This window comes from Primulina eburnea, chromosome 1 (assembly GCF_022965805.1).
Source record: "Primulina eburnea isolate SZY01 chromosome 1, ASM2296580v1, whole genome shotgun sequence".
NCBI classification, from domain to species: Eukaryota; Viridiplantae; Streptophyta; class Magnoliopsida; order Lamiales; family Gesneriaceae; genus Primulina; species Primulina eburnea.
This window is the reverse complement of record NC_133101.1, coordinates 9,057,767-9,121,529: the sequence shown is the minus strand read 5'-3', so window position 1 is coordinate 9,121,529 and position 63,763 is coordinate 9,057,767. Positions and strand designations below refer to the sequence as shown.

Genomic DNA, 63,763 nt, shown 5'->3' with positions numbered 1-63,763 from the left:
CGACACATATCGATATTTCATTTAAAAAATAATTTAGTTGCTAAAACTGGTTTTAGTTCATCATTACTAATGTCCCAAAATATACTTTCTCCGTTTTCATAACTTAAAAACTCCAAAATACAGTGTGTTTGTCAAGAAAATTTGCAGGCGTGTCAGACACGTATTCGTGCCAAATGTGAATTAATCTGACTTCGTTTACCAAGCGTTGCGAATCTCGATTCGACCGTTTGTTCTAATTCCCTTGAAATGGCTCCAAAAATAAGAACGTCAAATGAGAAATATAATGAAATTAAAGGAGGAATGCATAAGCAACATCAATATTTATTATGCCGTTATAAATTTGAACAAAGCTTTCACATGAGACTTGGATGGACATTGCTAAAATCTATAGAATGCTTGCTGGAAATGACAATAAACAACAGAGCAAATAAGAGAAATTTTGCATAAAATTGATAAGGAATTCTGCAGAGTTTTTGATGTAGATTTGTTGGATTGATTTTGTCGGGGTCACTTTCTGATTCCTCCATCTACTTTTGTCACACTCCACAGGGAAGTTTCCACCATATTCCACGATCACTCACGTTGGGTCATGGCTCAACTTCCCGCATCGTGCTTTTCTTGGACCAACTGTCTGCATCTCTTGTGGGCCGAAGGTTGGGCTTTGTTTGTGGACTTCTTGGATTATTTTTTAGGCACAACACAGTGTGTTTGAATTGAGGTAACTCGAAAACTGATGCTCTGAGAAGTTTCCCATCACACACACACACACACACACACACACACACATTGTAAGGCCCGAGATTTAATTACTGTAATCAGACGACGATTAAATGGTCAGAATTGTGATTAGTAAATATCACAGGAGCCAAATAAAACGTGAAAGGAGAAGCCGGGCGTTGTTGCATTGTGAGCCAAGATTTCGGGCAGAATATGTGGCGCCCGAGCGGTAGAAAAGCACCGCCCGAGCGCCAAGGCATCACAAGAATTCGGACAGAAAGGCTGGCGCCCGAGCGGTAAAGATTTACCGCTCGAGCGCCAATGGAATAAGGAGCCACGCACCGAACAGAAAGTGTCGCGCCCGAGCGGTACTTTCTTACCGCTCGAGCGCGAGACGTGGAATAGGCGGAATGAGCCACTTGCTTCAGTGCATGTTACGGATGTATATATATATATATATACACATGCAAATCTTCAGAATTACGTAAGCAACTCATTTCTCAGAATTGAAGAAAGGGGCCGAGGAAGATAGCGGAAAATCCTTACGCCTGTTGTGAGAAATCCGTCCGTCAGATTTTGAATCCGACTTCGGTACTGTGTTCCTATCAACGCAGACTACAACTGGACGTAAGTTTTGTTACGTTTAGACAAGATTTGAATTTATGATATTGTCAGAATTGAATATGATTCATATATGGTGTTTCTGCTACCGTAGACACTGTATAATTGAAGTCAGACTGAAGAACAGACTGGTTATGTAATTGTTATGATTTTCAGAGTCGATTTGACTGAGATTCGATATCAGATTTGTGTTATCGTTGAGATTATAAATTGTATTAATACCGATTATGACTCGTGGTATTATATATGTGGTGTTCAGAATGACGGGGTATTCAGATTGTATTGTTATGCCGTCGAAACATCAGTTGATTAGATTGATCAGAGTCAGTAATGATTTCGATTGTAACGTGATATCGTTGATATGAATTAGATTGTACCTTGTTCAGATATAGATCAGATTATATACTGATTTGAGTATTGATCAGAACAGGTTTTGATTGAGTTATATACTGATATTGTATTTATGTGATTGTCATTGCCAGACCGGGTATGGACAGATCAAAATACGAGACTTCGTCTTCGTCAGAGCGGGAAGACAAAGGTATAAATAAATATTGATTCGGGATTGCACAACTCGAGTTAGATCTGACTTGAGTCTCCCTAAATCACATACTTTATTTTATTGCATTGATATTTGCAGATTATCAGATTGATATGTTATTGTATTGACTTAGAACAGAGTTATAGTCTGAGTCTAGGGCAGACAGCCTAGCTAGGGCAGAACAGCCGAGTCTTTCTCAGAACCGATAAGACTCTAGACTTACGGTGTATCGACGCGCTTAAATGTAGATCGACGTTTAATGTAGACACTCGATACAGCATACCGAAGTCTAAATTAGATCGGGATCCCTAGATTAGAATGAGAGATGAGTCAAGTCTTAGATAGTGAGACTAGAGTTTAATTTACAGATCCGTAGTAATTATGTTTCGTAGGTTACGATTCATGTGTTATTTACAGACTTGTACTGATACATGTTGTTGATTATGCTACATGTGATAAGATATAGTTCATGCTTATATATATATGTTTTATATGCTTGCATGATTACATTGTTTATACTGGGATATTTATATCTCACCGGAGTTATCCGGCTGTTGTCTTGTTTTGTATGTGTGCATGACAACAGGTGGGGCAGGATCAGGGTCCAGAAGATGATGAGAGATCGAGATTAGAGTGGTGATCACGGACTTGGATGTAGATAGGTTTTATTACTTGAATGTAGTAGTTGAACCTAATTTTAAATTAGAGGCATGTTATACAAGATTTGTATTATTATACTAGTTTGTATAATAGATTGATTCCATTACCTCCGCATTTTAAAATAAAAATTTTTAGACCCTGTTTATCTTAACTGATAATTAAACCCCAAAGATGATTAAGAAGATGATTAGCGTCCGGGTCCCCACAACAGGTGGTATCAGAGCTGATAGTTCCTTTAGACTGATATAGTCAGAACTGATAGATCTTTTAGATTGAGATAGAAGAGAATGAGCGGGGTAGATTGAATTTTCTTTCCTTGCATGTGATTGCTAGCATGAGAATTATGTCAATGTTGACTTACATTGTGGGTGCTAGCATGATTTATTGCTTTCCCTATTACATGTTGTTTGTTATCTGAGTTGATTACAGCATGTAATTACCAAGACTGAATCAGAACCGAGTCTGAATCAGAGGTATATGATCAGAGGAGGGCTGAGACAGATTGTATAGATTGTGTACTAATCTGTTTGATATTCAGATATACCGTCTCGAAGAATTTCAGAAAAGGGCAGTACTTCGTCTGAACAGAGAGATGTATCAGAAACTCAGTTAGAAGAAAAGATGAAAGAATTTGAGTTATTACAGCCGCCGGTTTTGAATGGTACTGAGACATCTGAAGATTGTCAGAACTGGTTTGATGATATAGAAATCTTGTTCGATTTACTTAACTGTACAGATGAACAGAGGGTTAAAATGGTGCCTTATCAGTTACGAGAAGCCACCAGGAGTTGGTGGATTACCAGTAGAAGAATGTGGGCACAGAGAGGTACAGTGATGTCATGGGAAATATTCAGAACTGAATTCTATCGAAGATTTTTCTCAGCTTCGTACCGAGAGGACAAGAAATTAGAGTTTGAGAATTTGAGCCAAGGGCAGCTGAATATTGACCAACATATTGCTAAATTCTCTACTCTACTGCGTTTTGCTCCTCATTTGGCTGGGAATGATGAAGCTGTAGTGAATCAGTTCATCAGAGGGTTGAACTCGGAGATAGTTGCATTGATGAATATGCAGCGACCTTACCATTTTGCGGATATCTTGAGTAGAGCGAAGAGAGCTGAGGCGAGTCTGATTAGACAGCTAGGGAGGTTGTGTGTGAAGCAACCCCAGACACAGCAATCCCCTCTCCGATTTGATCGTGGCAGCACGAGTGGAAAACAAGATTTGTTGGAAGCTCGAAGTCATTCAAGAAGTTGGGGAGTGGTTCCTCCAGCTCAAGTGGTTCCAGTCTGAGTTATACTGGAGTGTATTGCAGAACTTGCGGAGGAAGACATTCCACAGAGCAATGCCAGGGAGTGACTGGTAGTTGCCGTATCTGTAGACAGCCGGGACATTTTGCTAGAATTTGTCCCCAGAAAGGTTCTCGAAGATTTCAGGGAGCAGGACCATCGGGATATGGTGATCGAAGAACAGCCTAAGGAGACACTTGATGATATAGTGGCAGGTACTGTTACTCTATGATATGTTGCATATGTATTGATATATACTAATGCATTGGTTATGAGTATTTTTGAAAGAATTTCATTGAGATATGTTGTACCTGTTGAGTCTGGTAGTACTGTAGTATTAATTTCCTTGTGTTAGGAAAGAAAGATTTATATCAGAGATTTCTGTGAAATATTGTAAACTACAGTAAGATGAGAATGAGATTGAATTAGATGATGATGTGCTTGTGTTTTCAGATTTGATTGCATTATTGATATTAATATGCTAAACAAGTACAGAACTAGAATATAAGATTCAGACCAGATATGGTTGATGAGTAGAGACTTCACGGTAAGAATTCTAGATTCAGAACTCTTGTGATACTCAGATTGTATATGACTCGATTATTACAGAAAAGAACAGATGGTATCCTTATGTAATCAGTAGATGTACTGGAATCGAGCCTAGCATTGGTAGATTTGCCAATGGTATACGAGTTGACTGATGAATTTTCAGATAAGATTGGAGATTTGCTTTATATTAGAAAGATAAATTTCAGAATTGAATTGAGATCAGGTATTGTTTGTATAGTAGATTTAGTACAGAATGGTATAGACTATACAGAATGATACAAAATGAATTGAAAGAATATTTGAAAGATCATATTAAATATTCTGAGAATTATGATTCTTGTATACAAAAATTGTTCAGATATGTACTTTGTTGAAACAGATTGTATTCAGAATAGATAATATCTGATGTTAGTATACTAATTGATTTTGAGATAGTTGATATTGTGATCAGTGACTGATCAGATACCGATATCAGAAAGATCAGAAGGTCAGAAATGTCAGAATTGTCAGAGATTGATATTATATGAATTGACAGATTATCTGATATGATTGTGTTTTGAACTGCTTGAGAATCATTGCTTCTAGATCAGTATTTTATACAGATTGTATTGTTTGGGGAGCATATTATATTTGCAGATGATATATAGCAGTTGATCAGAATGGCATGAAGATCTGATTGATCTGACAGAATTGATAGTATTGTTAGAACTTACAATCCTATATATTTACTAGATTAGTATAGATTATGATTATTCTGAATCAGTATTGATACAGATTTTATGAACCGTTGAGAGTATATACAGTTCAGCTTGTATCAGAAATGAATTCGAGAATTTCAGCAGTTCAGAAACGTGATCAGAGTGGTCAGAACAGTATTTCGATAATCAGAGCAGAGTATCGGTCAGAAAAACAGATATATGATTTGGTGTTTTGTATGAGACGGATTGTGGTATGATATCAGAATGTTTCAGAGTTGTATAACAGAATTGATATTTATAGTCAGAGCCGAATACCAGGTAGGTATATTTTCTTTCATTTATGTTATTAATTGATTTGTTTGTATCAAATAGTTCGAATCTGAAATCACAGATAGGGTCAGAAATGTACCGTAGTGGATCCAGTTTTCAATTTGATGATTGAGAATGTATGGTATTCGAACAGATAGAGTTGATATAGACAGATTAAATCAGTTATAACAGAATTTGTACAGAAATGTTGGCAGAAATTGTACTGATATGTCTGAATCGCTAACAGAGAAGACAGAAAGGGAGAAATCAGAAGAGTTATTACAGACTTAGTATATGTCTGATTCGACATGGGGAGTATATTTCGATGAATTTCGTAATAAGATTATCCCAATATTTTCCAGATTGTGATATAATATGATTATGATTGACAGATTGTTCAATCTATATCTATTAGTTTGTACAAGATGATGTACAAACAGAACCAAATGACACAGATTGATGTCAGAACATAGTCCGAGTGACTAGAATATAAAAGTAAATTATGTCAGATTGTGATTTTGATTGAGTTGTATTCGTAATAGAGTATATCATGAACTCTCTTTTAGATTGTTTCACAGATTGACAGGCAGTCAGAATGTGTTATCCAGATATTAAAAGACTTTGGTACAGCTTTAGTGCTGGATGTTAGCACTAATTATTATGACTATTGTCACTGTTTGAATTACTGTATGACAATAGCTATTAAGACAGTTCAGAATGGACAGATTTAAGAAACCAACGTCGGATGATGACGATTGGTACTTGAAGCTAAAGATTGTAGATGCCTTTGTTTGAGATAAAAAGATTTGATAACAACAGATGGTAATGAGTTGTTATGAGCTGTGGTTTGATATATACAGATGTTGTATAGCTAGTGTTGTGAGATTGAAATTTCAGAACATATTCATTGAGATGAGTTCTGTTTTGAGCTTTGTATACATTTCTTCTAATATGTCTGAATTGATTATTTACGAGTTCGAGGACGAACTCAGATCTAAGAGGGGCAGAAATGTAAGGCCCGAGATTTAATTACTGTAATCAGACGACGATTAAATGGTCAGAATTGTGATTAGTAAATATCACAGGAGCCAAATAAAACGTGAAAGGAGAAGCCGGTCGTTGTTGCATTGTGAGCCAAGATTTCGGGCAGAATATGTGGCGCCCGAGCGGTAGAAAAGCACCGCCCGAGCGCCAAGGCATCACAAGAATTCGGACAGAAAGGCTGGCGCCCGAGCGGTAAAGATTTACCGCTCGAGCGCCAATGGAATAAGGAGCCACGCACCGAACAGAAAGTGTCGCGCCCGAGCAGTACTTTCTTACCGCTCGAGCGCGAGACGTGGAATAGGCGGAATGAGCCACTTGCTTCAGTTCATGTTACGGATGTATATATATATATATATATACACATGCAAATCTTCAGAATTACGTAAGCAACTCATTTCTCAGAATTGAAGAAAGGGCCGAGGAAGATAGCGGAAAATCCTTACGCCTGTTGTGAGAAATCCGTCCGTCAGATTTTGAATCCGACTTCGGTACTGTGTTCCTATCAATGCAGACTACAACTGGACGTAAGTTTTGTTACGTTTAGACAAGATTTGAATTTATGATATTGTCAGAATTGAATATGATTCATATATGGTGTTTCTGCTACCGTAGACACTGTATAATTGAAGTCAGACTGAAGAACAGACTGGTTATGTAATTGTTATGATTTTCAGAGTCGATTTGACTGAGATTCGATATCAGATTTGTGTTATCGTTGAGATTATAAATTGTATTAATACCGATTATGACTCGTGGTATTATATCTGTGGTGTTCAGAATGACGGGGTATTCAGATTGTATTGTTATGCCGTCGAAACATCAGTTGATTAGATTGATCAGAGTCAGTAATGATTTCGATTGTAACGTGATATCGTTGATATGAATTAGATTGTACCTTGTTCAGATATAGATCAGATTATATACTGATTTGAGTATTGATCAGAACAGGTTTTGATTGAGTTATATACTGATATTGTATTTATGTGATTGTCATTGCCAGACCGGGTATGGACAGATCAAAATACGAGACTTCGTCTTCGTCAGAGCGGGAAGACAAAGGTATAAATAAATGTTGATTCGGGATTGCACAACTCGAGTTAGATCTGACTTGAGTCTCCCTAAATCACATACTTTATTTTATTGCATTGATATTTGCAGATTATCAGATTGATATGTTAATGTATTGACTTAGAACAGAGTTATAGTCTGAGTCTAGGGCAGACAGCCTAGCTAGGGCAGAACAGCCGAGTCTTTCTCAGAACCGATAAGACTCTAGACTTACGGTGTATCGACGCGCTTAAATGTAGATCGACGTTTAATGTAGACACTCGATACAGCATACCGAAGTCTAAATTAGACCGGGATCCCTAGATTAGAATGAGAGATGAGTCAAGTCTTAGATAGTGAGACTAGAGTTTAATTTACAGATCCGTAGTAATTATGTTTCGTAGGTTACGATTCATGTGTTATTTACAGACTTGTACTGATACATGTTGTTGATTATGCTACATGTGATAAGATATAGTTCATGCTTTTATATATGTTTTATATGCTTGCATGATTACATTGTTTATACTGGGATATTTATATCTCACCGGAGTTATCCGGCTGTTGTCTTGTTTTGTATGTGTGCATGACAACAGGTGGGGCAGGATCAGGGTCCAGAAGATGAGGAGAGATCGAGATTAGAGTGGTGATCACGGACTTGGATGTAGATAGGTTTTATTACTTGAATGTAGTAGTTGAACCTAATTTTAAATTAGAGGCATGTTATACAAGATTTGTATTATTATACTAGTTTGTATAATAGATTGATTCCATTACCTTCCGCATTTTAAAAGAAAAATTTTTAGACCCTGTTTATCTTAACTGATAATTAAACCCCAAAGATGATTAAGAAGATGATTAGCGTTCGGGTCCCCACACACACACACACACACACACACACACACAATATATATATATATATATATATATATATATATATATATATATATATATATATATATATATATATATATATTGGGTGGGTTATATATTGTTTTGCACCAAATTTATTAGTGGATTAACGCTTAAAAAATTAATTTTCTTAGGCATCGTTTGGTTCGTGTGATAAAATAAGTAAATGACATATAATAAAAGTAATTATAAAATAAAAAGTAAAGATAAATGACATATTATGATACATTATATGATGTTTGACATGATTTTAACTTGCTTGAATATTTTTGTTAATTATATTATGATTACTAAAATGCCTTCATCATATATTAATTAATAATATATTCTTAAAATGATTAAATAAATAAATAAAATATCTAGAATTAATTTATTTAAAAAATTATATTATTATTAAATTTTCATTAATTTCAATTTCCGAAAACAACTAAAAAAATCAATTAATATGGTAGAAAATAATTAAAATCAAATAACATAAATATGCATTCATTCTAATAATTAAAATAGTAATACAAATTTGAATATTAAATAATGGTTAATAACAATTATAATATTAAAGTTAAAAATAATATAATAATAATTAAAATATGATCAATAATAATTAAATTATTTATAATATTAGTCAAATTAAAAATTATATTTAAATATTATTAAATTTTTTAATTTATAATTATTTTAAATTTTAGGATATTAAAGAATTAAAATTAATCAAATGTCATCATCTCTCCTCCAAAGGATTATATAACCATCAACGGGAGGATAATAATGTATATAGTGCGAGCTGAACGTACCTATCACAGTCTTAATCATGCACACCAAACACATGATAAATGAATGATTAAAAATGAATCAACCCTCATCATGCACAACAAACAATGTCTTATTTGATAACCTTATCTTGTAAATAATTCATGTGTGATGTGTCTGGTGTACAAACAATGAGAATTAGCGAATCATGATACACGTGATGTATGTGTTTCATAAAAAATTAAAGAATCAAGTTTTTTTAAAAAAATAAATAAATAAATGGAAGTTAAAAAATTTTAAAATTTAAAAGAAATTTAAATGAAGTTGTTTAATCTGATGTACATATAAATATATGGTTTTTGATTGTAGATGTTCTAATATACTCTTGTTCATGATTTAAGATGGTAAATTCAATCAATATTTTTTTTTCTATTGAGTTCTTTTGTAATTCATTGTTCATTTTAAATGATTTTGAACGTTATTGTATATTGAATTCATCAATTTACCAATGGTTTTTATTTGTTGCTCCTAAAATTAGTTACTAAAATGAGTGAATTTTTCCGTAGTTGCTAATGAATATTTAATGTTTATATCTTATTTTTCTCTTATTTTACATATAAATACATCACTTTTATAACAAATTGATTTCATCATACATGATTTACATATTGAGATATGTTAAAGATTATGTGTAACAATATTTTTTTTTTTACAAAAAATATTAATGGAATTATTATGTGATTGAGGTTTTGCAATAATTTTCTCATATTATTTTTTTGATGAATTATTTTTTATTTGTGGTTGTCCACTTATACCTCTCATTGTGCGGGGTAGAAAACATGGTGTCATATATGGATGTAAGCTGTTTTAATTTTTAAAATATAAATAATAAAATTTGTGAGTTCTTCAACTCTATTTTTCAGTTTTTTCATACTATTCATAAAAAATAATATAAAAAATAAATATTATTTTTTATGAATTTAATAATTTTATACTTAATTAATATTTATAATTTATTATTGTGAAACTCTTGTTATTTTTATATATATGACAAGAAAACTAAAATTTGAAAAAATCTAATAAATTTTTAATATTTCAGATATAAATAATAAATTTTGTGAACTTTTCAACTTAATTATATGTTTCCAACTTTCTCAGACTATCACAAATATATTAGATTATTATAAAATATTTTTAAAAAAAATTAGGAATTCTTTATGTATTTAAATTATTTTTATTAGTTAATATCAAAAAAATTACGAGGCTCTTGATATGTTTAGGTAGACAATAAGAAATACTAAATGTTGGCAAATTCCAATAAATTGATTTAAGTAATAATTAAATAAACAGTAGCTCAATAATTTAGTTATTTCACATATTGTTACAATCAAGCTCTTATCACTAGGCCAAAAGCTATAGCTGTTAGCCAAGGCGCAACTTTATTTTTTTATACTTGTGACAGCGTATGGTGCACATACTTGGGTGAATGGGTCAGGCTGTTAGGCCCATAAGTCCGGGGAGGTGCGTGTCTATATGTTGGTGGTGTATTATATCCCTTAGAGATCAATCTTATCATTTTCCTATCATCGGCTCTGTCCCTAGCAGAGACAATATTATCCATTAAGATCTGATGTCACTCTTTTATGGCCCACTTGACGCATGAGAACTTTTTAGGAAGTCACTCATCTCAATACTACTCCACTCATGCACGCTTAAACCAACATTCTCATTTCAAGAAGAATAGAATATGCTTCTTGGGATACTTGAACCAATGGTCTAGCTCTGATACTGAATGTTAGGATTAAACGCCTAACACTAGATTCAGAATTCCAGCTTTCTGAATCTAGGTGCTCGCTCCTACTAATCCTAAGAAAAAAAAAATAGTAAATCGTTACATACCTCTAGAACAGAACAGAACACTAAAGATATCGAAAACCCTCTTAAACTCAAATCACTTTTACGTATACTATCATTACATATATCACGAATAAAACAGAATGCTAAAGATATCAAGAATCCTCTTAAACTCAAATCACTTCTACGTAGAATTTGAGAACAAAATGAGAGCTTATCATTTAATAGAATGTCCCATGATGGGCTCGATGTCCATATGATCTGACTTTAGCGGTCGATCTTAATTAACTTTTAGTGAATTTATTTAATTGATTTGACTATAACCCATCAATACTCCGACATCCATAGTTTTTTATTTTCACTAAACATATATGAAAGAGAGAAATCTAACATAAAAAAAAACAATCTAAGTTGTCTCGTGTTTTTACTTAGAACAAAAACTTGTGTGAGACGATCTCACATGTCATATTTTGTGATACAGATCTTTTATTTGGGTCAGCAATGAAAAATTATTATTTTTTATTGTGGATATTGGTAGGATTGATCTGTCTCACACATAAAGATTCATGAGAGCGTTTCACAAAAAACATGCTCTTTTACTTAAAAAGTTTTAAAGTAATGTAACATAAATTGAGGATTCGAGTGCCCTTTTGTTGCAAACAAGTGCTGGCATTTCCACTAGTTTATTGTATTTACGTAGACCACCATTTATTTATTTTATTAGCCGACAAGAAATTATGATAAAATATATATGTGATCAAAAGTATATATTCTTTAAGCAACTGGCCAAATATTTTTATTCTAAAATCGAGCACATACATTCATGAACGCTTAACCCAACATTCTCATTTCAAGAAGAATAGAAATATGCTTCTTGGGATACTTGAACCAATGGTCTAGCTCTGATACTGAATGTTAGGATTAAGCGCCTAACACTAGTCCAAAAGCTATAGCTGTTAGCTAATGCGCAACTTTATTTCCTTGTATTTGTGACAACACAGAGTTTACTTGGGTGCTACTGGGGTAGGATTGTTAGGCACATGAGTCCGAGGAGGTACGTGTCTATCTGCTGGTGCTATCTTATATCCCTTAAAGATAAGTCTTACCCTTTTCTTACCGTCGGTCTTATCTCTAGCAGAGACAATATTATATGTTAAAATCTGGTGTTACTATTTTACGGCCCACTTAGCCAACTGGATCAAGCGGTGCAACATTAACAACTTGACGCATGAAAATTTCTTATGATGTCACACATCACAATACTACTCTAACTTATGCACGCTCAACCCAACACATATGATTCATTATGTGTTATAATAATATTTTATATTATAATGTTTTTAAAATTAAATTTCCTATTATTATATATTGTGTGATTCAATTTTCAGTTGTGTTATAAACATATAATATATATATATATATATATGTATAAATATATATATATATATATATATATATATATATATATGTTGAATTTAATCAAAGAAATAGTAAAAATGAAATAAAAAGATGAAAAAGATACAGAAAAATTCGAAAATCATACAAGAAAAAGATTGAATAAACTAAATTATGATTATTTAAAATTGTAGATAGAGTGTGAAATAATATTTATTATTGAATAATTTTTCAAAAAAATAATGTGTCTATATTTATTTGTAAATTTATGATCTATATAACGTACTTAAGATCTAATTTAATAAATAATATAGATAGATTGAGAAAATATGGATTAGTACGAAAACTTTTGAAAAAGAGAAACCTTCAAATTTCTAAGGACTCGAGTTTATAAATTTGAGACACAGAATGTAAAATCCAAATCCTAATCCATTTCTTATTCGTCCAAACATTAATCATAACATTTCTGAAAAGGTTTTGGCCCCTGCAACTATTCTATGGGTGTCGGCTGGATGGATTTACCTTTTCCACCGCCCAAGGTACAACTCAGCTCTACTTTTCAAATATATTTTTCTAGAAAAATCTATTTATTTAATGGGTAATACTTTTCATAATTTATCATGGTTTTGTGATTGTCAGATAGTTCGTGAGATGCGTTGATTTGATCTATATTTATAAAAAAAATATTTTTTAACATAAGAAATAATTTTTTTTATGAATAACATCGTAATAAAAATCTATATCAAAAAATTGACCTATAAAACGGTCCCATGAAATTTTTGTGAAATTCGATTCCGATTCAATGAACAGCATCATTCCTAAGCCAGCAGCCGCACGTTGTTTGCATTTTTTGCTGGGCGAAATTCCACAATCACATATTCAATATCTTTAATAAATTATAGACCAATACTAAATCAACAAAAATGGAGTAAGATTTTGACGATAGAGATGGGAAGCTTCAAAATCTCGATTATTAAATAAGTTAATTCAAAAAAAAAATTATAAAAAAATTCTTCCATCATAAAATATCTTTGACTTCTTCTTAGCAAAATAAAATCATTACTTGAATTAAGAAAATTCAGAAAGCTGGAATTCTGAATCTAGGTGCTCGCTCCCTCCTACTAATCCTAAGAAAAAAAATAGTAAATCGTTACATACATCCAGAACAAAACAGAATACTAAAGATATCGAAAACCCTCTTAAACTCAAATCACTTTTACGTATACTATCATTACATACATCATGAATAAAACAGAATGCTAAAGATATCAAGAATTGTGAGAACCCGAATTTCCAGCAAAAGCATTTCAGTAAGCAATGCAAAATTTCCAGCAGAAGATAATATTTAGAAGCTGGTATTTTTCCAGCAGACATGTATTTTCCAACAGCAACAGTAGAAGAACGAAAAATCAGCAGCAGCAGAAGAGCGAGAAAGAAGCAGCAGTCAGTTATTGATTCAGCTCAGACTTGTAACTGAAGCATTAACAGGGAATAAAGGCTGTTAATGTCAGATTATGGCCATTAATTGGAAGCGTAACAGTCAGATTGTGACCTATAAATAACACCCTCAAGTCTCTGAAATGGGTTACACAAGCTTTGAGATTATCACTTAAATTTCGAGTTAAGAAAGAGTGCCTTTGTCAAGCAGCAAAATCCAGTAGCGAGAACAGCCAAATTCCAGTAGACTTCAACCGAAACTTTAAGCAAATTACTGTAAGTGGGCTTATATATAAATAACTTGAAATCCGTTTGATAATTCTGTTTTAAAGTCTGTTTCTGTATGTTAATTCTGACATATGTTTTGAAGCACTGAAACTCCCTAGTGAACTAATGGTAGGAATATATATTCTGAACATTTCTGAATTCTGATTCTGATTCTGGCCTCACCCCTTAGAGGAGAGAACATATAGGGGACTGATATCAGTTTAGCCATGAAATTCACTAACGTGTTCAGTGCTTACTAATTCTGATTTCTGTTCTGAAACCTGCAAAGTCTGAATTCTGATTTCTGTCATGAAATACGAGTTTCTGTATACTATTGTATTACTGTTTCTGTTGAAAACGATTTCGAAAACTGGGAGTTAATCCCGCCCCTGCTTACTGAGTGACAATCATATCACTCACCCACCAAACCCATCTCAGATAAGAGTACTGAAGAGATGTTAGAAGAAGAAGAGCAGATCCAGTTCTGGGGCTGGTGAAGAAGACTGTTGTTCTCATTTTATGTTTATTTTTATTCCGCTGCATCTGTTAAGATACTGTAATATTTGGTTTTACATTTCCGCTGTAAAACATCAGCATTCGAGTTGTAACAGACAATTAATTTATTTCGTATTATGAATAAAAGACTGGTTTATGAGATTCTGTACTTCTGAGGCTTGTTGTTTTCGAATGTAATATTTGAGAGCAACGCCGGTGTCAACCAACCCCCGTCCCGGGGCGTGACATTGAAGTGGTATCAGAGCAGAACCGGGTTTCATAATCTGGGGAGGAGGAACTAGAAATAATAAGTTCTTATAGACTTCTGAGAATAAGTTCAGAAGGTTACTGAAATAGACTACTGAAAAGAAGCTACTGTAATAGACTACTGAAACGAGTTTAAAAAAAAAAAAAAAAACAGTAGACCGAAACCAGTAGATGACTTTAAAACAGTAGCAGCAAAACCAGTAGTCTGGAACCAGAACCAGTAGAAGGAAACCAGTAGATCTGAATGCAGAAGACTGGGTCAGTAGACTCGGAATGCAGCAGACAATGCTGGAAAAGCAGCAGACTGATTGTAGTAGCATCAGAATTGCAGTAGACAGTGTATTCCAGCAAGCAAATGCAGTAGACTTCGCAAAATGGCATAGAAGTTGAGGTGTTTTTCGCGCAAACTTCAAACGACCATAACTTTTGATCCAGGAGGAATTTTTACCATTAAAAGTAGGCGTTGGAAAGCTCTCGACGAGGAGAACCTAACCTAGAACCATTTATCGTTCTAGCACCACCGACGAAGCCCAAAATCCATCGTTTAGATAGTGATATCATCATTTCCGTAAAATTTTCCAAAATTTTGAAGCTTTGAGGAATTTTCATTTCCAAATGGCTAAGTATTTTTGCACCAAACTTGGTATCATTCATATTCTTGATGTGAAAGATTTTTAGTAAATTTTTCACGCCATTCTGAGACCGAAAATTTTTGAGCTATTTTCTGCTATTGAATGTTATAGGCTTACTGATTCTATTCATTCCAGTACTTGTCTATAACTTAATCCATATCCTTGATATCAATTCTGAACATTTACCCTCATGTTTTGGATGTAGGATATGGCTGACCAAAGTAGCTACGTTAAGAACTTAGAGAGGAAGCTAGAGAAACTAAAGTGGCATAACTACTGCCTAAAGCTGGACAAGGACGAGTTAGAGCGTCGAGCAGAACACTTGGAGGGTGATGTTCAACGTTATGCTCACTATCTGCATGAAGCAGAAGAGAGGAATAGGAAGACTCAAGAGGAGTTTGAAATATCCCAAGAGACTGTGGCAGAATTCATCGAGTTACGTGATACACTGCTTGAGAAGATCCAAATACTCAAGGATCAGAATCACCAACTCGTGCACCAGCATAATCAGTATAGTGAGCAGACTGATGCTCAAATTCAGGAGTTGCAGAGTACTGTTGAAGTTCTTAGCGACCAGAATGCAGTTCTGCATGGTCATATTGAGCATCTACAAGCAGTAATAACCAACCAAGATGAACCTGAAGAAGAACCAGAAGAGGAAGAAGAAGAAGTTGAAGAGGATCTTATGGATTTAGATTTGGGAGAAGTGATAGATTAGAATACCAGTAGTAGTAGTTGTAATAACACTTGTCCCACTTGCCTTTCTGTTTTCATTTCGAAATTCAATTGTAATTGCACTTTCTTGGGAAATCAATAAAAGTTATTTTTATCCATTGGTTTCATATTTAAAAATTCAAGCAATTACTCAATCATTTTGTTTCTTTTCTTGAGTCCATATTCTGCCATCAACCTTAGAACTTTCGTATTTGTAGGAAATGGACGGAAGACCAGTAAGGAACAATCGCAACCCCTGTTATGGAAACCGCAACAATCGCAATGACGACCGTAACAATGAGAATGAACAACAACAACAACAACAACAACAACAGCCACCAGCAGTTGGCCTCAGCCAAGTGGATTTAATGGCGATAGCCACGATTGTGGTAACCACGTTACAAGGGTTAGTGAACCCTAATGCTAACCAGCCACCACCACCACCTCCAGCTCAGAATGGGACTAAGCAGCACTATGAGGCTCTCCGAAGAGCAAGAGTCCCTAACTTCGATGGAAGCACCGATCCAGAGGTCCGACAGAATTGGATGAAAGAGGTGGAAAATCATCTTCGACTACTTGAGGTTCCCCAAAGGATCAGAGTAGAGGTGATTACACCTTTTCTTGTCGATCAAGCTGCCAAATGGTGGGAAGGAGTCTCACCAGCTATGATAGAGGCGGGACCTATCACTTGGCAAAGGTTCCGAGAAGCATTCCTGAGGCAGTACTTTCCAACAGCAGTTCGAGTGCAAAAGCTGTCAGAATTTGAAAGCTTGGTTCAAGAACCAAACATGACAGTGGTGGAGTATTCATCCCAGTTCCACTCATTGGGAACTTACTCCCCAACCATAATGGGAGACGAGGCCTTGAAGATGCATCGCTTCAAGAAGGGATTGAACAGCCGTATTCAATCTGCTCTTGCCGTTATCGAGCCCAATAGTTTTGATGAATTGATGGGAGCCGCCATCAGGGCTGAGAATGACATCAAGAGACGTGAAGGCGAGAACAAACTCAAACGTCCTCAGCCAAGCCAGTATCAATCGGGCCAGCAATTCAAGAGGCCTAGGTTTGCAAGCAACCAATTTAGTATTCCATCCAAAGGAACCACTTCTTCTCAATCAAACAAAGAAGGAGTCAAGTGCCAAACTTGTGGATTCACGCACACGGGTGAATGTCGTAGGAATTCTGGAGCTTGTTTCCGTTGTGGAAAGATGGACCATCGCATTGCTCAATGTCCTCTTCCAGATCCAAGGAACGGACCAGCAGGAGGAACAACTCCAAACAAGCCTAAGGAGAACAAGCCAAATGCTCGAGTATATGCTATTACTCAAGAAGAGGCTGACAACTCCAATGATGTCGTAGCCGGTACCATTCTAATCAATAATATACCTGCCTATGTGTTATTTGATTGTGGTGCTACGCATTCATTCATGTCTAAGAGATTTGCCAAGAGGTTAGGAGCTAAGCCTGATACTTAGAAGAACCATATAGAGTAGCCACTCCTGCAAATCGAATTTTAGAAACTCACACTCTATATCGGGATATTAGTGTTCTCATAGAAGATCTGAAATTCAAAGCAAACCTGATTCAACTAAACATGGTGGAATTCGATGTAATTCTTGGAATGGATTGGTTAGCCAAGAATCATGCCTTAGTAGACTGTCATGGAAAGACGGTAACCATCCAAGCTCCACACCAAGAGAAAATTTTATTTCATGGCAGGACCAAAGAAGGAAAGACTCTTCTTTCTGCTTCTCAAACTTGGAAAGCCATGAAAAGTGGAGAAGAAGTTTACCTAGCCATGTTAAGCGAGGTAAAACAAGAAACCGCACCTACACTAGAAGAGATTCTGGTAGTACAAGAATTCCCGGATGTCTTTCCTGAAGAACTCCCGGGCGAACTTCCCGATCGCGAAGTGGAATTTGAGATTAACTTAGTGCCCAATGCTACACCAATCTCAAAATCACCGTATCGAATGGCTCCAGCAGAGTTGAAAGAACTCAAAGAGCAACTTCAAGAGTTGTTGGACAAGAAGCAAATCCAACCAAGCGCATCTCCGTGGGGAGCTCCTGTCCTATTTGTAAAGAAGAAAGACGGAAGCATGAGGATGTGCATCGATTACAGAGAGCTGAACAAGATCACGATCAAAAACAAGTATCCGCTTCCAAGGATAGATGACTTGTTTGACCAACTCAAAGGAGCTTCGGTCTTTTCCAAGCTCGACTTAAGGTCAGGCTACCACCAATTGAAGGTCAAGTATAGCCAAGTTTCGAGGACGAAACTTTTCATAAGGAGGGAGGGATGTGAGAACCCGAATTTCCAGCAAAAGCATTTCAGTAAGCAATGCAAAATTTCCAGCAGAAGATAATATTCAGAAGCTGGTATTTTTCCAGCAGACATGTATTTTCCAGCAGCAGCAGTAGAAGAACGAAAAATCAGCAGCAGCAGAAGAGCGAGAAAGAAGCAGCAGTCAGTTACTGATTCAGCTCAGACTTGTAACTGAAGCATTAACAGGGAATAAAGGCTGGTAATGTCAGATTATGGCCATTAATTGGAAGCGTAACAGTCAGATTGTGGCCTATAAATAACACCCTCAAGTCTCTGAAATGAGTTACACAAGCTTTGAGATTATCACTTGAATTTCGAGTTAAGAAAGAGTGCCTTTGTCAAGCAGCAAAATCCAGTAGCGAGAACAGCCAAATTCCAGTAGACTTCAACCGAAACTTTAAGCAAATTACTGTAAGTGGGCTTATATATAAATAACTTGAAATCCGTTTGATAATTCTGTTTTAAAGTCTGTTTCTGTATGTTAATTCTGACATATGTTTTGAAGCACTGAAACTCCCTAGTGAACTAATGGTAGGAATATATATTCTGAACATTTCTGAATTCTGATTCTGATTCTGGCCTCACCCCTTAGAGGAGAGAACATATAGGGGACTGATATCAGTTTAGCCATGAAATTCACTAACGTGTTCAGTGCTTACTAATTCTGATTTCTGTTCTGAAACCTGCAAAGTCTGAATTCTGATTTCTGTCATGAAATACGAGTTTCTGTATACTATTGTATTACTGTTTCTGTTGAAAACGATTTCGAAAACTGGGAGTTAATCCCGCCCCTGCTTACTGAGTGACAATCATATCACTCACCCACCAAACCCATCTCAGATAAGAGTACTGAAGAGATGTTAGAAGAAGAAGAGCAGATCCAGTTCTGGGGCTGGTGAAGAAGACTGTTGTTCTCAGTTTATGTTTATTTTTATTCCGCTGCATCTGTTAAGATACTGTAATATTTGGTTTTACATTTCCGCTGTAAAACATCAGCATTCGAGTTGTAACAGACAATTAATTTATTTCGTATTATGAATAAAAGACCGGTTTATGAGATTCTGTACTTCTGAGGCTTGTTGTTTTCGAATGTAATATTTGAGAGCAACGCCGATGTCAACCAACCCCCGTCCCGAGGCGTGACAAGAATCCTCTTAAACTCAAATCACTTCTACGTAGAATTTGAGAACAAAATGAGAGCTTATCATTTAATAGAATGTCCCATGATGGGCTCGATGTCCATATGATCTGACTTTAGCGGTCGATCTTAATTAACTTTTAGTGAATTTATTTAATTGATTTGACTATAACCCTTCAATACTCCGACATCCATAGTTTTTTGTTTTCACTAAACATATATGAAAGAGAGAATTCTAACATAAAAAAAAACAATCTAAGTTGTCTCGTGTTTTTACTTAGAACAAAAACTTGTGTGAAACGGTCTCACAGGTCATATTTTGTGATACAGATCTCTTATTTGGGTCAGCAATGACAAATTATTATTTTTTATGCTAAGAGTATTATTTTTTATTGTGAATATCGGTAGGATTGATCCGTCTCACAGATAAAGATTCGTGAGAGCGTCTCACAAAATAACATGCTCTTTTACTTAAAAAGTTTTAAAGTAATGTAACATAAATTGAGGATTCGAGTGCCCTTTTGTTGCAAACAAGTGCTGGCATTTCCACTAGTTTATTGTATTTACGTAGACCACCATTTATTTATTTTATTAGCCGACAAGAAATTATGATAAAATATATATGTGATCAAAAGTATATATTCTTTAAGCAACTGGCCAAATATTTTTATTCTAAAATCGAGCACATACATTCATCGTAGAACCGCCAATAATTAGTCACTAAAAGTTTTTTGAATTCCTACAAAAAAAAAAGTTTCGATCTTTCTGTGTTTTCTTGAATTCTGTTTGATCCCTCCATGTTAATTGATTTCTTCATCGATTAAATTACATCATTGGAGTTGTACATATATGCGTATAATGGGAAGGAGAAAAAGGAGAATAAACAGAAGAAAGGCTTCAAGAATCGGCAATTATGCATTGACCTCGTCGATCAAGGATCTCCCTTGTGTTTCTTGCACAACTTTTAATATTCTTGCTCCTATTTACAAAAGACTCAACAGGGAGGTAAAATATATGTGTGTTTTAGTTATTGTTTGTGTATGAAGGAAATTTTGCTGGCTTTTTTCGTAATTTGTCTATTGGCGGGTGAAAGCAGGATCCCAGTTGCAGAGAAAGCGATGTTAAAGATGATTGGCTGAATAGGAACCAGAGGATTTTGGATTGGTTACTGTATGAAAGATCTTCAATTATCTGCCTCCAGGTTTTGAATTTTTCCGCTATGGTTTTAATTTATCCGAATAAAATGTGATATTTGATGTTACTCAAGACGTATGGTCTGTGGGGTGTTACAGGAATTCTGGGTTGGGAATGAGGAGCTTGTGAATATTTATGATGAGAGGCTCGAGGATGCTGGTTATGTAAACTTAAAGCTTGCTCGGACGAATAACCGCGGTGATGGTATTTCGTTTTCGTTGGGATTTTTTGCTTTTTGATTGTTATAAATTGCTGTTAGAAAACATTCTGTAGTTGCTCTTATGAATTGGAAAAGATTCTAGATCTCAGAAAAAGGTCCTCTTGTTTCAGTTTGATGCTTGTGTCATGATTGACAAGTTATGTGATCTGATTTCTGTTTCAAGTATTTGTGTGTTCCTGTTCGGTTGGGAATTGTATCTCTTATTTATGTGCACGGATAATACACTAGAATGTTAATTGCCAGTTGAGTTAATTGCGGATGATTTAGGAGTTGGATAGAAGTCGCAAGTACATGAAAAAATGAAAAGAAGGATTGTAGGAAACCTTTTCTTGTAGAAGTATCATCTTGCCAGCAGCATCACTACTGGAAATTCAAATGAGTTCAGAAGAAAAAAAATTAGCTCAGCCTGTTCAGTAATAAGTTGTTCTTTCTTGAAATTTGATAGGTCTCCTGACTGCTGTGCATAAGGACTACTTCAAGATCATAAGCCACAGAGAGTTGCTTTTCAATGATTTCGGAGACCGTGTGGCACAGCTGCTGCACGTTGAACTGATCGCCCCCTTCTCACAATGTCGGAACAGTGATATACGCCAAGAAATTCTAATAGTGAATACCCACTTATTGTTTCCGCATAATTCGAGTTTATGCTTAGAGAGACTACGTCAAGTTAGTTAAACTGATCAGTTTTTTATTCATGTCATTGTTGGAAATGCTTTATTTTGTATCAGTTGCTCATGCAATTTCCATTTCGTGTTTTGCTTGATAGGTCTACAAAATTTTGCATTACGTGGAATCGTATCGAAGAGAAAATAAACTCAATCCCTTGCCAATCTTACTCTGTGGGTATGCCTTTTTTCAAGTAATTTACTGTTACATGTAGCATTCCCATGCTAATTAGCTCTTGTTTTATTTATTTTCTTCAGTGACTGGAATGGGAGCAAGAGGGGTCATGTTTACAACTTTCTTAGATCTCAGGGGTTTACGTCCTCATATGACACTGCCCATCAGTACACCGATGCAGATGCTCACAAGGTGATTTAGTACCAATGTATTCATGCTATTGTTTTTTTAATGATCTTTTCTCGATTAGATTTGTGTTTCTGATTCCATATTATTCTATGCAGTGGGTGAGCCACCGTAATCATCTCGGGAACATTTGTGGTGTAGATTTCATATGGCTTCTAAATCCAAATAGATACAGGAAACTATTCAAAACAAGTTGGAGCGAAGCAGTGCTTGCAATGTTCAAGGTAGGAACTGAAATTCAACAATTGGTTTTACAAGTTTTGTCATGTAACATCTGCTCTAGCTCGAATTTGATTACTTTGATAATGTATTCTCGGTTTGTTTTTCTCTTCACAGTATCAACTTAGCCGAGCCTCTCTTAACGAGGATGACGCATTTGCCTTTCTGAAGGCTGATAGCCCTGGTGATTACATCACGTATTCTGGCTTCTGTGAAGCATTGCGACAGGTACCATTTTAATCTGGATAGATGGTTTTTATTTGAAATTTCTTATTTATGGAGTGAGAATCTTGGAAAATAACCATGTATCATAATTTACTTTCGATGCTCCAACAGCTTAATTTAATTGGACATGGCAATGGACTGAGCAGTGACGAAATTAAGGAACTGTGGACTCGAGCTGATATTGATGGAAATGGTGTTCTTGATCGTAAAGAATTCAAGGTAAGAAACTACTCTACTAATGATAATGAAAATCTATGGTGTCTCTTACAAAAATATAAGAGGAATATAATTCTTGTGATCATGTATACTACAGCAACGGATATGGAACACCTCTTGTTCAGAACAAGGAGAAGAAGTGGCCTGCGATGAAATGGTGAATGAGACGGAGCAAACTATTGGATTTAAAGTGAAAAACGCAGCTCTCTTCCCTACTGAGGCAGAAAAAGGAACGTGGCCCGAAGATTACTCGCTTTCAGATCACGCACGACTCACAGTGGTATTCTCACCAGTGAAAATGCCATGCTCTAGATTGACGTCGTGAATGAGAGTGTCAAGAAAAGTGTGGGTTTGGGTATATGTGTCCACAACTCAACACGAGTTTCAAGTCTCCATAATATGAAACCAGAAGACCCAGTGATTTGGGCTTTGTACCATCTGAGGCTGAAGATGAGAAAATAGAAATCTTGCTCCTGCGTGCCCCTTGTTCTGTCTCTATATATATCTTGTTGCTGCAGTGAACGTGAACGTGAACGTCCTCTGCCCTTTGATTCATATTATGTATATGAAGAAAACTGCTTGTACAGGAATTACAACGAAAGAAACTGATTTTTATAGCGTGTGATGTAAAACAAGTTGAATAGAATAAAGAATAGTTATGAGCTCATCACAAATATTCCAGCATCAGAATACCTATATATATATATATATATATATAATATAATAATCATTGTTTCCTTTTTGTGGAGACAAGAAACAAGAAAAACCCACAAAATTAAATCCTAGGATAAAAGTTTTGAAAAATTATTAAATTACATAACAAAGAAAAAGAAGATAAAATGGAAACAAAAATGACTTCCCTTTGCCTTAAGCTGTAAGGGATTGACTTTCTTGCATTCAACCACGCGTTCACCTGATTGATAAATTTAAATAGATAAAAGAATTAAATGTCCTTTTTTCTTAATATAATGGTAAAAATATTCTCTCTCACACGGTATATACACCGGGTGACTGATAATGGATGTCATCAAGTTTCCCTGAATCCCAAGTCCCAACTCTTTTGTTCTTTTGTTTATTTATTAAACTTTTCTTTATTAAAGAGCTCTGCTTTATCCTTTTGCTTTCTTTGATTTGATTTAATGGCTGTGCTTCCGTTGAAAGCTTTACCGGTTGGCTTCAGATTCCGGCCGACGGATTTGGAATTGATCGATCACTATTTGAGGAATAAAATTAATGGACGTGACAAAGATGTCACTGCTATTCGTGAGCTTGATGTCTGCAAATGGGAGCCATGGGATTTACCTGGTGATTTTTCTTTCTTTCTTTTTTTGCAAAAACAAGAATGACCTTGCGTCGGAGATTCTTTTTGTAGACTTGTTCATTGCTTTTGATTGTTTAACTTGAGAAGTTGACGTACTTTACTTAAGTTTCTTGAGATATAATCTTTTGTTGCTTTTTTGGGTGTAAGATTCCCATTTACCGTGCGTTTGTCTTGTTCTGATTATGATTGTCTGGTCCGCTTGGTCGAATTGTTACACAATATGAGTTTTTGTTTCGAAGTAATGTTTAACTGTCAGATAAATTCGGATTCTGGGCGTTAAGGGATATATGTGCTGTTGTCGATTTTTTGCAGATTTATCGGTTATACCGTCAATTGACAACGAGTGGTTCTTTTTCTGCCCCAAGGATCGTAAGTATCAGAATAGCCAAAGATCCAACCGTGCAACCGAGAAAGGTTATTGGAAAGCTACTGGCAAAGACAGGAATATAGTTTCTAAGAAGGGAGCAAAGATTGGGATGAAAAAGACACTGGTTTTTTATAGCGGACGTGCACCCGATGGCAAGAGGACTAATTGGGTGATTCATGAGTATCGTGCTACCGATAAATCGCTTGATGGAACTCATCCTGGTCAGGTCGGGACGTCGTTATTTGCTATATATTTTGTGTTGAGATGTTCGGATACATTGAAATGTTTCCTGTTTTTTAGGAGTGTCACATTAGTCAAGATGGTGGGGGAGTGATGCTGTTGTGATTAAGTAGCAACCTTTTGGTTTAAAAATCACTTCATCTCTGGGGAATGAAATCATGAATCTTTCATTCATTTAACCTATCCCTCGAATCACTTTATGTAAATGTTCGCTACTTTGAAGTTCTGGGTGAATAGATGTCATGGGGTTAATTAATATTTTGTTTAACCATTGCATATCTTCATGTTTCTTTCGTCTTGATGGTTTGTTGAATGAATTTCTTTAACAGGGTGCCTTTGTACTCTGCCGTCTGTTTAAAAAGGATGATCTCAAAAAAGACGATGCTGCCGAAAGCTCAAACCTTGAAGAAGTTGAGGATATTGCCTCTTCTCCCACAGTCACCAAGTTTTTTGCTGATGATGAACGATCAGAAGCTGTTATACATGCGTGTGGAGGCAGCATTGAAATGCAACCTCCAGCTGATGATAAATTTCCAATTAAAAATTCAGATTCGCCGTCTTTCCCAGTAAGCTAAAGAACCATACTTGAAACCAACCTTCTAACCATAGTGATCAATATTTGAGTCACTGCTACTCTTTTAACTTTTTATTGCCGATACTTTTCTCCAGCCCTACCCAGACTTGGAAAAATTATTGGGCTTGTGTCCTCCTATTCAGGAGCCAGAGGAATGGAAAATCTTCTCGCCAATGCATTCACAGGATGCCAATGGAGCTTGGAAGCCCATACTTGTGTACCGACAGCTTCTCTGGGGAAATCAACGACGACCCAAATGCTATCCCTTTCCAAAATGGAACAAATGCTAGTGATATTGACATCTTCTTAGACTCGATTTTAAATGATCCAGAGGAGCACAGCTGCATGCCGAATGTGGAAAAATCTGGTGGGTATAGTAGCCCTGCAGTGTACAGAAACAGCTCTTTCGGACCTGGAATCAGGTTAAGGACTCGCCCAACATCGAATCGAGTAAATGCCCATGATTCTGCTGAACATGGAATGGCTCCTAGGAGAATGCACTTGCAGATGAAATTGGAAATTGGACCGGCTCAGGTGTCCCCTTGGTGGAGATTCAAATGACATTAAAGTAAAAGATGAGGAAGAGTCGACAGTGACTGAGGTGAGATGACTTTTGCCATATAAATAACCAAATATTAACACGAAAGCCCATCATAAAAAACATGTTTTTCACAAGATTGGTTTTTACAGGACAAAAATTCTATGAATCCTTACGCCTTGAATAAGCCGGAGGAATCAACATCAGATGAAACAAATCAAGGCAAAGCAGTCCAGTGATTCGAGCAGAAGTGTAACAGCCAAATCCAAGAATTTTGATGAAAGCCATGAAGATTTTCCTTCTGTCTGCGGCTTACAACTTTCTGGGAATGCACCATATTTGTATGTGCCCAAGATAGTCGTCTCCACGGCTCTCATCCTCGTACTTGTTGGAGCATTGTGGTATCTTAAATTATGAATCAAAGAGGAGAACCGTTTCTTTGTAATGTGACTCTAGGATTAACAGGCTTAGTCCTGACGGGATTTGCACGAGCATTATTTCATTACAGAATATTGTATGTGGCTAAGTATAATTTTTGTTAGGACGACTGTCATGGATACAATATGATTTCGTTTGCTCCAAACTTCCAACGTGACATTTCTATTTTCTTGGTTTTTACGTGGGGAAAAAAAAGGATGATGGGGTGAGAGAGGCTCGAACTCTCGACCTCAGGATTACTCAGAAAGCTATGAGACCTACGCGCTAGCCAACTGCGCCACCACCCCATGTTGAAATAGTGAAAGTACAATTAAATATATAAACCATATTAGTTACTCAAGTGATGTATACATCGGGATGTAAACGATCCAAACCAAGTCGAACAGTATCAGGCTTGAGCTTGGCTCGTTTAAGATTAATTGAAGCTCAAGCTCGAGCTCGAGCTTGATTCGAGCTTTTATAATCTGGCTTGAGTTTGGCTCGTTTCAGATTGATAGAACTCGAGCTCAAACTCGAGCTTTATTCGAGCTTTTATCATCAGGCTAGAATTCGATTTGTCTTGAAATTACTAAGCTTGTGAAAAGCTCGATTCCGACTCGTTAAAAGCTCGTTTAATATGTTAATCAAGCCGGGATCGAGCTTGGTTTATTAATAGCTCGTTTATCATATTTAACAAGCCTGACTTGAGCTCGGCTCGTTTTCGAGTTCGTAAAACATACAATTGAGCTCGAATTTGAGCTTGATTCGAGCTTGTTAAAATTAAATATATCTATGAACTAATTTTATATTAGACATAAAAGTTTAACTTTTATTAGTATTAATATTTTTATTTGTCAACTCAACAAATGAGTCAAGCTCGAGCTTACGAGCCACCTAAACGAGCCGAGTTCAAGCTAGTGAGCCTATTAAACGAACATGTTTGCGAGCTCACGAGCCGAATACGCATAAGCTTGAGCTTGGTTTGATTAAGTTGTCGAGCTCAAAATCGAGCTTGAGCTTGGTTTGATATGATTAACAAACGAACTCAAACAAGCTTTTTATCGAGCCGAGTTCCGAATAGCTCGCGAACGGTTTGGTTTGTTTACATCCCTATGTATACACATATCGAATCACACAAATATTTTACTTGAAAGCGCCATCCACCACCCGATTCTTTGAATGGACTGATTTACGAAGATACTGATTGAAGGGAACTGAGATGGATTCCCACTCCTCGAAATAACATGTATTGGTTTCTATTGATTGGGCTGAATGAAAAACATTTAGTCGACTTGTAGTTTCAAACGGTCGATTTGTTGAATTAGTCCGTCTTCATGCATAGAGCCCCTTTCTTGATGCAACTAAATCCAAACAAAACAGGAAATAAAGGAGCATTTCCTCTGCTAAACATTGCCCACTGAACCAATTAATACAGCGAATAACAGTGTACCATTGATTCCAAATCACCACCACAAAATGCATACAACCATGTATGAAAATATGACAATCATGACGGAATTCAGGTGGTCAACTCCATGATGGCGCTCACGATGTCTCCATCGTGAGTCTTTAAGGCCTTCACAGCCTTGGCCTTGGAAACACCTGCTTGTGTCATCACCAAATCAATATCCCGAGCCTCCACTCCGGTCTCGTCAACCTCCTCCTCTTCTTCATCCGCATGCACATGGCCGGCTGTTGCTGCACCTATTCCAGGCTTGGCTATCACAGAGCCCATATCTGGCATCCTGAATTGTTGGGCAGCCTGTGACTGTAACTGAGAGCTCAAATCCTCGATTTTAGCCTCCCCAAAAATGACATAGGTCTCAGAATTCGGGCTATTGAATACATCCGGTTTTGAGATGAAAAATAACACCTGATGCATCATGGCTGGCTCGATTATACTAGCATCATAAAATGCAAATCACAAAAGGGAACGACTAATAAAGAATGTGATTGGGGGTTACGTTTTTGGTTCTCTTGACTGTGACCCTGCTAACTCCAGTAACAGGTTTCATACCAAGTTTCAGCATGGCCTTACGACTCTTCTTCTCGCTTCTGCTCTGCTTAGAACCTGTTCAATTTTCCCACCAAAGAAACTCTTCAATTCAAGTACACCAGAAGCTTAAATTTTTTTAACAAGCTAAAAGTAAAAGAAATGCAGGGGTAAAAAGTAGTGTTTCGAATGGTTTCCAAACACAAGGATGATTTTGAAATTTATTCCTAACAATATATGCTAGTTAGAGACTAGAGAATAGAGACCAATAATGAAAAAGTAATCGATCTGTGATGCAAATCAATAACTAACAACCTCCTTGTCCAAGATAGACTATTACCTACAAATAGATGCAGTACAGAAGCCAAAAAAGCAAACAAACTCTATTCTATCATCCAAAATGAAACTCAAACAGGCCATTCCTTCAAAATATTAATACAAGGATCTTTCATGAAGGTATAGCAAATTAAGGTATATAAAATCCATATAGCCCCCATAACAATTTAATATAGCAAAAGAACAGAGAATTTTGAGTAAACAAACAAATCTAGATTCTTGACAAAAGCTTAACATACAATCCTCACACAGCAAGAACAATAGTTTTTTTTGCTGGAAAGAAACACGAACCCGGGGTACCATCTTCCTTATCATCACCTTCATCGTCAGAATCGTCAGCTTCATCTCCGTTGTCATCATCTTCCTTCACATCCTCCACGAGCGGCTCATCCTGTAAAAAAAATCAAGAAAAACCATCTCAACTCCAAAAACTCAAAATAAAATCCACTGAAAAGAAGAAACATTGAAAGATTACCTGCATCTTTTTCTGGGATTCAACTTCTTCAACAACGGGACCCGGCATGACTCGTTGTTCAGGAACTGGAATACGGCGACAGGAGAGGAAAGTTGAGTGGAATTAGCTACGTGGAAGAAGGCATAAAGATTGGATCTTTACGCAACTCTAGGGTTGATCGGTAGTTTGGGCTTGGTTCCAACAGCCAGGCTTTAACCATATTCGTTTTCATAATCGGTCGGTCTATCTTCAAACAGTCCATCGGACCATTTCAATTGGATGGAACCAACTAAGCGGAAAACTGTTATATTATATAATATCTCTTCCTATTTATTAAGGCTGAGTAGGTTAGAGTAACTTTCTTGGTCTGTTTTTTAAAATACCTAAAATACCCTTCATCCCCACTCTCTACATTACTAATTATATATATTAATAAAGTGTTAAAAAATAAAAGTAAGTCACATGTAGTTTAGTGGATAAAGCTATGTTTCTTAATCATGAGGTTGTAGGTTCAATTTTTGCTTGAGTCTTTTTTAATTTATTTTTAGTTCATATATCAAAATTATAATGTAGCCACTCATTATTTCTTATAAATATATTTTGGTCTTCATTTAAATATAAATCAAATAAATTATAAAAACAAATCGTACAAGCACGCAACGCGTGCGTCGTTGTACTAGTATTAAATAATAAATTTTAGGTACATTAAATATTATATATATATATATATGTATTTATCAAGATTTACAAAATCAAATAAAATATAATATTATTCAAATAATATTTTAAACAAAATTCAAATAATCAATTATATGACAAAAAAAATTTAAAATATGTGAACCGATCAAATCGGTTCTTGATGGGCATTTGGAAGTTGTTCGGGCCGAATCCATGACCAATGAACCGATTTGAACCAGCCAGCGGATCCAATCTAGTTCTGAAAATACTAACCATATTTTTTCAAATGTTATACAATTTTTTTAATGATATAATACATTAACTCAAAATAAATGCTTTAGACAATAATATCATATTTAAAGAAGCTATGAAAAATATTACTTGAAACCAGGATTTTCTTTACGGATGCTCCGTTATATTATTATTACAATCCTCTCATATCTCTAATTTTTCAATCACTCAACCAAATAATACAAAATATTTAATAATTATCATATATTATAAATATTTATATTTTATATTTTTTATTCGAATTAAATTAATAATAATAATAATAATAATAATAATAATAATAATAATAATAATAATGAGCATCCGTGCTTACAAAACATGAATAATGCTCAATCTCACTCTAATCCGTAATTCGTAAGCAAAGATTAAAGTATTTTTGCAAAATTATTTTATTTCGAATTATTTTTAAAATATATTTTTTTTATTTTTAAATTAATTATAAAAAAACTCAATTTGTAAAATAATATTAGTCAACTATTTTATACGAGGTCATTTTTTAAAATAAATAGTTGACAAGATTAAAAAAACAAAATAACTCATTATATATAGGAGAAGTTGGTGAAAAATTGTCAATCAAAACATTTCTTTGGCTTCACTCCCTACCCACAAAATTGTGGTACTATGTCATACAAAATGTGGTACACTTCATGTGGAAATATGGTACACTTCATGTGGAAATGTGGTACTAAAAAAGTACCTAGGAACTGAACACAAAAAAAATGACGGCTGGGGACTGAACCCAAATTTCCCGTAATAAAACATCGATTGTTTTGATGGTATGTTGATTTGATTGAAATGCTGGGTTTACAGTTAATCATTTGTTATGTTTTTCTACCATATCACTAAAACTTAATATGATCCGACATCCACTTCGTCGTAATTTTAGCCTATTACAATTTAATTTTTTAAAAATCCCAAACTACAATTTACTCAAATATGTAATCAAATATATACAAAAAAAAAAAAAAAACTAAATAAGTTACTAATAAATGCTAGTTTTTGTTGGTCCCACATACGAAATTTGAGATAATAAAACTCGAAAATAAAGAATAAATTAGATATCGATATTTACATGGAAAACCCCTAAAAATTATTATGGTAAAAAACTACGGGCAAGATGAAAAGAATTCCACTATAATATTTTGTGGTACAACTCACTCATTGTGTTTCCAAAGAGAATACAAGTATTATAGAACCAAGCACTCAAATGCTTATAAGATGAGAGAAAACTCGAATAAGAGATAATTTCAGAATGAAGAGTAACTTTATTTATAGAGCTTCTTATCGTGTAAAAAAAGTCTTAAAAAAACGTAATCAAACCCATGTTTTTATTCAGCTAACCATATTTTTTTGTCAAAATTGTCTGGCGATTGATGCACAATTGACGACACTTTGATATCGAAGATTCAAAGCTGAGATATACGTCAATATCTGTCATAAATTCAAAAACGGAGACAACATTAAATAATGATGATAAACTGTGTAATAAACCTAAACCAGAGAGTTTGTTAGATAGCCGTTGGGTAGTGGGCCGTATATATTTTTATTTAGGTCTAACCAATTTATAAGTACCCAACTAATTATAAAGAATCGAGTTTAGCTCACTCTATGTTTCGTCCCGATGTCAGGAGATTTGTTAGATAGGCGAATAAATTTGGAAAAATTTGCATCACATATACACGTTTAAAATTGAATAAATTTTTTTTACTAAAATTATTTCAAAAAGTGTTTCCCTGATATAGAGATAGTAAACGCATGGATCCACTTGTTGGGAAAAAATAAATTGTTCACACTTAGCCATTGGTAGCAAAGTTAGCATGAAAAGTGTACATTAAACCAGTTCTATGATCGAGTATAAATCCGATTGGATATAATTTCCAAAGGATATTGAATCCCCGCCCTACAGTTGGGGAAAAAAAATCTTAGAATTAAGAGCAACTGGTTTGGCTAGGATCGAGTTCGAGTTCGAGTTTGACTTAGTTTTTTTTTTTTTAATGACAATGGAACTCGTAACAGCTGTCTTTCGGTATGCACTGAGTTTTTTTTTTTTTGTGGTGATGGAACCCATATCCGCTATCTTTCGACATGGGGTAAACCATAGGGCTAACACAATCATGATTCGGGAACGGTCACTGATGTTCCAAAGTTCCAGGACAAATCGGTGATTGCTTTGTAACGTTGTTATTCGACTTTATAACGACGCTTTAACGGTGGAATGGAACAATAGCGGTCGGAACAGAACGTGAAAGTGTTAATTGGATGTACCATTTTCCGCAAAGCTCGTCTGAATCTACCGATCAGAAGGTTGTTTTATTGTTTTTAATCCAGGTTTTTTTTAATCATCAACTATATTTGATGAAACTTCCCATTATTATTCAAGAATATTTATGTTTTGGATAGAATTCAGGTTGTTGCATCAAGGAATTAGGTTTTGGGATCAGAATGAGCTTAGAATAAGATTAGGTTTTTTTTTTTTCTGATTTGATTTTGAAGACTTTCTTGAATATCAGTTACTCCGTCTTGCGTGGAACACTTCAAGTTCTTCAGGAAGATATGGATATCAGGGTAATTATAATTTTAGACATGATTCTTTTGATAGATCATTTGATTAGATACAATGAATCTTCATCATCTATATGGCATGGTGTTGAACATCATAGTTCCAAGTATAGATCTTCAAGTACAATTGATAGTTGTAGTGGGTGTCGTGGATTCGGATACTATAATCGTTGTGACGAAACACTTTTACAACATCAATCATCTCAATCTAATGATCTTTCATCATCTCAATCTAATCAATATCCCTATGAAAAATTACGTTAATATCCAAATGTTCGAAATCGATTTAATCAACGGGATACTCATGGAGAATATAACAATGATTTCGCTCCTCCTCGTCACTTCTCATGATATTAGCTTTGATAAGTTATAATTTTTAGTGTGTATTTCTTATTGTACTATTATTGTAAAATAGTTTTGTATTGATATATTAATTTGTAATAACTTCATATATTTTATGTTTTAGTATAAAGTAATTTATATTTAAATTTTTTACTAATTTTTGAATTTATTAAATTTTTTTATACAACTGTTCCGTGACATAACATTGGAACTGGAACGGTAGTTTCCGTTCCAAACACCGCAACCGTTCCGGCGAACCATGAATACAATATCTCGCAAATCATAATATATAGTCAAGTAAACTGAATTGGGCAAACATGTGCGACAAGTTTGTTCGAGAAAATATTGATCAAACACTCGCATACTCCACTAACTCAGAAACACTTCCCTTCTTGCGCTTGACTTAGTTGTTTTAAATGGCTTTGGAGTAATTATACTCAACCCGCATAAATATGTAATTTTAATAATATAGCTAGTTCCAAAATAGATGCTTTAGATGCAGCCGGCGTGTGGATTCTAAATACATTGAATTAAAAGTTAGCTTGTGTTAAGGCCAATCTAGTTTTCTTACTATATATATTGCATTGATCAGATACGTTCTTACAATTTATATATAGTAATTATCATCAGTGAAAGTTTCGATGGATGATGATCAATATTCAGAAGAGGAGAATGTCTGTCTTGCCTTGCAATTAGCATGTGGTTCGGTGCTTCCTATGGTACTTAAAGCAGCAATAGAACTTGATCTTCTCGAAATCATTAGAGGAGTGGGCCCGAATGCTTCACTTTCTGCTTCTGAAATTGCATCCCAGCTTCCAACCAAAGACTCCGACTTTGCATCCAGCATGCTGGACCGAATCCTCCGGCTTCTGGCTGTCCATGCTGTTCTCAAATGCAGTAGAAAACTGCTGCCCTGTGGCGGTTTCGAGCTGCGATACGCTTTAGCTCCGGTGAGCAATTTGTTGATAAAAAACGAGGATGGTGCCTGTCTAGCACCAACATCACTGTTTATTCAAGACAAGGTCATGATGGAGAGCTGGTAATTAATTATATACATTAGATAACTTTTTTTTATATCAGTATGGAACTCAAGTTAATAGATTTGTGGACAATTATATTTATTTATTAATATTTTGAATGCATGGAATTAAGGACAGGTACCACTTGAAAGATGCTATATTGGAGGCAACAATTCCATTCAACAAAGCACATGGAATGACATTATTTGAGTACGCGGCCACAGATTCAAGATTTAACAACGTGCTCAATCTCTGCATGTCTAATCATTCTGTTATGATTGTAAAGAAAATCGTGGAAATATACAAGGGATTTCAAGTTATCAAGTCCCTGGTGGATGTTGGCGGTGGAATCGGAGTCACACTCGACATGATCGTCTCTAAGTACCCATCAATTAAGGCCATCAACTTTGATTTGCCACATGTTGTTCAAGTCGCTCCATCTTACCCCGGTACTCTTTGTTCTAAAATTTGAGAAAATGTTGACGTATCGTACGTTCAGTTGCTCAAGATTTTAATTCGCGCATTTATGTACGTATTAGGCATAGAACACATCGGTGGAGACATGTTTGCCAGTGTGCCCAAAGGGGATGCCATTTTCATGAAGGTGTTTGCTCACATTTTTAACTATACATACCTGCTTCTTTAATATATATCACTAGCTAACCCGGACATACATGTATATATATATATATATATATATATATATAGTGGATTCTTCATGATTGGAATGATACAGAATGCATAAAAATCTTGAAGAATTGCTACGAAGCTTTACCAGTAAATGGAAAAGTGATTATTGCAGAATATATATTATCTGAGACCCCAAGTAGCAGCAGCAGCAATGGGGATGCGTTGGGAGCCCTGACAGATGTGGTAATGTTAGCATACACCCCAAGTGGAAAAGAGAGGACTCTGCTGCAATATGAAGCCTTGGCCCGTGAAGCTGGCTTCACTAAACTCTTCAAAATTTGCTCTTCTCATAGCATTTGGATTATGGAATTGCACAAGTGATTATTTGCCATGTTTTTTTTTTAAAGATCTGTATCACTTCAAACAATAATAATAATTTATATTAATGTTATACCGTTGAAAATAAAGAGTTGAAATTATTGAATGTTGAAAATAAAACAATCTAAATATTGAAAATTAGTGTGTGATGATGTATGTAATGATGTATTTATTTTTGGATTATTTCCCAAGAAATTCTATAAATAGGTCTCTCAATTTGTGAAGAAGAACACAATTCAGTGGAGAAAATTTTATAAAAGTGTATGGTTTAATATATTTTGTAAGTTTAAGATTTGTATTTTTTATCGTAATTTTTTAATTTTTAACATATATATATTTTTACTGGGTAATGAATGTTTCGTTAAAATATTTAATTGAAGCCATTAGCTAAATAAATTATGTTACTATTATCTTTTACAAGCTTGTATTAATGCACGTCATTGATAAAATATAATATATAAGATAAAAATGGGAAAGTTGTGTTTTGATCTCATAACTAACACATTTTCTAATTTTTGTTGTCTTAGTACACTAACTCACATTTATTTGGGATTTTGAAAGTGGAATTACATATGTGACTTTTTACATCTAGACATTAAAAATTAATCATTAATTATAAACAAATAAAATCTACAAACAACAAAATATTTTCTCAAATATTTATCTTCTCTAATTCTTCTCCAAAAATGCCAAAACTCCCGTTCCCATACCAAACCCAAAACTCTAGAAAAACAACCACATCGATGTTGTCTGTCCAAAAAGTCCTCAACATTGGCACATTACAAAACATAAATCTGATACCAGATGATGAATAAATGTATGATATTTGCCTATTTTTTATGACTATTTGTTTTGTCGAATTTCTATTTTATTTTTTTAATTTTTTATTATTATTATTATTATTTTCAATTTTAGTATTTTTTTTAGATGTGACATAGATGTAACGCTGATAAAATCAAAATAGTCAGAAAAGAAAAAAAAATTATTGGACTATTGCTAAGTTTTGACTATTTACTAGATCTGATCTAAGTTATAGACCCAAAATGACCATTCACCTTATTTAACTAGGTAGTATCTCATTTACGCAAAATTTAGCGACAATCATGCAAGTGAAAATTAATTAAACCACAAATTAGGCTAGTAAATTTTAAAGTTAATTAATCACGCCCATCAAATCAGTATCATTTAAGTAAGTAAAATTTTTCATATAATTTACTCATAATTAAAATATCTAATTCAAGTTAAAAATTCACATATTATTTCTACAAATAACATATTTAATATAATTACATTATTCTTATTCAAATAATAATTAAAAACTATAACAAATTTTATGAATCAACTTGATCTGTTAATGATTATGATCATGATTCATATATGTAATAGTCATTATTTTACACACGCATTGTATGTGTGTCATTCGCTAGTAACCAATAAACAATATTTTTTAACATTAAAAACGAATCTTTGAATTTATTTTATTCGTTCGATTAACATTTTAACCGATTTTTCGTTCACCCATGTACGTCGTGGATTATATATATGCTTGAATTGTTAATCAGAAATCCTATTACATCTAGCTATTTATGTCTTCCATTTGTTTAATTCAATTAAAGAGAACTTAAAAGGTTAAAAATAGCATATGTTTTCGATCAAATGTCACATAGGTCGTTACGCAATGGCCGAACCTTTTAATTTTTGTTACAACATAAGGCGGCTAGCACTGCCTCTAGCTGGCTAGTAGGTGTGGTGGCGCCTCTGCCTGCCCTATTTCATAACTTCATTTAAACATTATTTTATTTTAGATTTTAAAAGTTAGATTAAGATTTCTTTGAAGCGGTCGATCCGAACTATTTTTTAGAGAAAATATCAAACACACACACACACACACACACACACACACACACACACACACACACACACACACACACACACACACACATATATATATATATATATGAGGGATGATACCCTGCACCCTTGGATGCAGGGTACCCGTGGGCGACAGCTGAGCTGTCGCCCACGTGTGCATTTTTTTAAAAAAAAATTGAAACCGGAATTAACGACGGTTTTGTTATATATGAGGATGATACCCTGTACCCTTGGGTGCAGGGTACCCAGCTGTCGCCCACGTTTGCATTTTTTTTAAAAAAAAATTGAAACCGGAATTAGCGACGGTTTTGTTAGAAACCGTCGCCAAATGACAATATTAAAAAATTGTAACCGGACATAGCGACGGTTTTTCACAAACCGTCGCTAAATGTCTAATTTTTAACCGGACATAGCGACGGGTTTTTACAAACCGTCGCTAAATGTCTACTTTCTAAAAAAATAACCGGACATAGCGACGGTTTAATTAAAACCGTCGCTAAATGTCTAATTTTTTAACGGACATAGCGACGGTTTATTACAAACCGTCGCTAAATGTCTAATTTTTTAGACAAAACCCGTCCAACCTAGCGCCCCACACAGAAAAGTAAACTATTTCACCCAAATCTCGTGCGCCTCAAAACCTAGCGCCCACAACACACAATTAATTTTTTTTCCAGATCTCGTGCGCGTCAAATCTAAAGGTAACTCGATGTTGTTCGAAAATTTCTCACTTTCGGTAGAATTTGTGCGTGAATGCTCCTAACTTTCTCACTTTTTCGGTAGAATTTCAATATCTAAGCAAAATTAATTTTGTTCATTTCATATTGTAGAATGGAAGAAAACGGCGGCGATGAACTGTCGTACATTCCCCAAGTTGGAGACAATCAAAAGCCAGAAATAGGTATGAAATTCGAATCTTTAGAGGAGGCGTTTTCGTTCTACAACCAATACGCACGAAAATCTGGTTTTAGTGCGAGAATGAGCAATAGCAAAAAAAGTAAGAAAACAAATGAAGTTATCTGGAAAAAATTTGTATGCTTTAAAGAAGGACATACAGATGCAATAAGATGGAGTAAACAATCAAAAAGTGATGAACCAGTAAAGAAAGAGCTCGTGGTGAGATTAGAACTGGATGTAAGTCAAAGATTTCAGTTGTGAAGGAACAAATTGGTGTAGGTTGGGTTGTTAGTACCTTCGTAGAAAGTCATAATCATCCACTATCAACTCCTTCAAAGGTGCATTTGTTACGCTCACATCGTACTGTTTCTGCAGCAAAGAAAGCACTAACTCAACAGTTTGCTGAAGCGAATGTACCTACTTGTCAACAAATGCGATTGTTTGAAATAGAGTCTGGAGGGCCTGAACATGTAGGTTGCACGGAAAGAGATATAAGAAACTACGAGAAAACGCTTAGGGATGAGCACAAGGGTATTGATGCCGAAACATTGATTGATTTCTTTCTGTCTGAGAAAGACAAGAGTTCAACTTTCTTTTTTGATTACGAGACAGATTCAGAAATTGTAGAGATTTCAGTTAAACAAAGGTAACAACTTCCAACAACATATTTAATCATGGTCACTAAATTGTAGAGATTTCAAATCAAATTAGCCATTTAGCGACGGTTTGTAAAAAACCGTCGCTATGTCCGGTTATTTTTTTTACACAGTAGACATTTAGCGACTGTTTGTACTAAATCATCGCTCTGTCCGGTTATTTTTTTTAAACAATAGACATTTAGCGACGGTTTTTAATAAACCGTCGCTATGTCCGGTTATTTTTTAAAAAATTAGACATTTAGCGACGGTTTGTAAAACACCGTCGCTATATCCGGTTATTTTTTTTAAAAAATTAGACATTTAGCGACGGTTTGTGAAAAACCGTCGCTATGTCCGGTTACAATTTTTTAATATTGTCATTTGACGACGGTTTCTAACAAAACCGTCGCTAATTCCGGTTTCAATTTTTTTAAAAAAAAAATGCACACGTGGGCGACAGCTCAGCTGTCGCCCACGGATACCCTGCACCCAAGGGTTGCAGGGTATCATCCCTCTATATATATATATATATATATATATATATATATATATATATATATATATATATATATATATATATATATATATATATATATAAGTGTTTGCACAATATTTGGTGTTGCGGGCGTGCCAGGTGCGAAGTGCACCGATTTGTGTGAAAATGATAAAAATCTAACTTCTAAAAACAAACGAAAGTGAATTCTAAATTTGACCGTCGGTTCTAATCTCCTAAAACAAATGCAATGCCAAAATAAAGAAAACTATTGTGAATCGATGCAAATAAACCCCTGACATGATTTTGAATTTACAAAACTGTAGGAATTCATCAAAACTTGAAAATATAATAACTTGTGCAGAAATCTAAAATGAGAAGACGCTAGAAATATACTGAAAAGCTTGAAAAACTATTGCTTGAAGATTGCAATTTTGCAGAGAGTATTTTGCAGAATTTTGTGCGTAGTTGAGTTGTGTTGTCTCCTTTTCTGTATTGCCGATCTCCTTTTTCTTCCTGGCCGCTGTGTCCTCTTTCTCCACTCCCCCATGATCTCCACTATCTGCTCCCCTAATGTCACGATTTCTAACTATCCTCCCACGTTTTTATCCTCTTCCGCGCTCAGTGCTCCTTCTTGAATCGATTTAAGAATTATTCTGTTATGGGCTTATTTAATTGGGCTTCAGAATTGACTTGGGCTTGTAATTAAATTATTTTTAGCCCAAACAATTGCCCCCCGCAAGCATTGGCCCGTGGGCCAAAATGCTTGTATGCGATGCGCGAGCCCAATTTTCAATTTCTCCATAGGTAATAGCCCACAAATGTCTTATGAATTGGGCTTCATTAATGGGCCGAGCACTTCAATTCATTTCCCTGGACCCTAACTTTCACGCTCATTTTGAAATTCCTTCCTGCTTGACTCGCGCCTACTCCCCGTTCATCTTCTCCTCGCTGCCTTCGCACACCATACCCAGCTCCCCTTGAATCGATCGCTGGTTATCCGAGTGCGCTCGCCTACCCTTCACGATCGTTTCCCCTAACGCCGTGATACCGGGGATTTTGCGATGGCTCGGGAATCGTCTCCGTCATTTCTCCCCTCATCCAGCGCCGCGGGTTCGCCATCTTCTCAAGCCAACGTCTCTACTCCGGCACCTATTGCGTTCGCCGGTTCTGCCACTGGCGTTAATCCTTTCTTGGCCGTCGCTGGGTCGTCAATGGGCGTTCCGACGAGCGTTGGTCCGTTTTCCTCCGCACGGGCGATCACCCCTCTTGGCTCGGGCCATCGACTGACAGCTGCGGAGGCCATTTTAGCTCCTCCTCGGGACGTCTCTGCCTGTCCTTCGCAACTCGTGCCCACATCGTCCTCGCCAATTGTCGCACCCGCTTCCATGGATTTATCAGGGCGTCCGATTTCATTCTCCACGGCCATGGGTATCTTCATGTTCCTCTTTCTCGAATTTTTCTTAGTGTTTCTCGATTCATTGAATATTGTTTGTCGTTTTTGATTGACTTGCAATTCTATTTCTTGCTTTGTGTGGTTAAACTTGATTGTTCGAGAAGAGAGTGTGACTCCCCGTACTAGTTCTTGTACTGATTCTCTGAGAAGCAGCACAATAAACATCTACGTTTATTTGTCTGATCTGTCTACTTTTAAAAAAGGGAAATTACGAACTTTCGGTGTCGTCTGGCCATACATTGGCCTTTGTGTTGTAGGTGCGGTAGCTTGGCCATCTTTTGGCCCTGTAGCATACACTGTATCAATTGGTTTTCTGAATATTGCTTGCTTGCATGCAGTGGTCTTTGACCCCAATCAGTCCATTGACTCTAGTTCTGTCCCTGTTGCCACCCAAATAGGGGCCGCACACACCGGGTATGTGTGGTATTTGTTTACTAAATAGAGTGTGACTTTGCTTTTGCTCACTCCCTTGTTGGTTTTCAGGTTGCCAGCTGCAACGTTATCCCCACCTCTTACTGCTCTTAATAATCTGACCCCATCTGTGGTAAAGGTCACCCCATCTGTTCCTGCCATTATTTCGGCTTCGATTATCACTTCAGTAACGGCTACTCCCTTGATTCACTCGACGGTGTCTGGTATGTCCTTGGCTAGTAATTTAGTTGTTGGGTAAAGATGTTTAAAATATCCACTCATTTCTTGTAGGTGCATCAGCTATCAATCCATTCGCATCTGAGTCTGGGGCCTTACACAAGTCTGAAGTTAAAGCGGGGTATGAGTTGCATCTTCCATGGTTATCTGTCTTCTTTGTGTCTTGCAATGTTTCTAACTTATCCGTTGCTCAACTGTAGGAGTCCAGCCTTTGTTTCTCTGGCCCTTGCCACTATTGGCCCAGTGCGGCATCCATCCTATTCTGAGAATCAATTTCCCCCATCAGTCCATGAGTTGTTCTTTCCCCTGCCTTCACTACACTCGAGGGATTTGTTGCTCTCCAGATGTTTATTTCCCCACAGTGAGCCTTCCCAGTTCAAATCTTGGCCACGGGTTCCTGAGGGTTGGGTCGAGTGGATAGATCGTTTGACCCCTCATTTTGGGCAGCAGTGGCGCCAACAGGGCTTGTGGCCACTGGTTATGACTTCTAAGATGAAAATAAGCAAGCAATCCGTTTTATTTGATTGCCTTCTCCGGTTTTGGTCCCCTTCCTGCAATGTTTTCATCTTTCCCTTTGGCCCAATGTCTATAACTTTGTATGACATCTCTTTGTTACTCGGGTTGCCTGTGGTTGGGCCTGACTCCCCCTATTTCATTGATGATCCCGCTGCCCCGACATTAACTCATACCCGTTATTACTATCCCTCCTATCGGGCAGTGGTCAAGGAATGGTCTTCGCATACAGGTGTTCCTTCTGTGGTTGAACACGTCACGTTTCTATGGGTCTTGGTTTGCCATTACATTTTCTGCCCTTCGTCTGGCAAGCCATCATCTGAATACCTGCCCCTTGCATGCTCCCTCAGCACCGGTAGAGTGTATAATTTGGCGGTGATGCTTCTAGGGTCCGTATACCGCAGTTTGAATCAATGTGTTAGGCACGATCCTATTTCCAAGCTGGGGGGAGTATCATGGTTTTTACAGATATGTGCCTTTTCGTACTTTCCTGGCTTGATGGATTTCCCTGCTGGCCCTCTTACCATGTTGCGCATTACCTCACTGATGGGGAGCCACCTCGTTCTTTCTACCTCTGATCTGATGGATTATTTGCAGCGGCTGAAGCTAGAGACACTCAATCTTCCTGCACGACCGAGCGTTTCTTGCCTTACCCGGCCTTTTTGGGTTGGTGCTTTTCCGGACTTTAATGGTCGTTCTCCCGATGAGATTGCTGCTCTAGTCTTGACTCGGTATATCCATCCCAGATTATTGGTAGTTGATTGTTCTTCCACACGCCCGCCATATAATGACAAGTCGAGTTGGTCGTTCGAATTTTACAATCCTTCTTTATATGCGTACCAATTCTGGCTCTCACCGGCAGTCCCTCACACCTCGCTATCTTTCCCGGTGGACTTGACTCATATTGTCTCAGAGATCGCCTCTAGGAGACTTTCCAAGGCAACCGTACAGCTCCTATCCACTTTATCCGGGAGGTTTCTCAGCCCGATGGTGCCACTTGACCGAAAGATGGCCGAGTCATTTGCTATTTGGTGGAAGTCACGCTACCTAGACCTCATTCCATCAGTAATTCGACACCCTGGTATGGTCTGGTATCCTTCTTTATGTTTACATAGCGCTTTGTTGTCGATATCTGTTATTCCAGCATTGTTTTTGTGACTTCTTGTAGATGCTCTCAAGCGAGATGTGGCTCCGAGTGAGGACAGTCCTGTGTTTGTCAAGCTCCCAAAAATGGATACTCAAGGGAGTTTGAAACTCAAACAGGAGCAGGTCACAGTGCCTCCGAAATCTCAATCCTTGAAGACTAAGGCCACTCCTAAAGCTGCTCCGACAGGAAATATCACTCGTAGGCTCCAGACGGTGGGTCGGCGATATCATACTCGCCATTCAACTAAACTGGTTTCTGGCCCTAGCAACACCTTTGATGACCCCATCATCCTTGGTGAAGATTAGACTTGTCAAATTGGGCCAGGCCCGTCGGGCTGGCCCGCCCCGCCATAAAAAATGAATGGGTTGGGTTGAAAAAATAGCAGCCCATTTAGAGGCGGGCCAATTGGTTTGAGCCCGTTTGGGTTGCGGGCCTAAGCGGGGCGGGCCTAAACGGGGCGGGCTGGCCCAACAAATTAGGGTAGGATTTTTTTTAATTTTAAGTTTTATATTTACAACCCTAGCATAGATTATCGCTCTCTTTCAAATCAATTCGTAACTCCTTCTCTCAACTCTCAAGTGAGCAAATCTGCCCAGTGCCCTGTGCGTGCAGTGTTTCTGCTCATTCTATCAACAAGTGGTAAGTTTCATCATCGATTTTGACTGAATTTGTGGGTTTGATTTTGTATTTTTCTTATCATTTATAGTCTCACTCTCTCTCCCAGTGCCCTGTGCGTGCGCACAGTGTTTTTGCATATTACCTTCGTTTTTTGATTTCTTTGCCGTGAGGCTCTGCTAAATAAATTGTTTTTTCTTGAAATTAATAGAGGTTTGATTTTGTTTGTTTTACCCTTTCTCCAGTCAGCATTTGCTTTAAATTGATGTTTGCCCTCCTATTGAACTTTCCGTTGAATGATTGCATTCAATTATGGATATGATATATTTCATTGAATGGTCAATTTTAATACCATTATTTAAATGTCTAAAATTATTACCCACACTAGAATACAACCATCAATTCATGATGGTCCAAACACGAGGGGCCTAACCCATTATACCGCATAAAGAATTTTTTTTATCAATGATGAGTACTATTTGTGTGGCTAGTCAGCTTGGGTTATTAATCTTTGATTTTCCAGTATGATGTGCGAGTATTCTGTTTACTGCTCTTGTCCTTCTATCAATTATGGGCTAAAACTGGTTAGTGTGTGTAACTAAGAGCAAACAAATATGTTTTTCTTCTCTTAGAAATCGGATTTTTGATTGGCTTGTGATTGAAATGAATGAAGTTATTAATATTTTTCACTATTGTATTTGCAGATTATGGATTCTACAATGAACCAAAGTGTTAACATAGATGATTATGAGGAAATCGGAAACACTAAGCATGGTCAGGAGGAGGCTATATCAAAAAAGCCTAAAGAATATTCTGATGTCTGGAATTATTTTATGAAAAAAGAGATTGGTCAAGATGGTATACAAAGAGCCGAATGTAAGGCATGCAAGAAAGAGTATAAATGTGGGGGAAAACAATACGGGACTTCTACATTAAGGCGTCATCTTCAAAGTTGCAAAATGGTAAAATTTCATGATGTTGGACAAATGATTATTGATCATGATGGGAACATGAGGTCAAAAAAAATAGATCAAAAAATTTCACGTGAATTATTAGCTGCTGCCATTATTAAGCATGATTTGCCATTTACTTTTATCGAGTATGATGGTATTAGAGATTGGGTTAAATATATAAATCCCGATGTGCTTTGTATTTCCAGAAATACTCTTGTTTCCGACATTTCGAGAATCTACATGAGAGAGAAAGAGAAACTTAGGAAAACTTTGGCTAACATAAAAAATAGAATTTGTTTAACTTCAGATGTATGGACTGCATGCACTAGTGAGGGCTACATTTGCTTGAGTGCCCACTTTGTTGATGATGATTGGAAATTGAATAGTAAAATACTTAGCTTTGCTCATATGCCTCCTCCACACTCGGGAGTTGAATTGGCATCAAAATTGTTTGGATTTTTGAAGGAATGGGGTATTGAGAAAAAAGTTTTCTCTTTGACATTGGATAATGCATCAAGTAATGATAATATGCAAGGCATTTTGAAAGAACGACTTTCGTTGCATGATAGCTTGTTGTGTGATGGTGAATTTTTTCATGTTCGTTGTTCTGCTCATATATTGAATCTCATTGTCCACGAAGGTCTCAAAATAGCTAGTGTAGCTTTGAATAAAATTAGAGAATCTGTCAAGTATGTGAAAGGCTCAGAGGGTAGGATGAGAAAATTTGAAGAATGTGTGAGAGCAGTTGGTAACATTGACAGTGGTATTGGCTTGAGATTGGATGTGCCTACTCGTTGGAATTCAACATATTGGATGTTGGATAGTGCCATCAAACATAAAAAGGCTTTTTCTTCTCTTCAATTGAACGATAATAATTATAAATATTGTCCTTCAATTGAAGAGTGGAAAAGAGGAGAAAAAATATGTGAATTTCTTGAGCCATTTTATGATACTACTAATTTGATCTCGGGTTCTTCTTATCCTACATCAAATTTGTACTTCATGCAAGTTTGGAAGATCGAGGTTTTGTTAAATGAGAACTTGTCAAATGAAGATTCGGTGGTAAGTGATATGTGTAAAAGGATGAAAGAAAAGTTTGATAAGTATTTGAATCAATATAATGTGGTGCTTGCATTTGGGGCTATTCTTGACCCACGAATAAAGCTTTCTATGTTAGAGTTTTTTTATTCGAAACTTGATGAAGATCCTATCAAATGCCAAGAGAAGATGTTGATTGTGAAGACAAAATTGTACAAGCTTTTTGAGCAGTATACTAACACCAATCAGACAAGTTCTTCACAACCAAGATCATCTTCTGTTACAATTTTACATACTCAAAGTGGAGGAGAAATTAAAAATAAAGACAAAAGAATATATGATGTAAGTATTAAAATGATTTATTTCTTTTCTGTTTCTTATATTACTCTTTAGTTTGTCTTTATATATATATATTGTTTTACTATAAGTTAATTGATGTAGGAAATCATGGCATATGAAAGTCAAACCATTAGAAGTGCAGGAAAATCTGAATTAGATCTTTATTTGGAGGAGCCAAAGCTTGAATTTGTATATTATCAACATTTAGATGTTTTGGAGCATTGGAAGAATCATAAGCATCGATACCCTTCACTTTCATTGATGGCATGCGATATTTTATCTATCCCCATAACTACGGTTGCATCAGAGTCAACTTTTTCTATTGGTGCTCATGTGCTCACCAAGTACAGAAGTCGTATCCTTCCTGAAAAAGTGCAAGCTCTTATTTGCACGCGTAACTGGTTGCGTGGTTATGTTTATGGTAATTTCACTTTTATATATACACATAAATTTTCTTAAATTAATATATTGGCTTACTCGTATCTTTTAGATGCAGACGATGATGAATGTGAAAATTTCAAAACAACTTCATCCCGAGAAGGATCCAATGTTGTTGAAATTTTTGATGAAGAAACAGTGGAGGGAGCTACTGTAGAAGATGAAGATTGAATGGAGTTTAATGAGATGGACTTTATAGTATTTGTTTAGTTTCTTCATGTTTGAGTTAAGCACTTTACTTTTCATGAATTATGTTATATGCTTTTTAAATTTCTTATTTTAATGTTTGTAAGTATTTTATGAAACTATTTTATTGTATGATTATGTCATTACAAATATAGGATTTAAAAATAGAAAAAAATAAGTAAATATCAATATTCAATATACGTACATGATACTAAACTAGTTCATGATATGATATTAACAAAAAATAAAATAATATTCATATATGATAAAAAAATTATATATTTCTGTAATCGGTTGGGGTTGGAATTTTTTAATCAAACTTTGAACCAATCCATTTTTTTCTCGTTTTGATTAATTTTAAAATCAATTCGAATCAGCCATCCATGCCAGGCCCTATTTCAAGTTTCAGCCCACTTAATAAAGTGTGGGTCGGCCCGCGTAACCCGCGACCCAAGGTGGGTTGGGCTGGGTTGGCCATTTAGAGGCCCGCCAAAATGGCGGGTTGGCCCGCCCCGCCCGCCCCGCCTAAGGGTGGGTTACGGCGGGTAGCGGGCTGGCCCGCCCCGCCAGCCCGTTTTGACAAGTCTAGTGAAGATGATCCACCTCTTGTCTCTGAGCGACCGAGCCCCAAGAATTCTAGCCCCGAGGTTTCAGACATTAATGAAGCTTTTGACACTGACTTCAGTCCAGCCACATCTGTACAGGGAGTCCTTCAAGCTGGAATATCTGGTGTTAAATTCGATAACAATCCTGATGCTTCTGAGGAAAGAGCCACTGATAACCCTCAGGTCTTGAGGGAGTTCCCCTATACCGCCGTCCTTAGTTCATTGCCTACGGTTACTCCCTCCATGGTAATATTCTTCACCATTCCTTTTGTTTTGGATATCTCCATGTATTTGCCATGCTTAACCTTGACTTCGTTTATTTGACAGGATCTTACATCTCGTAGGGCGCGACTCGGTCTCATTGGCGAGTCGGAAGGCCAATTTGACCTGAGCTTCTCTGATAGTGTTTCCTCTGAGACTTCCACTCTTGAGAAAAATGCCCCATCCGTTGAAGCCCTTGCTCATGCCAAGATAGCAGTTCGAAATTTCCTTGGTCTTGGCTTGCACCAGCTTGGGGAGTCTCAGAGATTGGCCATGCTCTCATCTATATCCATTCTCAAGACTTCTCCAGAGTTTGCCACCTCGGAGTTCAGCATATTTGATGGCCTTCCGACCATCTTTTCGGAGTCTGATGCTGCCTTTGCCACCACTGCCGATATAATATCTCGTCGCTCGTCCTTCCAAAGCCAGCGTGAGAAAAAAAAGAGGAGCTAGACAGGCAATGACAAGGCGCTTCGCGAGCAGATCGTCGCAGCAGCGGCCAATTATGACGCTGAGGAGGCCGAGGTCAAAAGCTGGAGGAGGAGATCTTGCGACGCCGAGCTAGGATGGTCACCTTGCTGGATGAAGCAGAGGCTTTGGAGGCTATTTTGTTGGGCAGTAGGAGAGACTCACAGGCTATAGGCCAACAGCTCCTTAGTCTCAAAGATGACTATCAACTCTGGACCGATCGGCTTCGGGAGGCAGAAAATACCCAATCGGAGTGTCTAGCCAAGTGGGAACAGCTTCGAGCTTTATTCCCTTGATCTTGCTTCGTTTAGTTGACCAGTATTCATTAGTTCGAGATAGCCGTTTGCATTTCCTTTGATAGGCACACTTGTTGGAACTTTACTATCTTTTCCCCTATTTTGGATTTGATTATCTGCCTTTACTGCTCCCCTTTTTGTTGGTTTGTCTTGTGTACAAAAATGCGTTTACTCTCAGCAGGTAATAAGGATTGGCCATGAGTTGGCCTCGGTTCTCCGGTGTATTCGACACTTAAGTCTTGGTGAGTCTGGGGCTCTTTGAAACACAGGTAAGACTTAACCCTTACATGCTCTTATGTGCTCTTATGTGCTGCATCCACTCAAAACGATTCCATCGTCCTTTACATTATGCATTGCACTTCAGTCGGATCCCTTTCCCGCATACACGTATATGCATTTGCACTTCAGTTGGACCCCTTTCCCGCATACACGTATTTGCACTTCAGTTGGACCCCTTTCCCGCATACATGTTTACTTACTGTTCTTGCATGCGGTGGCTCCGCTTCTTATCTATTGATTGTTGGTTTGGTGTTGTGGTCATTGGGTGTTGGATGTGGAATGAGGATGGGTTTAATGTGATGTTGTGTATCGGATGTTGGGAAGGAGTTTATATTCGTTCTTAATTCTCTCAACCCAATTCATTCCAACAGTTTCAATCAAAACCATAAGTTGGCTTAAGACTCCCCACTCGCGATTATTTCCTCCCCTGATCTTTTATCAAAACAAAATGAATTCAGTACGATAAAAGTGGCCTCCTGGCCAACTTGAATTGATCATCTTTATTTTTAAACCATAACGAATATTTACAGTAGTGGCCCTAAGGCCTACTTCAAACAAAATCCCACTAAAAACATGCAACAATGGCTGATTAACCTATTTTCTTTCCAAAGTCAACTTCTAGGTCTTCTTGGGGTTTGCATATTGCCTTTGTTCTCTTCAGTTCTTCCTTTATTACTCATTGCCCGCCAGGTGAGCTCAACTCCCTCGCTCGCCTTTCCTGTCATATTCTAAGTGGCCTCAAGGCCTACTTCATGAATTTGTCACTGCACATGCAAACAATCAATTTATAATGGCAGTATGGTCTATTCCACCATGATTTTTGGTACCATAAAAACATTGGAAATAAGTGGCCATAAGGCCGACTCCCTATCCCACTCTCCCCGATCAATTTTATTGTTGAATCATAAACAAAATATATTTATTTCAGTGGCCCTAAGGCCTACATCACATGACACCTTGAAATCAGGAACTTAATATATACACAAGTGGCCCCGAAGGCCAACTCCCCACTGAAAAATGCCAACTCCCCACTGAAGAATGCCAACTCCCCACTGAAGATTAGCCTTCGTGATTGTTTTAGTCGCAAGCTCTTCCTACTTCTTCCCTCATACTTGGAAAATACGGCTTGAGATACTTGCCGTTTATGCATCTTTTGTGTGGATGGCCATCTATGCTTGATAGCCAATATGCATTTCCGTCTAATACCTTATGTACCTTGAATGGTCCCTCCCAGTTGGGAGACCATTTGCCCAGCTCCCTATCCTTTGTTCCTAGTGGTAGTATGGTCTTCCACACTATTTCTCCTTCATGGAAACTTTTCTTGTTAACTCTTTTGTTGTAGATTCTCGCCACTTTTTGTTTTTGTAACAGCAAAGCATTGTACGCTTGGATTCTCAGCTCATCTAGTTCTTCTAACTCCATGATCATTGCTTCATTATAATGCTCAAGGGAAAGTTCATTTTGCTTTGCCACTCGCATTGATGGCACCATAATCTCTAATGGGAGCACTGCATCATGGCCAAAGGTAAGGGAAAAAGGGCTCACTCCAGTGGCAGTCCTCTTGGATGTCCTGTATGCCCACAAAGTTTCTGATAATAGCCTTGGCCAATCCCTAGGATTCTCTTCCATCATCTTTTGTAGAATCTTTATCAACACTTTATTTGACGCTTCTGCTTGCCCGTTGGACTGTGGGTAATGAGGGGATGAGTTTATCAATTTAATTCCATAGTCTTCTGCAAACTCCCTCGTATCCGAGCTTGTGAACATAGTTCCCTGATCCGTGGTCAATGACTCTGGAATTCCAAATCTATGAATAATATTTTCTTTCACAAAGTTAATGACATCCCCTTGCTCCGCTTTCTTCAAAGGCACTGCTTCTCCCCATTTAGTGAAGAATTCTGTAGCCACAAGGATGAACGAGTGACCTTTAGATGATGAAGGGTATATTTTCCCTATTAAGTCCATGGCCCAGCCTTTGAATGGCCATGGTTTGACAACGCTGTGAAGTTCATCTGCCGGAATTCTTTGGATGTTCCCGTGTCTCTGACATGGCTGGCATCCCCTAGCATATTTGATGCAATCTTTCAGGATGGATGGCCAATAGTAGCCATACCTCCTTATCAACCATCTCATCTTTATTCCAGATTGATGCGCTCCACACACTCCCTCATGAACTTGCTTCATGATCTCCAAAGCCTCTGGGAAGCCTATGCATCTGAGGAGCAGACCATCTAAACCTTTCCTGTACAAATCATCCTCCACTAAAACGTAATTAAGAGCTCTCATTTTTAAACCACGTGGAATATCTTTCCCGGTTGATTCTAGCACCATTTTCATGTCATCCCTCCAGTCCCCAGCTAAGTTTACATCCAAGTTGAGCGTGTCTACCTGAATCCCTCTTTGCTGAATTGAAGGGTGGTTTTTCTTCTGAATCAACACTAGTCTGTGAGTGAGTTCTGGAGACATCTTCAATCCCGAAGCAACCTGTGCCAACTCGTCTGCCTCCCAATTTTCTTGTCTTGGGACGTGAACTAATGACACTTCCTCGAAATCATCTAGAAGTTGGGATGCGGCGGTATAGTAAGGTGCCAAGGACAAACTTGTGCATTTGAACTCCCCTGACAGCTGTTTGAGTACCAGCTGAGAATCCCCTGATATCAATAATTCTCTTGCCCCTAAATCTTTCAGAATTTCCAATCCAATGACCAGTGCTTCGTATTCTGCTTGATTGTTGGTGCATGGGAAATCCAAATTAAAGGATAGAGCGGTTTTCACACCTCTTGGGGAGGTGATCACAATACCAGCTCCAGCTGCTGTTTCTGTGCTTGATCCATCGAACTTCAACTCCCAGGGTTGAACTCCCACTCCACAAACTGGAAACCCAACCTTTTCTCCAATAAACTCATCAAGTTAAGGGTGATCAGCTAAAAAATCGGCAATAGCTTGGCCTTTTACTGATTTTTGGGGATAATATGTCAACGTAAACTCGGCCAATGCTAAAGACCATTTGCCAATTCTCCCAGAGAGGATATGTCTATTAAGCATGTATTTAATCAAATCGGTTTTAGCCACCACAAACACTCTTGATTGAATCAAATAATGTCTTAACTTAGTACATGCATAATACAGTGTTAAGCATAGCTTTTCAATCACAGAGTATTTCACCTCTACTGGAGTAAGGAATCTACTCAAATAATAGATAGCTTGTTCATTTCCTTCATGATTATTTTGAACTAGTAGACACCCAATTGATTCATGAGCAGCAGAGATGTATAATTTAAGGGGCATTCCATACCTGGGAGGCATAAGAACAGGTGGGTTAGATAGATATCTCTTAATCGCTCTCTGATGCGACTCTTCCCATTTGAACTCCCCGCTGCCTTTGAGCTTCAACAGCTGTGAAAACTCCTTTGTCTTCCCTGCAAGGTTAGAAATAAAACGCCTCAAGTAATTCACTTGCCCAAGGAAGCGTTGCAACTCTTTCTTGTTTCTAGGCGGATTTGCTTCCATAATGGCTTTGGCTTTGTTTTTATCTACTTCAACTCCCCTCTGATGTACAAGAAATCCCAAAAAGTTTCCTGCTTTTACGCCAAAGGCACATTTCAATGGATTCAACTTCAATTCATGTTGCATCATTCTTTGGAAGCTTTTCCTCAAGTGTTCAATGTGATCAGCAGCTTGTTTAGACTTCACAACGATATCATCTATATATACTTCAATGTGATGCCCTATCATGTCATGAAAGATGGAGTTCATAGCTCTTTGATATGTGGCTCCCGCGTTCTTTAGCCCGAATGGCATAACAAGCCATTCAAACGTACCAACAGCTCCTGGGCATCTGAATGCAGTTTTGTGAGTGTCACTTTCTGCTATTTTGATTTGGTTGTAGCCAGAGAACCCATCCATGAAGATAACAGCTCATGTCTAGCCACTGAATCAATCAACATATCAGGTATCGGCATTACATACACATCCTTGGGAGTTGCACAGTTCAAGTCTCGGAAGTCGATGCATATTCTGACCTTGCCATTCTTTTTCATTACTGGCACAATGTTTGAAAGCCATTCGGTATATCGGATTGGCTTTATAAACTTGGCCTTTAACAATTTCTCAACTTCCTCTTTCACTTTCAATTCAACTTCTTTTGACAAGCGACGAGATGGCTGTTGAAATGGTTTGAAACCTTCTTTGAGTGGAAGTCGGTGTTCGACCAATTTTCGGTCCAACCCTGGCATGTCATCATAACTCCATGCAAAACAATCTTTGTATTCCTTCAACATGCTGATCAAGTCTTGCTTCAACTGCTCTTCCAGTAGCTTACTCACATATACCACTTTTGGATTCTCAAGCTCCCCCAAGTTAATCTCTTCCAATGGGTCTTGAACTTCGTGTTGGCCATCTTCCGTTTGAGATGGCGCCATCAACAACTCATCGACTTGAAGCTCATCATCTTCGTATTCTTCTTCTTGGACAACTTCAGTTCCATAAGTGTCCCATGCTTCCTCTTCCTTTAGTTTGTCCAGTACTTGCTGCACATGTGCCTTCCATATAGAGGTTGCAGCTACCTCCTTTTCTTTTTGGTTCGAATCAATCATCAATCTCCTCAATCAGTGGCTGAATTATCGGCCTAGACGGCACGATAACAGTAGGTTTGAGGATTCTTTCCAACACCGAGCTTGGAGTTGGTGTTTGCATGTACAGTGGATTTTCTTTCTTGCTATTGCTACGGATTTTGATGGGCCCAAAATCCTCATTGTAATATCTGGCTTCTACTGCACTTGCACTTGTTTGGAACGGCTGTCCATCCGCTTCCACGACCTCCACGTCATCCCCTTTCCAAAATAACAGCAGCTGGTGCATTGAGGACGGTATGCACTGGTTTGCATGGATCCAATCTCTGCCTAACAACGCTTGGAAGTTGGCGGAGGAGTTTACCACGAAGAATGCACATAAATATGACATACTCCCCACAGTAACATCAGCAGGGAATACCCCAATGGTCTTGGTGGTTTCCCCTGTAAATGCAGCAACCGAAACTTCCGAAGGAATCAAGTCTTCTTCATTTTTGCCCAAACTTTTCAACATTCTTACCGGAAGAACATTCACAGCTGAACCATTGTCAATCAACACCCTGGACACTGGCTTTCCATTCAAGTGGGCTTTGATGTACAACGGCCTTATGTGCTTGGTCATGGCCAGTGTAGGCTTTTCAAGTATCACTTGTTTGGGCTTATTCGGGTGATCCTCCTTGATAATCACTCTTGAGCTCCCTTCAGGGAGTTTATTTGCATGCTCTTTCTTTTGCACTGATCCTTGGGGCATCAACTCCCCATTCTCTTCTTCCATCATTTTAAACCTCTCGGGTAGTATCACCACTCCTGTGGCACAATCCACAGTGATGTGAAATTCTCCAATACAAAAATTGATTGTTTTTCTTGCTTGATCATCTTCTTCGCTTAACAAATCATCATCATCTTCAACAAACTTATCCTCAGTAGCGGATCTTCCAAACTTGGACTTACTCCCCACTGGCTCCCTGGAAACTGGAACATCAATTGTGGATTCATTTTTCAACTTAGCGGACTCCTCTCTTCTTGCCACCGCTCTTTCTCTCAAAAGTTGTCTCTTTTGTGTCCTAGTCGGTGGCCTAGGGAACTTTTTGTGTTGGGCCACCCTCCAAGACTCACTGAACTCCCCTCTGGCTGGAAGAACGTATCTCGGCTTTACTCCACTGTTCTCAATCATTTTTCCTTTTGTGATTTCGTATGAACGCCGTTCTCTGCCTTGATCAGCTGATAATTTTCTAGTTTCCACCTTTCGTGACTCAAATGCATATGCATTTCTCCTGTCCGAATACCTTTGACGATGATTGCAATATGACTCCCCTCTAAACCATTGTTTCTCCACCACTGGTCTTTTAAGGAAATGTTGATTCCTCGGCCTAAAGGCCGCGGATTCACCAACATTTCTGGGGAAACGTGGTTGAATTGTGCGCATTCGATCGGCACTATGCCTTCCAGGTGCTTCAAACATTTGACCCTTTGGAATCCAGTATTTCTTGATTACCCGGTCTTTCACTGCAAAGGATCGGCTTCTTTTCTCATTGAGAAGATCCCTCAAATCTGTCACATTCACATTAACCAAAGCTACCGGGGGAAAAGGATCATCATCCACTGCCATAGACTCTTGTTTGTTGGGGAATTTCACAACTCCCTTATTAATTATATCTTGAAAAATGTTCTTGAATGCCCAACAAGATTTGGTGGCATGATTATAGGAGTTGTGGTATTTACAATACTCTCGTCCCTTCAGCTCTTCTGTAGGTGGCATCTTGTGATCAGGCGGGAATGTGATGAACTTTTCTTTCACCAAGAAGTCGAAAACTTCTTCGGTCTTTGATACATCGAATGTATACTGCATGTCTTTGGGGAGTTGGGAGTTGTTCTTCTCTGTTGGCTTCTTTTTTAGCAGCGGAACTGTGCAAGACCCGGCCGATTGCATCTCTGCCAATGCCACCTCTTCCACCTCCTGATAATAAGACCCCATAGTAGTTTTTTTCTTGTACGACTCTTCCCGCAATAATTCTTCATATTCAGCCACTTTGGTAGCTAGCTCGAAGAAATCCCTGAACTCCATTCCCTGGAATTTCTTCCTCAATTCAAAATCTAGCCCCTTTTGTGCCATCTTCACGAACTCGGTCTCCGGTAGGAACACCTTGCACATATTCTTCATCTTCTTGAACCTGTCTATGAAATATTCCACAGACTCTCCTTTCTTTTGAGTGACTCTGGATAAGTCCGCAATGCACACTTCAGGCTCTGTTCTATAGAATTGAATGTGAAATTGCCTTTCCATCTCTTGCCAACTCATTACTGAATTTCTGGGGAGTGAGGCATACCAGGCGAATGGAGTCCCAGTGAGGGAATTCGGGAATAGCCACAACTTTAGATTGTTGAAGTTCTCCAAGTTGGCTAATTCCCCGCACTGGATGGTGAATCTGGCTATGTGTTCCATGCTGGACTGGCCATCCTCCCCGGAGAATAAACTGAAATCATGAACTCTATAACCCCTTGGATACGGGTTATTCACGTCAATGTAGTCTGGATAGGGTTTGTGGAACTCTGGGCGGCCAATCTGTTTCAAGGCCGGCCCATATAACTCTTGAACAGCTTCTCTCACCATTTCTGGGTCAATCCCGTGCATGTTTCGAGCGGGGAGTTGGTGATGGTAGTAATTTGCCCCCCGAGCCTGGAACCCTGCATTTAAACCAAAATTACCTCCTGGGAAGCCCACATCTACTCCTTGATAATCCATGTGTGACATATCTTCATACGCTCCCGGTTGGTATAGAGGATTGGTCACGCTGTACACTTGACTACCTGGTTGTTTCGAGCTCCCCACTCCATGAGCACGTGGATATGGCTGAGCCCTCCCTCCTAGGCTTTCTTCTCTCTTGTGAGGTAGTGTATACCTTTTTTCTGATTGATTTGGGAGAGTAAACTCCGAGCGGCGAGGATCGCCAGCCCTTGAGTTTCCAACTCCCTGGTCGAACTCACGGACTTGGTTACTTCCCTGACCAGTCTCTTTGACAGTGATATTTTGATCCCCTTGGGTAGACTGTTTTGGTTTACTAAGTAGAGTCTTTAAACAGTCAGACATGGCTTTAGATAATGCCACTGAGATCTTCAATCTTTATGGCGGTCAACTCTTCCACCACTCTGTCTGAAACTTGATCATATGTAATAGGAATCTGCAGCAGATCTACTTCTTCAGCCTGTGGTTCAACAGTAGGTTGCTCTGGCTGTGGAACCTGAGTTCCCTCTTGATTAGCCAGAGACTCCCCACTGTCCTGATTGACGTTTTCTTTCCTTCTTGGCGGCACAGTGATGGTCCCACCGGGCGTGCCAAAAATATGTTTGCACAATATTTGGTGTTGCGGGCGTGCCAGGTGCGAAGTGCACCGATTTGTGTGAAAATGATAAAAATCTAACTTCTAAAAACAAACGAAAGTGAATTCTAAATTTGACCGTCGGTTCTAATCTCCTAAAACAAATGCAATGCCAAAATAAAGAAAACTATTGTGAATCGATGCAAATAAACCCCTGACATGATTTTGAATTTACAAAACTGTAGGAATTCATCAAAACTTGAAAATATAATAACTTGTGCAGAAATCTAAAATGAGAAGACGCTAGAAATATACTGAAAAGCTTGAAAAACTATTGCTTGAAGATTGCAATTTTGCAGAGAGTATTTTGCAGAATTTTGTGCGTAGTTGAGTTGTGTTGTCTCCTTTTCTGTATTGCCGATCTCCTTTTTCTTCCTGGCCGATGTGTCCTCTTTCTCCACTCCCCCATGATCTCCACTATCTGCTCCCCTAATGTCACGATTTCTAACTATCCTCCCACGTTCTTTTCCTCTTCCGCGCTCAGTGCTCCTTCTTGAATCGATTTAAGAATTATTCTGTTATGGGCTTATTTAATTGGGCTTCAGAATTGACTTGGGCTTGTAATTAAATTATTTTTAGCCCAAACAATAAGCATTCACCACTTCCTTATTCTCAAGCCCTTCAACCAATTTAATTCCCTCTAATTTCTATCAGAACCCAAAAGGAAAAATGAGTCTGAAAATGGAGGTCACAGAAGAGGATGCTTCTTTCTTATTCGCCATGCAGCTGGCCTCTGCTTCTGTGCTACCCAATGTCCTAAAAGTGGCGCTGGAGCTCAACCTCCTTGAACTCATGAAGAAGAAGGGGCCCGACGCCTTTATTTCGCCGACAGAACTTGTCGCAGAAATTCCCACGAACAATCCAGAGGCGCATAACATGGTGGATAGAATCCTCCGCCTCCTCGCGAGTTATTCTGTTTTAAATTGCAGAGTGAAAACCCTACCTGATGGCGGCGTTGAGCGGTTGTATTCATTGACTCCGGTCTGCAAGTTCTATACCAAGAATGATGATGGAGTTTCTCTGTCCCCTTTCTTGATCTTGAACCTAGACAAGGTTCACTTGGAGACTTGGCAAGTATATATCGATATTTTGGTTGCTAGCTTGATCAACTATTAATCTAACTCTAGACGTTTATTTCAAGTCGATGATCGATAATTGTATGCATTTGTAGGTACCACCTGAAAGATGCAATCCTAGAGGGAGGAGTTCCTTTTGACAGAGCATATAAGATGAATGCATTCGAGTATCAAGGCACAGATCCTAGATTTAACAAGGTTTTTAATAGCGTAATGTTCAATTCTTCGACAATTATGATGAAAAAAATTGTCCAAAAATACGAGGGATTTAATGGTCTGGGTACTTTGGTTGATGTTGGAGGTGGAACCGGTGTTTCACTGCACATTATCCTATCCAAGAATCCAACTATAAAAGGCATTAATTTTGATTTGCCTCATGTTATTCGAGACGCACCATCTCATGAAAGTACGTGAAATTGAGCATTTTAAAAAATTAAATATGATTCCATTGAATTATTTGTATTTGGAGACTACTTTTTTTTGTAGTTGTATCAATTAGCTAATGGTTTATGTGAAACTTGAGTTGGCCGGCCTTTTTGTATTCAGGCGTGGAGCATTTGGGTGGAGACATGTTTGTTAGTGTTCCCAAAGGCGATGCCATTTTCATGAAGGCGGAGTTGTTTTTATCCAAAGAAACACTTCACACACATATATATACAAGCACATACATATACACACACACACACACATACAGATTATAATGAACATAGATGAAATGTACAAAAATAGAATATTATATATTTATATATATTGGAAAAAATGAATTTATTGGCCGCCTGCTTCATCAAATCATCTATTTTCAACATTTTGTCTACCTCATAAAATATTTATGAAAAAATAATTTTTCCATAATTCTACTTAGCTTTTTTATTACAACTTTGTAAATATATATATATATATATATATATATATATATATATATATATATATATATATATATATATATATATATATATATATATATATAGACACACATTATTAATGGATTTGGTTTAGTTAGAGTGATTCAATTATTTCCTTTTTGTTATATCATAGTGGATTCTTCATGACTGGAGCGATACATATTGCTTGAAAATATTGAAGAGATGCCATGAAGCACTTCCGAATAATGGAAAAATCATCATCGTAGAATGCATCCTTGCAGAGACCCCAGCCGATGGACTTATATGTAATTTCCAAGTTGATGTACTAATGTTAGCGTATAACCCGGGTGGAAGGAGAGGACAGAAAAGGAATTTCATGCTTTGGCAAAGCAAGCGGGGTTCAAAGAATCTAGAGTAGTTTGTCATGTGCTCCCACTCTGGATCATGGAGTTTTATAAATAAATTATAGTTGGTTGGATTGCTGAAGATAATTACCATTTTAAAATAAATTAAATCTTGGGCTTGCCATATATGGCTCTTATCTTTTACTCTTATTATTTGTAAGATATAACGCTTGACAGATGTGAGTTTATATAACACCAGTAGTGTAAGATTGTAAATTTGTGTTTTATCAGAATTAAATGTTGTGCTAAATGTTACAATATTTAAGACAACATGCAGCAGAATATTAAAGTTTGTAACACAAATTGACTTTAAATAAATAGATGGACAAGATTAAATTTGCACAAGTATAAATACTTGCGCGGTGCCTCAGGGCAAAAATTAATCACTAGAAAACCAAAATGTTTACAAAAACCAATCAATAGTGATTAAGACTGAAATCAATTTCCTCAACACGTTGAGAAAACAAATAGCTTTCTAGAAACGATTAAAAATACTAAAACATAAATAAGAAAGAAAAAACGTGATGCCAAAATCTTGGAGCAACGAAACAATCTTCAGCCAACACTTGCACGCGTGTTGTCTGAAATGTCTCCAACAATTACGACATCACGAGCAACAACACTATTCAAAACAGCACGTCCCTTGAAAAATTATTTTTCCGAAATCCACAACGTGCACAAGTGCGTTTATTATTGATCGAGAGGGAGAGCTTTAACAATGTCCTTGTTTCTCTTATATGTAGACTTTCTCTCTCCTCAAGTTTATCTCCACAAGGAAACCTATTAAACAAGGAAAGTAAATTTTTATTAGGAAAAAGCTCATTTTGAAGATTAATATCATATCATGATAATATTTGCATAATTATTTCATTATCTAAAAAGACAAAATCTCATAAGATATTATACTCAATCAAATCAACAAGGAAAATATAATATTAAGGAAATCATTTAAATTAAGTAAATATACTAAGAGATTATATTTCTCTTCAATTTTCCTCTTTTTTTCTTTCTGGATAAAATGAGATTAAACTCATTTATCCTTGTTAGCTCAAGTCATCACCCCCTGAATTAGAGAATTTTTCTCCCCATGAATAAAATAAAGTTAGTACGAGTGTTGTTAGCTTTTTTGGCAACACTTAGGACAACACCTGCACAATTTCATTAACAGTTCATTAAGCAATTACAACAAGCACTGGGCAGAACATATCTCCTAGCAAATAAATCATAGCAAACTGATAGAGCAAAAGAAAAGAAACACAGCCATTCTCTTATCAGTTCTCATCCCCTTCATCAGTATCTTCATCGTCCTTGGTCCCCGATGGACCAGCTTCTCTAGTAGGTGTTTGATCATCATCTCTTTTTTTTTTTCCAGAATGGACACCCACTTCCAGAAGTAGCATGTAATCAGCAATAAAAGTTTCATAATAGGCTATTTCAGCCTTGTCTTGAAGAATTTTGGACAACGCATGATTGATTTGTGCGTTAACTTCATCCGTGGTGAGAAGTATAAAATCCATGGACTTGGGGGTGTAAGACTTGCTCGGGGGAGTGGCACTTGTAAAAAGCGTAGTGGGGGCGCACCAGGGAAGATCAACCTTCCGGTTGTCCTTAAAGAATGCAGAAGCAATCTTGAATAGTTCACTGATGTCAAACATGTGCTCATCAACATTCCGAACAAAGCCTTGAGAGACCAGCAACTCATAGATTAAACTTGGAAACGGGAGCTTTGACGCATTGAGCCCTCCATCATCATATTGAAGCATTGTTTTGAACACCAGCTTCCCAAAGTTGAAGACTCCATTCGTCCCGATGGAGTACAGAACCATTGCTTGGTGTCTTGTCACAATGGTGGTGTTTGTGGACGGTGTCCAATTGCGATGGACAATTTGTGGAGTACTGAGTAGAACGATGTAAGATTGGCGGCTGGAAAGCGCTGAGGATGGGCTAGAAATTGTGTAAAGAGGCCCCCTGTGAGTGTATAAGTGATCATATGAATGTCTGGGGCAAGTTCATCCTCATCCTCTGTTGGTGTCTGATAGTAGGAGTTTATTGTGGTAGGACTAAACTTATATATTTTGTCATGAACAAAAACATTCACGTATATAGCATACCTTTCATCACCTACACCAGGTGATAGATTGGAGTAGAATTCCAGCACAGGTCTTCGACTAAATGGTGTGACAGCAGAGACTGTGGAGAGTGTAGAATGAAAGTAATAATATTTCATTCAATTTCCTGATCTGTATCAATTAGAGGAAAATCAGTACAATGATTAGGCTAGTAAATCAATTTCATTTATTTGTGATTGCAAATGATATGCCGATCATATCATATACATTTGTATATATATTCTTACACTGTAAATAAAAAATTATCATTTTGGAGAATCCATTGTTATCAAAAGCTTTGTCATGGTATCAGAGCAAGTTGATCCTTGACCCACATCATTAAACAATTTTTTTTCCTGTCCTAATGTCATCCATATTTCCAACATTTGTCACTTTCATTCACGTGTCATGGCTTCAGACACCAACACTACCACCCCAAATACCCAACCCATTATCTCGGTTTCTCAAGAACATCTTATAGCCATAAACATCTCTTCTCACGGGATTCTTAAACTCACCACCACAAATTATCTCTCATGGAAAATGCAGTTCATGGCCACTCTTATTGGGTACAATCTGGATGGTTTCATAGATCTCATCCATGCCCTTCAAAAACAATTGCACAAGGTGAATCCATCACCACAAATCCGGCGTACTACACTTGGATTCGTCAAGACAAGCTAATCTACAGTGCTATCATTGGATCCCTCATCGCCTCTATTATTCCAATTCTTGCTCGTGCCACTACATCTGCAGAAGCTTGGTATATTCTCAACAATACATATGCCAAACCGACACGTGGCCATATCAAGCAAACTAAAGATCAGATCAAAGGTGTTGTAAAAGGCTCACGAACAATAACTGAGTTTATGACATTCATGCGAGTCGAGCCGATGAACTCGCCATCCTTGGAAAGCCATATGATGAAGAAGATCTTGTCGATGTAATTCTCGACAGCCTCGGTGAAGAATATAAATCGATCGTAGATGCTGTCAATGCTCGAGAAACACCAATTTCATTTGATGAACTACATGAAAAGCTATTGAATAAAGAGCATTCGTTGCACCAATTGCAACCCCCCACCAACTTCTCTTCCTAATTCTGCTCTTGTTGCAACCCAACGAAGCAAGAATTGGCATTCACCACAAAATCAAGATCATCAACAATCATGGCGCCAAAATCATCCCCAAGTTCAAAAAATCTGGACTTTCCTCCACCACAAATAAATTTCCTCCACGAGGAGATCGTCTAAATCCTCGACCATATCGTGGAACATGTCAGGCATGTGGTATCAAAGGACACAGTGCAAAAAGGTGCCCAAACTTCCAATTGGTACAAATATCTAGAAATCAATCATCTCGACCACAATCCACCTCATATTTTTGCCCTCCTACACCTTGGAAACCACGTGCACATTATGCAGCGGCAACATCCTCAGAAGCACCATCATGGCTCCTTGATAGTGGTGCCTCGCATCATGTGACAACTGACTTGAATAATTTGTCCCTTCATACTCCTTATCATGGCAATGACGACATTATGATTGGCGATGGCACGGGTTTTCAAATCACTCATACTGGTTCCACCTCACTTTCCACTGCAACTCGAACTGTAAACTTGAGCAGTGTCTTTTGTGTTCCAAATATGAAAAAGAATCTAATTTCTATTTATCAACTTTGCAACTCAAATAATGTTTCTGTTGAATTCTCACCCACTACATTTTATGTGAAGAATCTAAGCACGGGGCAATTATCCTAACGGGTCACACTAAAGATGGCGTGTATGAGTGGCCAATCTCATCCTCTACCTCAACTCCACTAGTTGCTTTCTCCAGCGTCAAAGCCAGTTCTTCTGAGTGGCATCATCGCTTAGGTCATCCATCAAAAGCTATCTTACAACATATTATTTCAAATTTTAATTTAGATTTGTCAAACTCTTCTTCTCACACTCAGCCTTGTAATGCTTGTCAATGCAATAAAAGTCACAAATTAACATTCTCTACCTCATCCATTTTATCAACGCAACCACTAGAAATTATTTTTTCTGATGTCTGGACATCTCCCATCGAGTCCACTGAGAATTTCAAATATTATGTCATATTTGTTGACCACTTCACCAAATGCACATGGTATTATCCTCTCAAACGTAAATCTCATGTTCAAGATGTCTTGATTCGATTTAAGTCTATTGTGGAAAAATATTTTCAGCAGGTCATAAGGACTCTTTACACAGATAATGGGGGAGAATACATAGCTCTCACAAGTTTTCTTGCAAAATCTGGAATAACACATTTGACCACTCCGCCCCACACCCCTGAACACAATGGATTTTCAGAACGGCGTCATAAACACATCGTTGAAACTGGCCTTTCACTACTTCACCATGCTTCACTGCCTCTGTCATATTGGAATTATGCATTCACAACTGCCGTCTATCTCATTAATCGTATGCCAACTCCTACCCTAGAGTTATCCTCACCTTATGAAAAAATTCTCAACTCGTCACCCAAATACTCCAAACTACGTGTCTTTGGCTGTCTTTGTTATCCATGGCTACGTCCATATACTTCCCATAAACTTGAGCCTCGGTCTACTCCATGTGTTTTTCTAGGATACTCACTTACCCAAAGTGCGCACCACTGTCTTGATCCAACCACATCCAAAGTATATGTCTCTCGCCATGTTAGGTTTTTTGAATCTGTTTTTCCCTTATCTTTTATACAAAGTACTCTACCTCGCACTCAATCAGACACACTCTCTTCTTGGCTTCCTCCTACGTTCACAATTCCATCTGTGCCACTCTACTCGACATCAATGGAACCAGCCCCTGAAAGACGGCAATCTTCCCCGTGTGTTGATCCACATACTCCATTTTCCAACTCAACAATCTTTCCAGAAACAAATCTCGGATCTCCACCTATTGACCTACCACCAGCCCAAAATCAATTGGATAACACTATAACCTCAAAATCTTTCCCTCCTCCGAACACCCATCCTATGACCACCAGATCCATGAACTCGATTCACAAACCAGCTCAAAAACTAAGCCTCATAGCCACCATCGATCATCATGACCTTGAACCAACATCACATACCCAAGCTATCAAAGACACTAAATGGCGTCGTGCTTTGTCTGAGGAGTATGATGCCCTTGTCCACAATGGAACTTAGGAAATTGTTCCACATGTTTCCACACAAAAATGTTGTTGGATGTAAGTGGATTTATCGCACTAAACGCTTACCTGATGGCTCTGTTGATAGGTATAAAGCTCGCCTAGTTGCAAAAGGATTTCATCAACGATCTGGAGTGGACTATAATGATACATTT

At 37.4% G+C, this 63,763-nt stretch overlaps 5 protein-coding genes, 1 non-coding gene and 2 pseudogenes across 7 annotated transcripts; 6 read left to right on the top strand and 2 right to left on the bottom strand.

Annotated features, from left to right (window-relative positions):
* The first annotated feature begins 20,267 nt into the window (after positions 1-20,267).
* On the top strand, positions 20,268-23,375 carry LOC140826663 (uncharacterized calcium-binding protein At1g02270-like). Its single transcript, XM_073189154.1, has 10 exons — positions 20,268-20,663; positions 20,755-20,859; positions 20,951-21,056; positions 21,518-21,738; positions 21,839-21,915; positions 21,996-22,104; positions 22,197-22,322; positions 22,435-22,545; positions 22,654-22,761; positions 22,856-23,375. Exons 1-10 carry the CDS (start codon positions 20,508-20,510, stop codon positions 23,081-23,083), a joined length of 1,347 nt encoding a protein of 448 aa, XP_073045255.1. The 5' UTR covers positions 20,268-20,507; the 3' UTR covers positions 23,084-23,375.
* Positions 23,376-23,727: 352 nt separating this feature from the next.
* On the top strand, positions 23,728-26,403 carry LOC140826667 (NAC domain-containing protein 62-like; annotated as a pseudogene).
* Positions 26,404-26,437: 34 nt separating this feature from the next.
* On the bottom strand, positions 26,438-26,523 carry TRNAM-CAU (transfer RNA methionine (anticodon CAU)). The gene is given in 2 exon segments: positions 26,438-26,473; positions 26,486-26,523. It is a non-coding gene; the product is annotated as a tRNA-Met (tRNA).
* A 1,071-nt stretch (positions 26,524-27,594) lies between these two features.
* On the bottom strand, positions 27,595-29,272 carry LOC140826659 (nascent polypeptide-associated complex subunit alpha-like protein 2). Its single transcript, XM_073189138.1, has 4 exons — positions 29,020-29,272; positions 28,836-28,935; positions 28,180-28,286; positions 27,595-28,088 (listed from the first exon to the last, which is right to left on the bottom strand). The coding sequence occupies exons 1-4, from the start codon at positions 29,065-29,067 to the stop codon at positions 27,735-27,737; spliced, it is 609 nt and encodes a 202-aa protein (XP_073045239.1). The 5' UTR covers positions 29,068-29,272; the 3' UTR covers positions 27,595-27,734.
* Positions 29,273-33,397: 4,125 nt separating this feature from the next.
* LOC140826627 (caffeic acid 3-O-methyltransferase-like) lies at positions 33,398-34,929 on the top strand. Of its 2 annotated transcripts, XM_073189079.1 has the most exons (4): positions 33,400-33,907; positions 34,026-34,336; positions 34,427-34,491; positions 34,596-34,929. In XM_073189079.1, exons 1-4 carry the CDS (start codon positions 33,510-33,512, stop codon positions 34,896-34,898), a joined length of 1,077 nt encoding a protein of 358 aa, XP_073045180.1. In that variant the 5' UTR covers positions 33,400-33,509; the 3' UTR covers positions 34,899-34,929. The 2 variants fall into 2 exon arrangements, with proteins under 2 accessions (XP_073045189.1, XP_073045180.1); XM_073189088.1 differs by lacking the exon at positions 34,427-34,491 and having other exon boundaries at positions 33,398-33,907; positions 34,690-34,929.
* Positions 34,930-37,598: 2,669 nt separating this feature from the next.
* Positions 37,599-38,314, top strand: LOC140803524 (protein FAR1-RELATED SEQUENCE 5-like). The gene is made up of 2 exons (XM_073159434.1): positions 37,599-37,901; positions 38,003-38,314. Exons 1-2 carry the CDS (start codon positions 37,599-37,601, stop codon positions 38,312-38,314), a joined length of 615 nt encoding a protein of 204 aa, XP_073015535.1.
* A 5,749-nt stretch (positions 38,315-44,063) lies between these two features.
* Positions 44,064-58,527, top strand: LOC140826645 (caffeic acid 3-O-methyltransferase-like; annotated as a pseudogene).
* LOC140826653 (uncharacterized) lies at positions 46,502-47,918 on the top strand. Its single transcript, XM_073189124.1, has 2 exons — positions 46,502-46,979; positions 47,061-47,918. Exons 1-2 carry the CDS (start codon positions 46,623-46,625, stop codon positions 47,445-47,447), a joined length of 744 nt encoding a protein of 247 aa, XP_073045225.1. The 5' UTR covers positions 46,502-46,622; the 3' UTR covers positions 47,448-47,918.
* Positions 58,528-63,763: the final 5,236 nt, after the last annotated feature.

What these genes read in the sequence shown, in the direction of transcription:
- LOC140826663 (XM_073189154.1), top strand. Translation starts at nt 20,508, where the DNA reads ATGCGTATAATGGGAAGGAGAAAAAGGAGAATAAACAGAAGAAAGGCT. An exon ending in ACAAAAGACTCAACAGGGAG is followed by an intron (nt 20,664 to 20,754) that starts GTAAAATATATG and finishes GGGTGAAAGCAG; the next exon opens with GATCCCAGTTGCAGAGAAAG. An exon ending in CAGTGCTTGCAATGTTCAAG is followed by an intron (nt 22,323 to 22,434) that starts GTAGGAACTGAA and finishes TTCTCTTCACAG; the next exon opens with TATCAACTTAGCCGAGCCTC.
- LOC140826653 (XM_073189124.1), top strand. Translation starts at nt 46,623, where the DNA reads ATGGCGGGTTGGCCCGCCCCGCCCGCCCCGCCTAAGGGTGGGTTACGG. An exon ending in CTACGGTTACTCCCTCCATG is followed by an intron (nt 46,980 to 47,060) that starts GTAATATTCTTC and finishes TTTATTTGACAG; the next exon opens with GATCTTACATCTCGTAGGGC.
- LOC140826627 (XM_073189079.1), top strand. Translation starts at nt 33,510, where the DNA reads ATGGATGATGATCAATATTCAGAAGAGGAGAATGTCTGTCTTGCCTTG. An exon ending in AAGGTCATGATGGAGAGCTG is followed by an intron (nt 33,908 to 34,025) that starts GTAATTAATTAT and finishes AATTAAGGACAG; the next exon opens with GTACCACTTGAAAGATGCTA. An exon ending in AGTCGCTCCATCTTACCCCG is followed by an intron (nt 34,337 to 34,426) that starts GTACTCTTTGTT and finishes TGTACGTATTAG; the next exon opens with GCATAGAACACATCGGTGGA.
- LOC140803524 (XM_073159434.1), top strand. Translation starts at nt 37,599, where the DNA reads ATGGAAGAAAACGGCGGCGATGAACTGTCGTACATTCCCCAAGTTGGA. An exon ending in TGGTGAGATTAGAACTGGAT is followed by an intron (nt 37,902 to 38,002) that starts GTAAGTCAAAGA and finishes ACTCCTTCAAAG; the next exon opens with GTGCATTTGTTACGCTCACA.
- LOC140826659 (XM_073189138.1), bottom strand. Translation starts at nt 29,067, where the DNA reads ATGCCGGGTCCCGTTGTTGAAGAAGTTGAATCCCAGAAAAAGATGCAG. An exon ending in AATCCCAGAAAAAGATGCAG is followed by an intron (nt 28,936 to 29,019) that starts GTAATCTTTCAA and finishes TTTTTTTTACAG; the next exon opens with GATGAGCCGCTCGTGGAGGA. An exon ending in CAGTCAAGAGAACCAAAAAC is followed by an intron (nt 28,089 to 28,179) that starts GTAACCCCCAAT and finishes ATGATGCATCAG; the next exon opens with GTGTTATTTTTCATCTCAAA.